The sequence below is a fragment of the Miscanthus floridulus genome, chromosome 14, assembly GCF_019320115.1.
Source record: "Miscanthus floridulus cultivar M001 chromosome 14, ASM1932011v1, whole genome shotgun sequence".
Lineage (NCBI taxonomy): Eukaryota > Viridiplantae > Streptophyta > Magnoliopsida > Poales > Poaceae > Miscanthus > Miscanthus floridulus.
This window is the reverse complement of record NC_089593.1, coordinates 85,683,043-85,755,131: the sequence shown is the minus strand read 5'-3', so window position 1 is coordinate 85,755,131 and position 72,089 is coordinate 85,683,043. Positions and strand designations below refer to the sequence as shown.

The 72,089-nt window shown below is 45.7% G+C and overlaps 2 protein-coding genes and 1 pseudogene across 2 annotated transcripts; 2 read left to right on the top strand and 1 right to left on the bottom strand.

The window, feature by feature from the left end:
* The first annotated feature begins 26,867 nt into the window (after nt 1-26,867).
* On the top strand, nt 26,868-31,717 carry LOC136504949 (uncharacterized). Its single transcript, XM_066500000.1, has 8 exons — nt 26,868-27,272; nt 29,125-29,272; nt 29,619-29,769; nt 29,932-30,057; nt 30,137-30,217; nt 30,319-30,511; nt 30,603-30,867; nt 31,148-31,717. Exons 1-8 carry the CDS (start codon nt 27,027-27,029, stop codon nt 31,378-31,380), a joined length of 1,443 nt encoding a protein of 480 aa, XP_066356097.1. The 5' UTR covers nt 26,868-27,026; the 3' UTR covers nt 31,381-31,717.
* Nucleotides 31,718-33,133: 1,416 nt separating this feature from the next.
* Nucleotides 33,134-35,263, top strand: LOC136505521 (uncharacterized; annotated as a pseudogene).
* Nucleotides 35,264-36,171: 908 nt separating this feature from the next.
* LOC136505413 (cell division topological specificity factor homolog, chloroplastic-like) lies at nt 36,172-39,817 on the bottom strand. The gene is made up of 2 exons (XM_066500567.1): nt 39,652-39,817; nt 36,172-37,018 (listed from the first exon to the last, which is right to left on the bottom strand). Exons 1-2 carry the CDS (start codon nt 39,757-39,759, stop codon nt 36,425-36,427), a joined length of 702 nt encoding a protein of 233 aa, XP_066356664.1. The 5' UTR covers nt 39,760-39,817; the 3' UTR covers nt 36,172-36,424.
* Between the last annotated feature and the right edge of the window lie 32,272 nt (nt 39,818-72,089).

Genomic DNA, 72,089 nt, shown 5'->3' with positions numbered 1-72,089 from the left:
GATACATTTTGTTGCTACCCGGATGAATGGAGTATCTTGTAGAATGAGCTTCATCAAGAATCTGCTTTCGCAGCTCCGGATTTTTGGGTACTACCAACCTATCCTTGAACCATACAACATCTGATTCATCAATCTTGAAACATGTTGGTCTTCCAGATCTGACTTTATCCTTAATATGGGCTATGCCCTTACTTTTCTGTTGAGCAGCAATGATCTGATCTTTGATAGTGGACTCAACTACAATATTGGACAGGGAACCTTGTTCTAAGATTTGTAAATCCAGATGCTCCATCTCTTGACACAATGTTCTCTGCATAGTTTCTACAATTAGGCAATGACAATGACTCTTGCGACTCAGGGCATCGGCAACCACATTAGCCTTGCCCGGATGATAATGTACTTCTAAGTCATAATCTTTAATAAGTTCCAACCATCTTCTTTGCCTCATATTCAGCTCTGACTGGGTGAAGATGTATTTCAAACTCTTGTGGTCCGTATAGATATGACATATATTGCCTAATAAATAATGTCGCCAAATCTTGAGTGAATGGACAACAGCAGCTAATTCAAGATCATGGGTGGGATAATGTTCTTCGTGCTTCTTGAGTTGTCTGGAAGCATATGCTATGACTCTGCCTTCTTGCATCAGAACACAGCCAATACCAATTCCAGATGCATCACAATAGATATCAAATGGCCTCTCGATATCAGGTTGTGCTAATACTGGTGCAGTTGTCAACAACTTCTTCAATGTTTGAAAGGCCTCTTCACATTCTATTGACCATACAAACTTAGTTTGATTTTTCAGCAATCCAGTAATTGGCTTCGCAATTCTGGAGAAGTCAGGGATAAACCGACGGTAATACCCTGCCAACCCTAGGAAACTACGAACTTGATGAACAGTTGTAGGTGCTTTCCAGTTAAGGACTTCTTCTACCTTGCTCGGATCAACAGCTATACCTTTAGCAGATAGCACATGACCCAGAAATTGTACTTCCTCCAACCAAAATGCACATTTGCTGAACTTGGCATATAGTTGGTGATCTCTTAATCTTTGTAGAACAATACGGAGATGTTCCGCATGTTCCTCTTTGCTCTTAGAGTAGATAAGAATGTCATCAATAAACACCACAACAAACTTATCTAACTCAGGCATGAAAACTGAGTTCATCAGGTACATGAAATGAGCCGGGGCATTGGTTAGCCCAAAAGACATGACTAGATATTCATATAAACCATATCGGGTAGTAAATGCTGTCTTCGGCACATCTTCACGTCTGATCTTAATCTGGTGGTAGCCTGATCTTAAGTCTATCTTTGAGAATACCTTAGCTCCCGCAAGTTGATCAAAAAGCAAATCAATTCGGGGTAAGGGGTATTTGTTCTTGATGGTGACTTCATTTAATGGCCTATAGTCAACACATAACCTTAAGGTTTGGTCCTTCTTCTTCACGAAAATAGCAGGACATCCCCAAGGTGATGAACTAGGTTGAATGAAACCCTTGTCTAACAACTCTTGTAGTTGCATTTTTAATTCTGCTAATTCTTTCGGTGGCATCCTATATGCTCTTCTGGACATTGGTGCTGTCCCTGGTTTCAGATCAATTCTGAACTCTACGTCTCGGTATGGTGGCAGACCAGGCAGGTCATTGGGAAAGACATCCATAAACTCACATACCACTGAAATTTCCTTGGCTCCTTCAACACTAGTTGCACAGACTGTCTCCACTGTACTCTTAGGAAAAGGAAGTTGGATGAGAAGTTGGGTTTTGCTGTCAGGTGCATTTACCCTTATTGTTCTACGCAGGACATCTATGATAGCCCCGTGTTGAGTTAGCCAGTTCATACCAAGGATCACATCTATATCTTGATCCTTTAATATCAGCATATTGGTAGGGAACTCATAACCTCCCAAATCAATAGGTACATGCTGAACTACCTCCCTTGTACAGATTCGTCCCCCAGGCGACTATATATGATAGAGTTCTTTTGTTTCCCCAATAGCTATCCCATGCTTCACAACAAATGTACGATTGATGAATGTATGGGATGCACCAGAATCAAATAAGGTAATTGCAGGATGCTTAGCAATGGGAAACATACCCATCATAACCGGTTCTCCTTCTAGAATAGATTCCACTTGCGTATAGAATACCCTTCCAGTTTTCTTCTCAACGGGACCCTTTTGATGGTTCTGAGCATTGCCCTTGTACTGATTTTGAGCTTGATTAACAGGGACTTTGGTTGCATCAGGATTGTTCTTCCTAGGATACGGACATTCTCGGGAAAAATGCCCGGGTTTACCACAATTATAGCATGGAAAATTGTGATTCTGGGGAGTAGCATTGCGGTTTGCATTATTGGCATTGTTCTACTGCTGTGGTGCTTGATGAATATAAGGTGTATTAGTTGCAGGGCGAATGAAGATTTGCTGCCTGCTTTGGCCATGTTGTGGGCGAAATGGCGTACGGCCATGATTCTGAGGATGGTATACTATCTTCTGTCGCTTGCCACTTGATGATCCGGAAGCAAATATTTTCTTTTTCTTCGCCTCCTTGTGTCGGCGGTAATTTTCTTTCGAAGCGATAGCAATGTTGATTGTTTCATGGTAAGTTGCATTACCACAGGCTGCCATCATTGTTTGAAGTTTAGTGTTCAAGCCTCGAAGAAAATTATTCTTTTTCTTCCTGTCTGTGTTCACATACTCAATAGCATACTGAGACAGGTGGTTGAAACGCCCAACATAATGCATCACCGAGTGCTCCCCTTGCTTAAGAGCCAAGAACTCTTCCAACTTCATGGTCATCATACCGTCTGGAATATAATGTGCCCTAAAGGCATCCTTGAACTCCCTCCAGTTGATTTGGTGACCAGCGGGCTGCACTGCTACCAAATTTGTCCACCAGGCACCAGCAGCTCCTCGGAGTTGCTGTGCCGCAAACCTTGGTTTTTGAACCTCAGTACAGTGGATCAGCTCGAACTTTTGCTCTATTGTCCTAAGCCAATCATCGGCTTCTAAAGGTTCGTCTGCCTTTGAGAACATAGGCGGACGTGTGTCAGTAAAATCCACATAGGTTGACTCATCGTTTCCATTATTATGACGGCCACGATTAGGGTATGGTGCCTGCTGGTTCTGCGCCAACTCCCTTAACAGCCTGGCATTCTCTGCCGTTGCGTTGACGAGTGCGGCTATGGCATCTGCCATAGTCGAGGGCATTGGTGGAGGATTTGGGCACTCATCATCGTCGTGCGAGCCACTAGCACCAGTTCGGGTGATAGGACGAGGCATCTGTTAGAGAAACACATTTACTTACATTATTCTTTATTGAAAGCTTTTAAAAGGTTGCATACTACAAAGGGTTCTTATTTATATTACATGTCTTGTATCCCACAAGACAACCCTGGTTTTCTAGGAAAGCAGTAAAGGAACTACTTCTACTCCAAGCTCTCAGTCTTCGGCATCCGTGCCTATATCGGACGAAACCTCATCTTCCTCTGAGAAGTACACTAACTCCTCAGGGTCCTCCTCCTCTTCTTCATTCTCGACTTCTCCTGGAGCTACAATCATTTCTTCATCAGTAACTTCACCATCCCCATGAGGAGGATGAAGTTGAGCATACAGCATATGGACATTCTCATGCAGAATGGCATTGTCCATCTCCAGGTCCTCTACGTAGAACTCCAACTCATTGACGCGTTCATTGGCCGCATCTTCTCGTGTCCAGGCTTCATTCCGCAGCTCCATGGTCATGGTGATACCCCTTTGCATTTCCGCCAGCTCTTCTTGGTCTTTGGCATGAGCTCGACGAAGAGTGTTGAGCTCCTTGTTAAGGTTCTCGACATTGGCGGGGTTGCTCGAAGATCCTTCCTCTCCTAGGTTCTTGGAACTTCCTTCACCAAGCTCGTGATTTCTTGGTGCCAATTGGTGACGAGGGACTCCATGAGGTCCGGTGGACTTGCGTGCGGTTTTCTTGGTCTTTGCCATAGCCTGAAGAATTTAGGGTAGGACTATAAGAATAGCTTGAGGATAACGGAGGTTAGCAAGAATGGGATTGACATTACTTACCCAACCACTATTAAGGGGAATTATTATGCAATGTGCTCAAGCATGATGTATGAATCGATCTTACGAATCTAAGTACAAAAGATTAATATAATCATAAGTACTAGATTTTCATAATACATAGGACAAACCTAATCATATTATCCGCCACAAACTTTTCAAATAAGTCAGGATTGAGTCCAGATCAAAGGTAAGAAGAAAGAAATTGAACTTTCAAAATATCATGTTTACTTTCCTTGATCCAAATCATTTTGAAGGTTTTCCAAAGTAACCTACAATGATCTTAGATGGGAACTGCTCTGATACCAGCTATGGCAGAACCTCCTAAGGAATCGGGCCCACATGCACCTATCATTGTCTTAACAGACCTCGGATAGCATACACGAGTTTCCAACAACTTAATAGGTCTATCGGGTGTCCTCGGGAAACCCGAATCATCCACGTTTCTCATTTCAAACAGGATCCCAATCACAGTCATTGTAGATTACAACAGTTTATTCAAATATATACCAGAGTAAAAGATAGCGGAAGTCTTAAGATAACATAATTACAAACCGGTTGTTTTCAAACTTACAATACCAAAAGTGTCATACAACCATAGTAGCGGGATAATATTACATTAACTTTATTTATCATACAAACTAGTGCCTTGTCCAAAGGCCATTCATTACTCCTCATCGTCATTGACTTCGAACACAGACATGCAGCAGGGACCAAAACAAGCCTGCGCATGCGACTCACCTGCAACAAGGGTTAACAAACCCTGAGTACAAAAGTACTCAACAAGACTAACCCGACGTAACGGGGTGTAAGACTTTAGAGATGCAGGGATTTGGGACAAGGAAAAGATGTAGAAAAATTCAAGTCCTTTGCCAAAAGCTTACTATATTTATCCTATTCTCAAATTTTACCCCTAAGTCCTTTTAGTTCTTTATCTCAAACTAAATGAAATTTTCCCATATTTCATTCCTTCTCATTCCATTCTTTTTCTCATATTTTAGTAATTCACCAGTACTACATTGCTTCTATAATGAATCGAGTCTCCATATCCGCGGAGCACCGGTAATTCGAATTGATTCAAGTCCCAGCTGGGGATTCCTTATCACACGACATATGTAGAACTTAATCTTGCATATATCAACCTCGCTACAGGATCCTCCTATACTAAGCCGTCTCCACGCCACCCGAGAGCACAACACACCTCAAATCCGGCCACATTCCAGCCACGAGGGTACATGCTACTCCCGCCATCTCTCCACTCCCAGTGCGCGGGCATTCGTCTTAGTATCGGATTAGCCGAAGTAGGCTTACCGGAGTATGTGACCAGTACTACAAAGTGTCTCGTTCAGAAGATCCACAATGAGTGGCCTTTAAGCGACATAGTCGGCAACATTACCCAACGTTCAAGATAAGTCACCCGACTAGTCTCTAGTTCATTCTACCTTCTTTCTTTCTTTGGCCAGTATGCCATCTTTGATTGTATCAAAACTTTTGCTTTGAAAGCCTATCATAAAGCATACTAAGCATTCTACGCCTTTGTAAATAAAAACATCTTCAAGGATGGTAAACAAGTAACAAGGTAGGTAATGCATCAAGTAGGTAATATTTGAATTGATCAACTTAATGCAATAAGTAACATAGGTGATAAACTTTTCAAAGTAACAAGGTAATGGCTTAATGCATAAACCGGGGCTTGCCTTCGTTGACGATCTCAGGTTCCGGGTTAGTACCACAATTATCAAATCCCGTGACAACCGGGGATTCTTCTAGAACTTGCTCAACTAGGATCGTTTCGTTCTCGGGTTCTACACGAAATGATAACATATGCTTTAACATGATGATAATATAAACATGATGCTTTCACAGTACATGAAATGTAAAATACCCGCAAATGATTTTATTTCACGGTACAGTTGCAAGCCAACAAAACCAACTTGAAATCCTACCATTATGACCCACACATGTGACTTGACCAAATGGATCTTGAAACCCTACTAGTCACAAAACATGACCAAAACAAGATCCAACACTAATCAAACACTTAGGGTTTGCTTTTATCTATTTTTGAATTAATTTGGAATTAAGCCCAAAAATAAACTTGTTCCAAATGACCTGAAAATTTTATGTAAGCTTCCTTATGACAAATTAGTGTATCAAAACAAATTTCATAATTTTTGGAATTATACAGTGACCTACAAAAATCATGGAAATTGCATTTTTCAATTAATGGACTGAATATTTGAACATTCAAAATTTATCGAAATTTCAAATTTCAAATTTTTAAATCATACTAGAACATGTACAGAATCTACAAAAAAATTTTCAGAATTTTTGGATGTGTAAATAAATTCCTACAAAATTGCAAAATTGCTGCACTATTCAAAATCAGAAAATAACCAAAGCTCACTATTCTTCTTCCTCAGCTTCACTGACAGCCTGACCCCACGCGTCAGCGACAGTGAGCAAGACACGGCGGCGCGGCCAGCTCCGGCCAGCAAAACACGCCGGTGGTGACTCTCTGGTGAGACGGGCTGCTCCTACATGATCTACACCAAGTCACGCATCTATCCCAAGTCTCAGAACAGAAAAGAGCACACCGGATGGCACTCAACGCCAGCCATGGCGGCTCAGACCCGACGGCGGTCGATGTAACTAGGGCTACGGCGCAGTAGAGTCAAAGTAAGAGTGAGCAATACGCTCAGGAGCTCACCGTGATCGCGATGATGTGCTTGGTGCAGGCGGAGACGTATGGAATCGCCCTGGCCATGGTGAGGTGGGTTGCGGCGGAGCTTCGGCCGGCTCCGAAGAAGATGACGTCGTGCGGTGGTGCTGATCGGCTAGAAGCGAGGCGAGCAGGTCAGGAACGAGCGGCAGGGTAAGGCGGAGCTGATGGCCAACGCAATTGGCTTGAGGTGGTCCGACGAGGATGAATTGGGCGATCGCGGTAATGTCACCGGCGGCGAACAGTCGACGGGAAAACTCCGATTGACGACGATGTACTCCTATTTATAGCCAGCTTGAGGGCGTACGGTGATGACAGCACACGGGCGAACTCGCCACGGAGGTTTGGGCGTGTCACAGCGCGTGAAAGCGGTGAAAACCGATCGGCGGTGAACTCCGCGTGGCGCCGGCGGCAAGCAGTGAGGTGGAGTTGAATTTTTGAAATAATTACAGAACTGCCACTGCATTCATTTCTCAAATTACTCAGAAATTTTCTAAAGAAGTTGAAAATCTCCAAAAATGAAAGTTGTTCAATTTTTCAAACTCTACAACTTTGCTTCTAGGAACATTTTCAAATTCTGCCTCCATTTTGAAATTTGAATTTGGGGTGCATTTGAGCATTTGAATCATTTCAAAATTACTCCAAATTTTATATGTAAACTTGAAAAACTTTGAATACCAAAGTTGATCCTCATAAAATAATCTTCAACTTTGCTTTTTGCCTCAACTCCAAATTCCTCATGGTTTTTGAATTAGTTAAAAGGGGCAAAAAGGACTTTTATAATTTGAATATGAATTCAAATTTGACTTGTCTTCCTTTTACTTAGATTTTGATTTTTGACCAGTAACATGGCCCATTAGGATTATTTGAGTCAAAGGACATATGACCTCACATGATCACATGAAATTTAACCCCTGTGGTCATGATCTGTATTTAGGGTTTTTGAAACACATCACATGAAATAACAACATTATGAAATAAACCTTATTTAGTGAATGCATTCAAAACTTTATACTAAATGAATGCTTTGCAATGCACATGATGACATGTCAAATTTTAGTATTAGGTCAAAACACCAGAGGTGTTACAGCAGGGCTAGGACTCCTGCAGGCGAAGGCATCTTCAGCACCAGATTGGCATAGTGCCATACGGCCATGAACTTGGCCAGAGCTGGCCGACCAAGTATGGCGTGGTAGGCGGTGTTGAAGTTGGCGACGCAGAAGTTGATGTGTTCGACGCGGTAGTTGCTAGCCGTGCCAAACTGTACTGGTAGGGTGATCTCTAAGTGGTTTGGATGCCCTGCTTGGTACTGCACCCTAGAAGGAGGAGTAGAAGGGTGTGAGATCTCCTATCCCAAGGCCCAGCCCCTTTAGGGCTCTGGCGAAGAGAAGGTTCAGAGCGCTCCCACCGTCAATGAGCACTTTTCTGAAAAAGCACTTAGACGGTTGCATCGAGGACGAGGGGAAAATGCCCTATGTAAGGGATGTCTACCCACTGGTCAGCCCTACTGAAGGTGATGGGGACCTCAGACCAGGGGCGATAGCTAGGGTTAGCAACGGCGTCTTCCGCGTTGACGGCGAGCACTCGGCGGGCGGTGAGCTTCCGCTCTCTTCCGCTCTCAGCGGAGGTGAGGCCCCCAAAGATGGTGGCGACCACCTTGTTGTGATCCTAGAAGGCATTGTTGTTGCCCCCTGGTGGTCGACAGCCTCTAGCTCTGTCGTTGTTGTCGTCATCTGGCTTTTTAGCCTAGAACTCCTTAGCCAAGCTGAGGCAGTCCTTCATCTTATGCTTGGCATTCTTGTGCAGAGGGCACGGTCCATTGAGGATCTTCTTGTATTGCTCATCATAGTTGCGCTTGGCGTGAGGTTCGTCAACAGCGGCGACGATATGGTCTGGTCGGTGGCGGCAATATTGACCAGACTTGGATCCTTCTGGCCGATCACGGCCACTGTCCTGATGGTGACTGCGGTCGTCGTCGGGGCGATCATCGTTGTGGCGAGTTAGGCAATGAGTGCCCACATCCTCGTTGAAACACACTTTGGCTTCTTCGGCGTCGGCATACTGGTTGGTGGTCATAATCATCTCGGCAATCCCCGTGGGCGACTTGCGGTTGAACTTGGAGCGGAGATCGCGGTGATGGAGTCCTCGAACAAAGGCGGTGATGACCTTAGATACCATGATGTTAGTAATAGAATTCCTCATCTCAGAAAAGCGTCTGGTGTAGCTACGGAGGAGCTCGGACAGCTTTTGATAGATGTGGTTTAGATCATGCTTGGTGTCTGGCCGAGTACACGTAGCCATGTAGTTGTCGGTGAAGACCTTCTTCAACTCTTCCCAGGATCCGATGGAGTCCGGGGCAAGGCTTGTGAACTAGTTCATGGTGGTTGGTGTGAGCATGATAGGAAGATAGTTTGCCATGACACTAGTATCTCCTTCGGCGGTGAGCATAGCAGTGGCATAAGCCTATAGCCACTGTGTGGGGTTCATCCGTCCCTCGTAGGGCTCGACCCCAGTGATTTTGAAACCACGGGGCCACTAGAGTGTTCGGAGTGCCCTCGTGAATGCTGAGGGCCCTTCGGGATTGTCGGCGCCATGATCTGTAGCGTTGTCGGCGTTGAGCGGCTCAAGAGCTGAGTTCAGGTTACTGAACTCTTGCTCGTACTCTTGACGGCGACATACTTCTTCATGACGACCGAAATGGCACTCATTGATACGTCATCGCGCATCTCGAGGATTATTGAGGTGCGCTCAGACGTCTTGGTCGACCTCCTGGTCGTGTTGGTGAGGGTATTCAATGCGGTTGCCCCTAGCTCCCCCTTGGAGGGGTTGCCTATCATCGTGGTGCTGGTTGGTGAAATGGCTTGGGTGGCGATCAGATCTTGGCACGACTGATCGGCAAATCGAGCTCGTGGAGTATGAAGGTCTCTGATCCTAGAGGATCTCATTAACCTGATAGTGTGCTGCTTTAAGCATGGCGACGACCTTGGCGACCTCTGATGTCTACAGGAGTCGAGCAAGCTCGTTGGCGACCATGGCCAAGTTGGTGCTTGGGGTCTTGTAGACGTCGTGGCCATCAACACGAACAAACTCATCGTTGAGGTTGCGTTGGAGTTGGCGTGGCCTTCCTTGCGAGTCGAGTTGGGCCTCGGCCATCGTAAGGGCAGCCTCGTTTGCTCAGCGCTACACATGGTTGACATTTCTATTGATGCGAGCGGTGCGGTCCTCCTCGGTTTCCCCTTCCTATGGGGGGCTATTGACGCTGACGTTGAAGATTGCGCCTCCACGAAAAGGAGGGAAAGGAAGTTGTTCGGCGGTGGTTTCGACGATAGTCTCCGTAGAGCCCTAGGACTCGGAGTCTGGATTCTCTTCCAAGATGGTTTGGAGGGATGCTCTAGGGCATCGACCGACATGTAGCATGTTGATAGCCGGCAGGAGCTGGTCGGCGATCTGGTTGGTGAAAGGATGGACATCTCCAACCCGATCGGCGAATTTGCCCCGTAGGGCCTCTTGATAAGCGACGACGACATTGGTGAGCCCGAAGGGTAGGGCCGTAACCCCTGGAATTTTTTGAGCAGCCTCCGATAGATCTGGACCGGAGGGTGGTCGACACTGAACCAGGGTGGTCAGAGCTGATTCCGTGATGGAGAGACAATCGGCGAGCTTCTGGCCAGCCCAATCGATGGATGCGATCAGATCATCGTTGTTGATTTGCCTCCTCTGATAGCGGGGGAGCGGGTGGTGAATTATTGATGAAGATGACCTCAGAGGCAGTTCTAAGATCGGATCTGCAGTCGTAGGTGTTGGGGTGATCGGCGTAGAATCGATCTTATCGGGGACCTAATACCGGGGTACCCTAAAAGGTGGAACCAATAACCACCAAACGTTAAAAACTTCTGGATGGATAAGGGCGCCGTAGTGTCCCTTGCTCGAATGACAGGAGATTGGTTCCGCCTCGCCCGACGCCTTTGAGGTAGCTTTGCCTCGCCCGAGGGCTCAGGGCTAGTCTCCGCCTCGTCCGACGCCTTTTGGGCGGGCATGGTCTCGCCCGAGGGCTCAGGGCTAGTCTCCGTCTCGCCCGACGCCTATGGGGTGGGCTCGGTCTCGCCCGACGCCTATGGGGCGGGCTTGGTCTCGCCCGAGGGCTGAGGGATAGATTCTGCCTCGCCCGACCCCGGAGGGGCGGGGTCGGTCTCGCCCAAGAGATAGGGATTGGTCTCCGTTTCACCCGACGGCCAGGAACGAGCCTCACCCTGCTCGATATCTAAAGACTGGTTTCATCTTACCTGACAACTTCTCACCGTTCCCTCATGATGATGGGTACAGGGCAAGACAAGACGTTCGGGTCAACCATGGCCCCAAGGACCATACCTGCGCCCTGGCAGGAAAAGTACCTCCTTTCAACCCTTCCATCAGAGACTTGGGACCAGTCCCTCTCTCGATCATTTGTACCCCCTACTACGAACCTTTTACGGTGCTAATAACACGAGCAGCAACAAACTAGACGTAGGGACATTCGGCCCGAACCAGTATAAATCTTGTGTCCTTTAGCGCACCATCCGAGCCTAACGCGCATTACTATAAATTTACTTGCCTGTGCTTGTACGAAACACCGATAGTTGGCGTGCCAGGTAGGGGACTTGTGTGTTCCAAATCAGGCCTCGGATGGCCACCCATGCAATCAGCTAGGCCTCAGGCGCACATGTGCGTTTCGGCGACCTAGATTTTATCATCACACTAGGAGGAGAACTGGCGCTGACCCACACGGCCGCACAGTCTCTCCCTTCCATCAACCTCAGTCGTCTGAGGCTTGAGGGCCCACGGGGCGACTCCCTTGAACCCCAGTTATCCAGGGAGCCCCCACGCAGCATCACCCTTTTCCCAGAAGGCCCCGTACAAAGCGCCCCGATAGCGTTTCCGTTCGGTCTCCGCAACGCCATGGCGACCGTTGGCCACCTTCTGGCACTACACATGGTTCAGCCACCTACAGACAGCGAGTTCGTGGGGGTAATCGAACACAATCCGGAGACACTCTATAGGCTCCTCGCGGAGGAACCAGAGTCGTCCTCCAGCTCTGACTCCAGTAAGGGGAGCCATCACCCTTCCCGAGAATGCTTCATGATGCAAACCCCCAAGGGGCACGTCCAAAGTGTCTCCGGAGAAGAGACAGCCCCAACAGGCAAGCCTGATGCTAGGATCGAGGCGGAGACGGCGGCTCCATCCCACGTAAGGATGGAGCAACTAAGAGCGTGAAAGCTAGAAATCGATGACGCTAGACAACAGCTTGTCCGGGAGTACCGAAACATCGAGGAGGAGATCAAGCATCGCGGAGACGGTGGGCACGCACGCGCCTCGGCCCATGATGTGCATCGAAGGATCCTCACCAATGATGGGACTCTCCCTCACTTCGCTCGAGCAAGCCAGAACATCGCCACCGTGACGGCCTTGCTTCATGGCCTCCCAAAAGCCGCGACATCTGAGGATCGCCGGGCCCACAGGGAGATTCGCATGTTGCTTGAGCGTGCGGAGGCGCAGCAGGCGGAAAGTTTGTTGTCTCGACAATGCGAACCCGACACCAGCCAGCGCACGCCCTCAGTGCGTCCCACCAAGGACGCGTCTGTTCACCAAACACCGCTAGGCGGCAGGTAGCCCTCCGCTGTCCCAGTGCATCAACGCCTCGGCCATGGCCGCGACGTACGTAGCATCATCGACGCTCAGAAACACACCCACGGCGATGATGGAGAAGCAGCACGCCGCGGCTACCATCCCTGACGTGGCGGACGCTACGACAGCAACGAGGACCGAAGCCTGAGCCCCGACCTGCTAGGTCCTTAGGCCTTCGGTCGACACATCCTCAACGCTGCGTTCCCCCTAAGGTATCGACCGCCTACCAACATCCCTAAATATTCTGGCGAAACAAATCCTGGGCTTTGGCTCAAAGACTATCGGCTTGCATGTCAGGCTGGTGGTGCGAGTAATAACGATTTCATTATTCGCAATCTCCCACTGTTCTTGGCCGATTCGGCGCGAGCATGGCTGGAGCACCTACCGTCCAATGTCATTCAGAGTTGGGCGGATCTGACGGAGATCTTCGTGGGCAACTTCCAGGGCACGTACAAATGCCCTAGAAACCCATGGGACCTCAAGAACTGCCGCCAGAAGGCCAATGAAACCCTCCGCGGGTACATCCGGCGCTTCTCTTGGCAGTGCAATGAGCTCCCTAACGTCGCCGACGCCGACGTGATAGGAGCCTTCCTATCCAGGACAACCTGTGAATCCCTGGTCCACAAGCTAGGACACAGGGGTCCGCGGACCACTAAGGAACTCCTAGACATCGCCACCAGCCACGCCTCAGGAGAAGAGGCGGTCGAAGCCGTCTTCGACCGCACCGATGGCAAGGCAAGGCGGGATGAGGCCGTTGATGAAGGCGCCTCCGACCGTCCCGCCAAGAGAAAGAATAAGAAGCAACGGCGCGACAACTCGCTCATGGCCGTCACCGACCGTAAAGGTGGCCGGAAGCCCACGGAAGGCACTCCAAACCACTTTGAAAAAATGCTCGAGGGGCCATGCCCGAACCACGCTTTCCCGGCCAAGCATCTATACAAGGAATGTGGCCTCATGCGCAAATACTTGTCTGGGGGCCTCAACAAAGGGGAGCAGGGGAAGGAACCTGCCCCTAGTACAGATGACGTCGAGGAGAAGGATGACACCTTCCCGACTCCGAACGGCGCCCTGATGATCTTCGGAGGATCAGCGGCCTATGACTCTAAACGCCGCCAAAAGGTCGCATGCCGCGAGGTCTATATGGCCGAACCGGCCACGCCTGCCTTCCTCCGGTGGTCAGAATCCGCCATAACCTTCGATCGGGCCAACCACCTAGGCGCCGTCCCACACCCGAGAAGGTACCCACTTGTCGTTGACTTGATTGTCGGCCCGAAGCGGCTCACAAAGGTACTAATGGACAGAGGCAGCGACCTCAACATCATGTACGCCAAAACGCTCGATGAGATGGGTGTCGACCGAACAAACCTCTGTCCCGTCCGAGCACCTTTCCATGGCGTTGTACCTGGTAGGCAGGCCATGCCACTGGGGCAGATCGATCTGCCCGTCACTTTTGAGGATCGATCCAATTACAGGACTGAGACCCTCACCTTCAACATAGTGGGGTTCCCTCCAACTTTTCACGCCATCCTGGGACGACCGTGTTACGTGAAGTTCATGGTCGTCCCCAACTATACGTACCTTAAGCTAAAGATGCCAGGCCCCCACAGGGTCATCACCATCGACACCTCCTTCCAGCGTGCTTACGAGTGCGAAGTCGAATGTTGTGATCATGCCTCTGCGGTCGTCGCCTCCAAAGAGCTCATCACCCTTAGGGAGGAGGTTGCCGAAAAAACGCCCGATGCTAAGACAACAACCAGGTCATTCAAACCAGCCGAGGGCACCAAGGAGGTCCTCGTAGACCCCAGTAGCTTCGAGGCTAAGAGGGTACGCATTGGTACTATGCTCTCTTCCAAATAGGAAAGCACGCTCATCGACTTCCTCCGCGATAACAAAGATATCTTTGCGTGGAAACCCTCGGATATGCCAGGCATCCCGAGGGAGGTCACCGAGCATACCTTAAAAATTCACCCGGGCTCCAAGCCGGTGAAGCAATGCCTGCATCGCTTCAACAAGGAGAAACGCAGGGCCATTGGCGAGGAGATAGCCAAACTGTTGGCTGCAGGATTCGTTAAGGAAGTATACCACCCAGAGTGACCGGCAAATCCCGTTCTTGTACGAAAGAAGAGTGGGAAATGGAGGATGTGTGTCGACTACACGGGCCTCAACAAAGTGTGCCCAAAGGACCTGTTTCCTTTACCACGCATTGACCAAATAGTTGATTCTACCTCAGGGTGCGAAACTCTCTGCTTCCTTGATGCATACTCCGGCTACCACCAGATCGCGATGAAAGAGTCCGATCAGCTCACGACATCTTTTATCACCCCTTTCGGATCATTCTGCTACGTTTCAATGCCGTTCGGTCTGAAGAACGCTGGGGCAACTTACCAGCGCTGTATTCTTAACTGCTTCAGGGACCTCATCAGGCGAACCGTTGAGGCCTACGTCGACGACATCGTAGTTAAGTCCAAACGGGCCAACTACCTTGTCGCCGATCTTGAACAAACCTTTGTGAAACTCCGCGCAAACGGCATCAAACTCAATCCCGAAAAGTGTGTTTTTGGGGTCCCGAGGGGCATGCTGCTCGGCTTTATAGTCTCCGAACGAGGCATCGAAGCCAACCTGGAGAAAATCTCAGCTATCACAAAGATGGGCCCGATCCAGAACATAAAAGGGGTTCAGCGAATCACAGGGTGCCTTGCCGCCCTCAGCCGATTCATTTCGTGCCTCGGCGAACAAGGACTTCCCCTTTATCGACTCCTAAAGAAATCTGACCACTTCAAGTGGACAGCCGAGGCTCAGGAGGCGCTTGACATGGTTAAACAATTTCTAACTAAACCGCTGGTCCTAGTCCCTCCGTGCAATGGAGAATCCCTCTTGCTCTATATATCGGCCACCACGCAAGTGGTCAGCTCTGCCTTAGTGGTAGAGCGAGAGGAAGAGGGGCACGCCTTCAAGGTACAGCGCCCTGTGTACTTCATCAGCGAGGTGCTATCCGACTCCAAAACCCGTTACCCCCAAATCCAGAAACTCCTCTACACCGTCCTCATCACCAAGAGAAAGCTACGCCATTACTTTGAGTCACATCCTATGACAGTCGTGACGTCTTTCCCCCTCGGCGAGGTCATCCATAGCCAGGATACTACAGGAAGAACCGCAAAGTGGGCACTCGAGCTAATGGATCAGGGCATTACTTATGCCCCCCGAACAACGATCAAATCCCAGGTGCTGGCTGACTTCATCGCAGAGTGGACCAAGGTCCAGATGCCACCAACAGTCGCCAATCAAGAGTACTGGACGATGTACTTCGACGGATCGCTGATGAAGAAAGGCGCCGGCGCAGGACTAATCTTCGTATCTCCTCTCGGGGTCCGCATGAGGCATCCGACGTCTCGATGTCAGAGGCGACTCCCAGCTGGTCGTCAACCAGGTCATGAAGGAGACACCAAGATGGAGCCATACTGCCAAGAAGTCCGACGGCTGGAGGACAGATTTGATGGCCTCGAGCTCAATCACATTCCAAGGCGCCTCAACGAAGTAGCCGACACGCTCGCGAAAGCAGCATCCGGCCGAGAGCTAGTCCCGGCAGGCGTCTTTGCCAGCGACCAACACAAACCCTCGGTACGCTACATGAGGTCAGAATAAGCCAACGATGGCCCATCTAGTCCGGTCCCAGGGGCCAATCCGCCAATCGCTCCGCCCCGACCCCGAGGTTATGGCGCTTGAAGAGGACCCAACAGCGGAGTCCGACCCTCCCGATGACTGGAGAACGCTTTACCTCGACTACCTCCTCCATGACATACTACCGGCAGACAGGACGGAAGCCCGACGGCTCGCGCGATGCGCCAAGTCCTTCGTTCTTGTAGAGGGCGAACTCAACAAACGGAGTCACATCGGTATTCTGCAACTTTGTATCCCTGGCGAATAGGGGAAGCTCCTGCTGGGCGACATCCATGGTGGAATCTGTGGTCATCATGCTGCACCGAGAACCTTGGTTGGAAATGCATTTCGACAAGGCTTTTACTGGCCCACCGCAGTAGCCGATGCCGAGCAAATTGTACGCACCTGCGAAGGGTGTCAGTACTACGCTCGGCAAACACGCCTCCCGGCCCAGGCACTCCAGATAATCCCCATCACATGGCCCTTCGCGGTCTGGGGGCTCGACCTGGTTGGGCCACTCAAAAAGGCGCCCGGGGGCTTCACTCACCTGCTTGTCACCATAGACAAGTTTACAAAATGGATTGAAGCTCGACCAATATCCACGATCAAATCTGAGCAAGCTGTGCTATTCTTCCTCGACATCATCCATCGCTTTGGAGTACCGAACTCCATCATCACAGACAATGGCATGCAGTTCACCGGCAGGAAATTCGTTCGATTCTGTGATGAACAACACATCCAGATCGATTGGGCAGCCGTCGCACACCCCTGGACGAACAGGCAGGTCGAGCGCGCAAACGGCATGCTCCTTCAAGGCCTCAAACCCAGAATTTTCAACCGGTTGAACAAGTTCGGCGTGCGCTAGCTCGCTGAGCTCTCGGTCGTGCTCTGGAGCCTAAGGACAACTCCTAGCCGGGCCACCGGCTACACACCCTTCTTCATGGTCTACGGTTCCGAGGCCGTTCTTCCAATGGACCATGACTATGGAGCACCAAGAATCAGAGCGTACGATGAACAAGGGGCCGAGGCATCCCACCAAGATGCCATGGACCAGCTAGATGAAGCCCGCGACATCGCCCTCCTCCGTTCGGCTAAGTACTAGCAGGCGTTGCGATGGTACCACAGCCAACGGGTGCGGGGTCGAGCCTTCAACGTCGGAGACCTCGTCCTCTGCCTTATACAGAGCAACAAGGACCGCCACAAACTCTCCCCGCCCTAGGAAGGGCCCTACGTCATCGTGGAAGTACTTCGCCCAGGCGCCTATAGGTTGAAAACCATCAACGGCGAGGTCTTCACCAACACCTAGAACATTGAGCAGCTACGTCGTTTTTACCCTTAAAATAAGCGTATACTCTTCCTTATCAGTTTTTGTCATTACAAAACCTCGATCCTTAGTGACTTCCGACCCCTGCAAATCGCGAGGGGTCAGACCTTACTCGGGGGCTGACATGGGTAATACAAGTATTACGCTTGCAAAAACCTCCTGTGTTATATTTGCAAACATTCTCTAAGTTTTCCATTCTTCTCATAAACAAGTCCTAAGGGCTAAGATTTTGGGAACAAATTCTGAATACAACTGGTAGGACTGCGGGAGACCCACGCCCCAGCGGCTGCAACCTCTTTGCTCACCAGCTCAATCAGAATTAGTTCGCCCACGTTCCTAGTTTCTTACGACTTAGACCATAAGAAGGGTCGGAGGACACTAAAACCGTTTCTACAAAAAAGAGAGAAAGTTAAAAACTGCTTGACGTAGGCAAAAGATGAAAATTTGTTCATTTTTTGCACAAATTCACCACTTACAAAGTGATTTCATTACAAAAAGGACTAATATATTTGCAAATTCAGAGGACTGCTTACTCGGGGGCTTCCCCACAAAATTATTCAATTACAGTCTCTGCTAAGCTTTACTACAAGTACTGTTGCGGTCGCCGCGCCACGCTCTCCATCGGCAACGCCCGGGGCGTGTACACGGGCCAGCTCATCTACTGCGGCCGCCGTGCCACGCTCTCCATCGGCGACGTCCCGCCACTTCGCGGGATCCTCGAAGGCGTCGTCATCTGCAATGCCTCCGCCGGGGCGTCTGGGGACTACGCCATCGTCGTCAGCCACAACCCCGACAACGACACCTCTGCCAGGGCATCCGGGGACTACGCCATCATCGCCAGCCACAACCTTGACAACGGCGTCAGGGCAGGAAACACCTCCCGCCAAAGGAGGAACATAGCAAACGATGGCGAAGTCGACAAATGTACGGCGCCCACCAGCGCTCCTTCTCCTTCGGCAGCAGCGACTCCTCAGCAAGGGCGGCACACACCATCTCATCTATGTTGGATGACCTCTGGCTCGACATCACGCTCTAGATTCACGAGCAGATTTGTGAGTTTTCTCTCTCTCTGGCATTACTCTTCCTCACTCAGGAACCGCCGCGACGCACGGATGCATTCGGCGGAAAGGAAGAAGAAGAAGAGGTAGCGGCTCAGAGGCAGAAGAAGAGGTGGGATGCGAACTCCCCTCCCCTCCCTATTTAAGGATGAGACACGGCAGCTAAGGAAAGGCAAAAGGTTGGACGAAAAACCCTATCCCTTCCCCTCCTTAAATACAGAATCAATGCTGATAGACACCTGAGGGGACGCGCCGGAACTGACGAGACGTGCCCCGGTCGACGAGGCATCCCCCCCCCCCCCCCGGTCAAACTGAACACTGCCTAGGTATGGCCCGCCACTGACCCGCTCCGGACGTGGCAATTAAGGCGCCCACATGGGCAGACGACCCTTCGCCTCCCCATGCAGGACCACGGAACGATCCGACGACAGAAACGACGAATGAACGTCCAAAGAAAGATAAGCGTCCCTGCCTTCTTACTTTACACGTTAAAATTCATTACCAAGCTTCTGACCCCGTCAAACGCGCGGGGACACGAGCATCACTCGGGGGCTGCCGAGGGTGTCTACCAGTCTAGATATCCTCCTCACCCGACCCCTCCGTACGCTTGAAACCAGGGGCGCGAAATACGGGCATAAAACTTTGAGTAAGACTGGACGAACTAGCAGACCCTATGCCCCGATAGCTACGGTGTTTCTGTTCACCAGAAAAAACATACTCAACGCCCCCCGCGTCTCTCGCTTCGACATCTGCCTTCTCAAGAACGGTTCAGAGGGGTTCGCCTATAGAATCTCCCCCAAAGGAGAAGCTATCAGGTTGCCCAAGTCAATCGAACGGCTCGGATCGCCACCGAGATACGAAAACAAAGAATAGTGATTCTTATGCAGGTTACTCTAACCTCATCGCAAACATCAGGGCCCGAACCCCGCATAGACACATCTGGTAGGAGCTGTCCGTCACTCATAACGCCAAGGTAACGTTACCGACCCCGCCTTTATTTCGATTAAATTATACATTCAAACATTACATATGCAAAACATTGCATCCCAACGCTTCGTGTCGCGTCACGAAACGGCCGTCGCCTCATTCGATATAGGTGGCAGCAGGTCGAGGTTCGAAGGCCGGCCCACGAAGGGCTCGAGGCCGCCTCATGCCAAACAAGAGCCAGGGAGAAGTAACCGAGACGAGCCCTAGCGGCCCTACCCGACCCTGCTTAGAAATGGACAGGGACGTCTCAACCTTTTCTCGTTCGATTCTAACCCCGAGCCAAACCCATAGAATCTCCATCGAGGAGAGGCCATCGGGCCGCCTGAGCCTATCGAACGGCTCGGGCATCTGCCGGGAGGCGGGTTAAGAAGTTGTGGAGTGCCACCAGAGGGCTCTGCCGACCCCATCAGCAAATGATGGACCCGGATTCCACACGAACATACCCGTTAGCGAGCTCATTGAGCGCGATACTCGAGCCGTCGAGGCAAGTGTCGTTTACTCAACCCCTCCGATTGCAAAAATCGAGGACGGGGTAACACGCAAATTACGGCCGACCCCTATCGGACCCTGACAAGGCCCGAGGGCTCGAGTCGCTCAATATAGGGACACAGGTTCGAAGGCCCTACCTTGCCGAGCCCATAGAGTCCCTATTTGGGGAATTCTATTGGAAGACAGGGCGGGGAATATTGCAATGACATCCAAGGACTTCGCCGACCCTATCACAAAAACCACGGAATGCGATTCCATCTGAATGTTCCGGTCTCCAGTAACACCCGACCCCAGCAAATGCAGGGGGTCGGACCTTACTCGAGGGCTAGTTAAGGTACGGCTACCTCCCTTCCTTTTTTCAAAACAATCTCCTCACATCAAGACCAGCGGCAAGATTCGGGGGAACAGATTTGTAAGATCGCAAGAAATCAAACAAAACGAAATTGCGAAGCAAAATCACGAAACTACGTCTAGACTCGAAAATACCGACACTTGTTCACATATTACATATAAGTTATGCTCAAAATTATTCGACTAACTACTCCCGCGAAGGGAGAACCATTTCTTTCAGACCATCCGCCAGGTTTTTCGCAAGGGGAGCAACCATCTTCTCAATTGCCTCCAGCTCATCATCCTCATAGGTAGACGGGAAACCTTTGCTCATCACTTTCAGGTTGATCTCCTTCTCGTAATGAGCGTGGGCGATGGTGAAGGCCTGGGTGATCCCGGCGTGAAAAGCACTCTCCTCAAGCTAGCCCACCCGAGCCGTGATACCTGCGGCATGAGCCGCGAGCGGGCTGGTCTCCACTGGCTTCACCACCTTCAGGGCATCAAGGACCACCCCGACCACAGCTTGCAGAAGATCGTGCTCATCGCTTTTAGTCTAAAGGGTCCTTCGTACATGGGCAAGCTCCTTTTCTAGCTTGACAGAGACGTTTTCGGCGCTCAACCTTCGGCTCACCACGTCACCGAGATCCGCCCGGAGAGAACGGACCACCTCGACATCCTCGTCCACCTTCTGCTTAAGGGACGTGGCCCTACTCTCGGCCTTCCGCCTGAGGTCCCGCTCCATCTCCAGCTCCTTCAGGACCTCACTGGCCTTCTCATTAGCCACGGCATTCCTCTGCAGCAGCTCATCTCGCTCCTTTCGGAGCCTGGCGATCTCCTTCTCATCCAGCTTTGACCTCGCCGACAAATCCTCAAACATCCCATGGGCCTCCTCTGCGTCCTGACGCGTCTGGGCCTCCTGCTCCTGGGCGGCAGCAAGCTGTGTGGCCATATCTGCTCGTAGCCGGGCCTCCTCGGAAAGCCGATCCCACTCCACCTTTTGCTCGCGGAGGAATCAGGATTTGTTCCGACTATGAGCAACAAGAATCTGAAGAGGAAGAATACTGGTATCAGAAATACGAAAACACAGAAACATGCGAAGAAAGAAGAAAACCAAGCGAATACCTGGGTAGTAGGAACAACGATTTCATGCAGGGCTCCTCTGGCCTAGTCCAGGGCATCCAGCATGGTCGAGGTTCCGATGTCAAGACCCTCCTGCTCCATGCTCTCGGCATGATCATCGAGCGAGAAAAGAGCCGACGTCGGATCCTAGGCGGCCATCCACTGGAGTGGTGGCTCCCCCTGCACGGGGGAGCGGCTTCCTCCCGACAAAGGGGTCGGGGGTGGCTCCCTCCTGACCCTATGCGGCACCGCCGCCACGCTCGAGGACCCTCCGACCGGACCCTCCTCATCTAGGCCACTTCGAGTGTCACGGGCGGATCCACCTGGGCCCCTGGTGGCACGGACTGCACTACGCCCTCAAGCACCACCGTGGCGGCGTCCGGCTGAGCCTGGCCCAGCGTGGTCATAACCACCTCTGTTGGCGTCACCCGACCCTCGGCTGACTATACCATGCCCACCACGAAAGATGCCGCCTGCTCGGCAACCACCGAGGGCGCGGGCGCCACCACAGGTGTCGTCGGATCGGACAACGCGGCTCCAACATCGGCACCGCTCCTGCCCGAAATAGGGGCGACGCTGGGCAATGCCATCCGTCCCGCCTATATGGTGAGGCTCTTTTTGGGCACCAGCCCCAGGGGGTGACCCGTCCGCAAGAACCCACACAAAGGTAATAGCCATTAGGTCAAAATAGAAACGAAAAAGGATGATAATAGCGAAATTAGCAGCTTACGCTGACACCCTCGGCCGGCAGAAGCGTTTTGGGGATAGATCCCTAGATCCCTGCCCCGACTCGTCTAGGCGGGACCATTTCGAGCCTGCCCCTTGCTCCAAGGCAGGGGGGCTCATCTCCCTCACCTCATGGGGCGCGGCTCCAGAGCCGCTCCCCTCCATCGTCTCATGGGGCGTGGCACCAGAGCCACTTCCCTCCACCATCACCTCGGGGTCGACGGCGGCAGACCCGCCTTCCCCCATCCACCGATCCTCTGTCGGCACGCCGTGCGAAGCGGCGGACTCTCCAGCCTCCATCGACCTCACCGACTCACTCCCCTCCGCGTGGAACGAGAAGGGTTCCTGCACGAACGGGTGGGCACTTGTCAGTGTGTCCTCATCCTCCAGGACGCCCCAATCCACGTCGACTACTACCTCGTCGTCATCATCATCATCGTTGTCGTCATCATCACTGCTCACGTCCTCTCCCCGATCCCGTGCCTCCTGCTTCAGTCGTTTCGCCTTCTTCATCTGCTCCCTTGCTTTCTTGTCCCGCTCGGCCGCGAGTCGATTCGCCACCGCCATGGCCTTGTCCTTTGGCAGCGGAACCGGACTATCTTTGAAGACTAGCCCCCCCGGCTGGTCCCAACGTCGCAAAAGCAAGTATAAAAAAAATGGAGATTCAGGAAAAAGAAAGAGCACGGGAGAAGAGGGCTTACGAATTCGAAGAACCCAGGTTCCGACCGCATTGGGGGGTGTCCAGGCACCGGATACATAATGTCGAGGACGCTGCCTTTGGAATCCTTCGTCGGCTCCATCGCCTCCTTAATGCGCTGCGCCACTTCCGAAAAAGGGAGCGCCTCGTCAACAAGCACCGTCCCCTCAAACGATATCTCGGGCATCATCCGATGCAGGGGAAGCACGCGCGCCATCAGCGGCACCACCCTCCTTGCATGATAGGCACCGATAATCCCCATCCCCTTTACGCCCTGTTCCTTCAGGGCTTGGAGGGCGAAAAGAAGGTCGGAGAGGTGTTTCTTGTCTTCGAACTGGACGCCCCAGGCCCATGACTCTGGAGCCTTTTCAATAAGGCGCCCGGTGTACCTCGGTAGGGTGGCACTCACATCATCCCTGATATAAAACCACTGTGAGTGCCATCCCTTGTTGGAGGCCGCCAGACGCATGAACGAGTAACCCCTCGACCGGGTATGGTGCAGATGAAAGCTGGCACATCCCATCGGCATGCTCACATCCTTCCCCCCAACCTTCCTCTTCGACAAACTGATGGTAAAGAAATACCGCCACAGATTGAAATGGAGATCAATCCCCAGGAAACCCTCGCACAGGGCAACAAACGCCGCCATATGTTGAATCCCATTGGGAGTTAGATGCTGCAGCTCCACCTCATAATAATCCAGAAGCCCCCGAAGGAATCTATGCGCAGGCACCGCGAATCCCTGCTCATGGAAGATGGCGAAAGAAACGACATACCCTTCGGGCGGCGCCGGCTCACCCTTGTCACTAGGTAGCAGCCACTCCTAGATGGCGGACAGCGGGTGGAGAAGGCCACGGTGGACAAGGCCCTCCAAACACTGTGAGGTGATGGTAGATCTGCTCCACAACTCCATTAAAGCAATTGGGGAGAAAGGTGGGCGCGAGCTCGACGGCGGCTATAGGGCAGGTGCAAGCTTGACGGCGGTTGCAACACGGATGCAAGCCGGTTGACGGTGGCAGTGCGAACGTAGGAGGCTGGGGCGATTGACGGCGAATGTTTCAAGACGCAAAGGCAAGGGAGCGAAATACGGAACCTTGGGGGCGAACCCTGTAGTTTTATAGGGGCGACGGACGTGAGAAGGGCAACCGTCCGCCTCGATCTTCGGGCCTACCACGCGCACCGCCGCGTCACGGCGCGGGACACGCGCCCGCAGTCCCTATCCTCTCCCACCAAAAATCGCGGTGGATGGTTCACCTTCCCCAGGCGAATTCGGACTCTCTACCCATCCGGGAAACGCAAGTCACGAAGATTTTTCTCTCTTTGGCCCACCTAGGGCCCAGAAGCTCGGCGACCGGCCCAACTGGGGACGGGTCCGCGAATGATCCGAAATTAAGGGCGCAAGCATTACTGAGATCTCGATCCACGGTCAAGCCCCGGCTAAGTCAGCCCTGAATAAGATCCCCGCGAACGGGATACCACGACCCCCTCAAAAAATATCCAGTTGATGAAAAATTAAGTCCTTCAGCCTTACCCGTGAAGGGTCCAAAAACACCCTCCAGGCGATTCTATCCGAATCACCTGGAGGCTCGGGGGCTACACCCATCGAGTGTGCTCGCGCGCACCCTCTGGCAAAGTAACTCCGATGAAATTGAAAACACCCTCCAGGCGGTTCTACCCGAATCACCTGGAGGCCAGGGGCTACTGTCAGGGACCTAATACCGGGGTACCCCAGAAGGTGGAACCAATAACCACCGAACGTTAAAAACTTCTAGACGGATAAGGGTGCCGTAGCGTCCCTTGCTCGAATGATAGGAGATTGGTTCCGCCTCGCCCGACGCCTTTAAGGTAGCTCTGCCTCGCCCGAGGGCTCAGGGCTAGTCTTCGCCTCGCCTGACGCCTTTTGGGCAGGCACGGTCTCGCCCGAGGGCTCAGGGCTAGTCTCCGTCTCGTCCGACGCCTATGGGGCGGGCTCAGTCTCGCCCGAGGGCTGAGGGATAGATTCTGCCTCGCCCGACCCCGGAGGGGCGGGGTTGGTCTCGCCCAAGAGATAGGGATTGGTCTTCGTTTCACCCAACGGCCAGGAACGAGCCTCACCCTGCTCGATATCTAAAGACTGGTTTCATCTTACCTGACAACTTCTCCCCGTTCCCTCATGATGATGGGTATAGGGCAAGACAAGATGTTCGGGTCAACCATGGCCCCAAGGACCATACCTACGCCCTGGCAGAAAAAGTACTGCCAGGGAACGATGGGACAGGTGCTTTAGACCCTTCCAGGCACCGCAGAGCCCGAAAGGTATTACAGGTGCGTGCTCCTCGCCCTGTAGAGTTGTAGGCGCCGCCTTCAGCTCTGGGACACGGAACCCGACGAAGATATACGACAACCGCTACGTTCCAGAAAAGGATTTGCTATCTCCACGAACGACGGATATTCCGACACCACGCTATGGACCCAAGGGAGCGACGCCCGCTTCCTGACCCCTTAGGTCCACCAAGTCAGAAGACCTTGGCCACGGCGCTACTCCGGACCCCGACCCCGCGTCCCTCCGATGGAGACTCATAGGAACCAGAAGGCGTGCGGAGCAAGGCTGGGGGAGGCTCATAAGTCAAAACCACTGTACTGCAGCCCATACCCTGTGCAGGGCAGCATTCTGTAACCGACCTGGCATTCTACAGAGACATCGACAGTATTGTAGGCGCTTATCTTCCTTCGCACTCATCAGAATGAAGAACCAGGCCGGGTAGACGTGAGCCACAAGACTAAGTAGAGTACGCATCCTAAAGCCCTCACCCTTGTAAAGTCAGCCCCTTCATCTATAAAAGGGGATGCGCTTCCTCCATCAAAGGAACAGACTTTTGACCGAACAATACAAGACACACACAGTCAAGCTGCTACCAAGCTCTTGACCTCCTTTCAACCCTTTCATCAGAGACTTGGGACCAGTCCCTCTCTCGATCGTTTGTACCCCCTACTACGAACCGTTCACGGTGCTAATAATACGAGCAGCAACAAACTAGATGTAGGGACATTCGGCCCGAACCAGTATAAATCTTATGTCCTTTAGCGCACCATCCGAGCCTAACGCGCATTACTATAAATTTACTTGCCGGTGCTTGTACGAAACATCGACAGATCTGCACCAGCTCGATGAGCTATCTGACTCTGTCAGCGTTGATGATCCACGAGATCGATCCGGCCGTGAAGATCTGGTTGGGCTGTGGGAGGGACGAAGAGCCTACGGAACGTACCATCTTGTTCGATATAGAAATAGCATACACACCCCTACCTGGCGCGCCAACCGTCGATAGAATATCGTCGGTAATCCTGCGAGGGGTATCCCACGAAGGTAGATTGATCGGTAGAGATGCGTGTAATCAAGAACATGTGGTTTAAAATAGTGTCTAAACATTTGTCCGCCACCCAAAAACCCATTAGATTATTTGACCACAAAGTAAGTTGAAGTGGTCTAAAGTTTTTGTTTTCTATGACCAAAAGATAAATTTATCTCTGATTTTCCATCTCCTTCCACAATCACTCGCTTGCATAACTCCTAAAACCACGTGGTTCTTCTCGTCGCCACGCCTAATCACCTTGCTCCCCTGCTGCCGACTATTCTGTGCCACCGCACCCATCTCACATGGATCTCTTTCCGTTACCACGCTTCTCATATCATGGTTATGCCGATTAAAGCCGCAGCCTCTTTTTATAGAGCCCACATAGTAACAATGCTGAACAGAGAGCCAGAGGTATAATAAAAGTCTTTTTATTAAATAAACTAAATCTAAAAACTTTAGCCATGATTCAACGTACCCATAGTTTTTCGTTTGAATCCTGAATCGTTCCTAGTGACCACGGAAAAAGAAAACATTAAACACCGTGTCTGGCTGCCATGTGGATCCCACCAACTTGCCCTCGCCCTCTATACCTAACTGAGGGCATGTTTGGAACGCAGAAATTTCATAAAAATCAGTTCAATTTCACGGAAAAAACGCAGAAATTTTAAAAAAAATCCGCATTCCCTTTTCCCTTCGTCCCCATCCTCTCCCTCTCTCCCCTCCCTCCCCTCCTCGACCCCGACCCGGCGACCTCCTTCCCGAACCCTAGCCCCCGACCACCACCGCGGCCTGCCTCCTCTGGGCGGGTCCTCCCCAGATCCAGCACGGGAGGTTGAGAAGGAGGCGGGCGGGTGGTGGATGGACGGGCCGAAGCGGTCGCAGCTGCGGGTGCGCCTCCGCGTCACGGCGCGCCGGCGTGGCGCCAACGGCGACGGCACCGGGGGCGCGGCCGGGCCCGGCGGGCGGAAGCGCCGGATGGAGGCCCCCGTCCTCAACTCCGCCGCCAAGCTGCAGCGCCGCGAGATCGGGGGCCGCCAGCTCGCCGCGCGCGGCGGAGGCCCCGCCGCCGCCGTGCCCGAGCGCTTCCGCAACATGCAACTCCAGGTACGTAGCGGCGCCGCGGGCGTCCGTGCGCTCGCTGTCCCTCCGGGTTGGGGGTGTTGGTGTGTCCGGTGAGGGCGGCGGTCAAGCTAGGGTTATGCGCCGGTGTCGGTGGCGCGTGGGGTCAAATTGGCGGGAATGACGGGTGGTTGTGGCTGGGAAATGTTCTTTCTTACGTGTCCCGTTTGTGCTAGGCGGCAAATTTTGTTCCGGAGAGGAGAAACATTTCGTTTTGTGGATTCCCCCAGTTGTTTGTTTTCTTGCGAAAGGGCCCGTCTTTCAGGCAAATGCGATGCCTTTCAGTTTCAAGGCTCTTTCTTCTTGTGTGTGCAGCATTGCTGGGCTTGGGGCGGTAAGCTGCTGGAATCGTATAGCTGTCGTTGTTGTTCAGAATTGGGGCTTTTGGATTGGGCTCTTAGGCTGTTTGGTTTTGGTGTCTGTAATTTAAACTAATGCTTGCAAAATGGCGAATGTGAAATGACCTGCATTGAACCTTTCAGGTGTGTACATCTTACCATTTTGTGTTGCGTACCTATGATACATTGTCTGTATTTTTTTTGCCATGTTTGATGTTCTGTAAACGCCTTTCCTGAATTCTCAGGGGTTTGGATCAAGTTGTTATTGAGATTGTAGATATTCAAATCGAATAGGATTGGATCTTGGGGTCTGATATTTCCTAATGCTCCCTTAATTTGAATTGGAGGCTTGGTATAGTGGTTTGGACTGGATCTTTAAAACTACTCTGTAGATACTATGGGCTGTAAATTTGTTGTATATAAATTGGTTGAGCTAGTTATCCTCCACTCCCTGTATATATCTTTCCTATTCCTTGGTACCAATGTTTTCAAGTCGTCTAGTCGACTCTGGTCGCCATGGGACCGACCAGACGATTAGTCACGATTAGTCGTCGACCAGGATGACCAGTCGAGTCTGGTCTGGGCAGTGGGCACACCAACCATCATTGTAGGAAGAGCTCATCTTCGTGAGCTAGGGGGAAGCAGAGGCGCAGAGCCAGGGAAGAGCTTCACCAAGAGGCGTGCTGGCTGGGGAAGAGAAGCAGAGAAGAGAGAAAGAGCAAAGCAGCAGCAGCCGTCACGCACAGGAGCAAAGAAGAGAGAAAGACCAGAGCAGCAGCAGCCGTCATGCACAGGAGAGGAGAGAGAAAGAGCAGAGCAGCAGCAGCCGTCATGCACCGGAGAGAATGAGAGATGGGAACCCTAGAGACTTGGCCTCCTGTATATATATTACAGACCCCTGTGGGCCAAATTGGCAGCCCAACTACTCACCTGGAAGCACAGTCAGGCAAGCCTAAAGAAGGCAGTGCCCAGCCTGGTCGTGCAGCCCCTTGGTCGGACGACTAATCGTGATTAGTCGTCGACTAGTCGGACGACCAGGTTTCTAGTCGAGCTAATTGAGTCGAAGTCTCTAATCGAGGTCATGGTAGCGACCAGACCGACTAATCGTGATTAATCGGACAACTTGAAAACATTGCTTGGTACTGTTTTATAATTGGTATGATTCATGTGATCCTTGTCACACAAATCCAAGGGAAAACAGTGGCATTTCTGATTTCAGATGGTTGAGGTGCCTCAATGCTGACTCCTGGTTTATGTTTATATCTTTGTTCAATTGTGGGCTTGTTAGAAGAGTTCAATTGACTGTGTTTGTACTGGATTTTTGGGTGAAAAATGTTGGTGGGGTGCAGCATTTAGGAACAGTGGCACCATTATCAGTGTGTAGAATTTATTGAACCCAGACATGTGTTGAGTTAGTTAAAAGTTGGATTAGTTGTTCCTTTTGCCATGAACTATTTCATTAGATCTAGCATTGACATCATAATCCATTGTTTGTGCAGGAGGAGTTTGATACATATGATGACAATGCTCACCTATTTGTGAAGCTGCAGTTTCTTAAAAGAAGATCCAAAATTATTGAGATTGTTGCAGCAAAGGATATCATATTTGCCCTTGCTAATTCCGGACTTTGTGCTGCTTTTAACCGAGGTAGGTGTTCTCAAAATGAGATTTATGTGTTACACAATCTGATGCTCCCACTGCCCACCAAATGCAATTCTCTCTTTTCGAGGAGTCAAACGATATAAAGTTTGAACAAAGTTATAGAAAAAGTACTAACATCTATGATACAAAATAAGTACCATTAAATTGATTATGAAATATATTTTCGTAATAAACCTTGTTGTAGACATAAATATTAATACTATTCACTGTAAACTTGGTCAAAGTTAAGTTAGTTTGACTTGCACAAATCCCGTAGTTGCATTCTTTTGTGCATGGAGGGAGTAAGAAAAATGCTGTCTTCAGTAACTGTCTTTGTACTTTTTGTCTGCAGTAACGAACAAGCGCATAGCCTTCTTGAATTTGAGCCCAGATGAAGTGATTCGGAGCTTGTTCTACAACAAGAACAATGATTCCCTTATTACTGTTTCAGTTTATGCATCTGACAATTTCAGCACATTGAAGTGCAGAACAACCCCGATTGAGTAAGAAAGCATGCTCCAGAAATCTCTCTTATATTTCTCTGTGATGCAATTTTTCATGAAACACCCTATGAATAAGTATCCTTTTAGTGTAATTAATCTTTTTAACGCTAAAAATTCTTGGCATCAACTAATATATAATTTTTTATTTAAATGTTCTTACAGGTATATTAGAAGGAATCAGTTAGATGCTGGGTTTCCCCTCTTTGAATCAGAATCTCTGAAATGGCCTGGATTTGTTGAGTTTGATGATGTGAATGGAAAAGTACTCACATATTCAGCGCAGGATGGGTATGCATTCTAATGGTTCATCCACTAAATGGTGTTCATCAGAATAATATTGTTGTAATGCTCATCCTTTTATTTGCAGTATATATAAGGTCTTTGACTTGAAGAACTACTCCTTCCTATATTCAATACCGGATGAAAACGTGCAGGAGATAAAGATCAGGTTTGTGCTCTTTTCCTTGCTTATATCTGTCTTCCTCTAATTTAGAAAGAGGTAAAGGGGAGGGTGTCCAAATTTTGACTTGTTATTATTTTTAATTTCAGTCCAGGAATCATGCTCTTGATATATGATAGAACACCAAGTTATGTTCCATTGAAGATATTATCAATTGAAGATGGAAAGCCACTGAAATTCTTTAAGCACTTGTTGCACCGCAACAAGAAAATTGATTTCATTGAGCAGTTCAATGAGAAGCTCCTTGTCAAGCAAGAGGATGAAAACTTCCAGATACTTGATGTATGGTGTAGTTTATGGACAGAATTTTATTTTTCTTACTGTAATCCTTACTGTTTGAAGGCCTAATGATTTTATGGTCTGTGTTTTGAAGGTGCGGAGTTCTGAGCTAATTGAAGTCAGTGTCTCCAAGTTTATGACCCCTTCAGCATTCATTTTTCTGTATGAGAACAATCTCTTCTTGACATTCCGAAACAGAACAGTTGCTGTATGGAACTTCCGAGGAGAGCTTGTTACTTCATTTGAAGACCATTTGCTTTGGCATCATGATTGTAGCACCAACAATATTTACATCACTAGCGATCAGGATCTTATTATCTCATACTGCAAATCCGAAGCAGTGGCTGAGGATGGTACAGGTGCAGTACTCAAACTCTGACCATTTCCTCAGTATTTAGTTTGCACTGTTTATTTAGATTTCCCACGTGGGATTTTTCTTTTTTATATACTGGCCTCTTCAACTAGCCTCAGATGTCAACATGCTGGATGATTGCAACATTGAATATAGGCTGATAGATGTCAGGCACCATTACAAGATCATGAATATGACCAGATCATAAATGTGAACTGGATTATAGAAATCTTCCTTTGATTTGTACTATCAGCAGGGAATAATCTTGACACTGGTGTCGTGTGCAGTTATTCCAGTTGGATCCATCAACATGAGCGAGATTATGACTGGCAAGTGTATTGCCAAGATTACTGCCAATGATCCTGCCCTAAGTGCGGCCCCTCGCAGAAATGGTCGCAACAAGCTCTGGAGCACCGTTCCAGAAGCTCTGGAGGACGTCACGGCACTGTTTTATGACGAGGACAGGAACGAGATCTACACCGGCAACAGTCATGGACTGGTGCATGTATGGTCTAACTAGATAGTAACATGTGCATACATTTCGCCCTTTTGATTTGACTTGGTTAGCTTGACTGCATTCTGTATAATCCCCGGTTCGGGGCTCCACCTAGCTTTTGTATCTGGCAATAGAATGTGTTTCCTTGAGCAATTGTGAATGCAAAGTGTTCTTGTAAATATCTTTTGTTCATCAACCTTGTTCAAGTAACATAGAAATTAACCCCCAAATCTAACTTTGCTGGATACATCCTGCCAAGTTTCTGGCAGCAAGATAGTGAAGATCTGGAGCCCTGACCTTCATGTTATTGTTATTTTCATGTGTAACAGTAGGGATTTGCGAAATGCTTGTGTTCTGTTGAGGGCATTGTTGTCAGAACTTGCAATTTCAGTTAGTTGTGGTTCTTTGTCTGTAAGCTGCTGAATGATTGTATTTGAAGCCTTGAATGATCCACGTTAACTATACCTGACTGAAATCCACCACATTCTGGCTCCCAGGAATAATACTAGCATCAAGTAATCTTAGTATATGGATATATAAACAGAAACGGCAAACAGCTGCGAATATGGATATGTGTATGTTGTTCGGCTGATGGTTTGTTGTGAGAGAAAAATATTGTTCCATGACTCAAAAGTAGTGCTGCTTATGGCTGATAAGCTCAAATGAACGGGGCGCTGCTGTGGCCGTGGTTCACGAAGCACACCACATGCCTGGAAAATAGCGGACGCTAGACAGCAACTTGATGCTATTTCCTCATAAAAAAAAACATAATTTGCTTATTCAAAGAAGCTGGCACTACAGATTGATGCCAGCTCTAAAGCAAAAAACTTGATGAAAATGTGGAGCGAGTAGGGATCCTTTTCCAGAGAAGGTCCTAGCGCTGCCTAAAGCATTGGAGAAGTGCACTCTGGTAGATGCAAGTTGTCTTTGGGTTCGAAGCTTCAGTTTGTTTGAGCCTCTGGCCTTGTGTTATTAGACATATAATGAGGGTGTATTTTATTTGGGTTTCTTTCAGGGGCTATCGAAGAAGGATTCTTTTTCCCACCCCCATATATAAGCCCATTTATCCAAAGCGGGTTTCGGGCTTTGCCTCCACTGCATTTGCATCAGTAGTCTTCGTAATTGTTTGGATCTCTAAAATATATAAACATGTTTTGGGTAACAGGAGTTCTGGTTAGGTTTTTTATTACTAGTTTTTAGCGTGAATTTTCGTTATATATTGAAAAAAAAAAACAACCCCGAAGCCTGAACACATCCCGGTGGCAACTGTCACGGGTTTGATCTCAACAAACTCAGATATATAGGGCGGCAGCCGGCAGGGCCATCTCCCTTGCACACCCATCACAACTGCTTCCTCGCGGCCGCCGGCGATGGCTGAGAGTGCAGCTCCAGGTAAACGGACGACCTGCCCCGCCTCCGCTGATCGATGCTGTTGTTTCAGCCTTTCAGTAATTCAGTTCTTGGTTTTTGGCAAGTATGGCTAGCTACCTAGTCCATCGTCGATCTTGGAAACGGAACTGAATTTTATTCTAGCTTACAATTACAAATTGGGCCTTTAGGATTATTGAATCGTTCGACAGAGAGACTTGCAGCTGTCAATGCTGGGCCCTGGTTCTCGTTTGCATTTTGCTCAATTGTGCGCTCAGTACAAAGTCAAAATGCGTATTGTGTTGCTGATGTATCTATTGGATTTGGATTATCTCCTAGAGGTTTTGTTCTCATGCAATGTACAACATCCTTTCCTCATGTACGAATTTAGGAAGAATCAACTACTGAGGTCGTACGTGTTCTTCTGAGCTGAATAAAAAAAGGCAGATTAATTAGTTGTTTCCTTTAGCCACGAACCATTTGGAGTATTTATTTAGCACTAACATTATATTTCTCCGTTTGGTGCAGGATGAGCTTGATATGTATGATGACAACACTGACCTATTTGTGGAACTACCTTACCTTAAAAAGAGATCCAAAATTGTTGAGATTGTTGCAGCAAAGGATATTATATTTGCCATTGCTTAATCAGGATGAGGCTTTGTCCATGATACAATCTGATAAAAATATTACGGTTGTCATCTGTCCTCTGCCTTTGTGTTTTGTTTTCTGTCTGCAGTAATAAGCAAGCGCATAGCCTTCTTGAACATAAGCGCAGATGAAGTGCTCCGGAGCCTTTTCTACAACAAGAGCAACGATTCGCTCATTACTGTGTCAGTTTATGCATATGACAGTTACAGCACATTGAAGTGTCGAACAACACCGATTGAGTAAGCACATATGCTCCACATATATTTCTATTAAAATTTCAGTGTGACGCACTGACGCTTTATGTGATTGTTCAAGAAGCACCCACTGAATGTTATGTTTTTTGTGTAATTTACTGTTTTTCTTCTCAGTCCTATATATGAAATATTCAAGCGCCTATTGAATTGATTTGTTCTGGAACCATGCAATGCAACTTACCAATGTCCACGGGCTCATCTTCTTTAAGGTATATAAGAAATCAGTTAGATGCCGGACTTCCTCGATTTGAATCAGAAAGCCTTAAGTGGCCTGGAAATGTGGAGTTCGATGATGTAAATGGCAAAGTACTCACATGTTCAGCAACTGATGGGTATGCCTTAAACAGTTTGTTGCACTAAATGGTATTTTTCACAACAATATTTTTCGATCTACCAGTCGTCCTTTTATCTGCAGTATCTATAAGGTCTTTGACTTGAAGAACTATTCCTTTCTATACTCAATACCGGATGAAAACATCCAGGATATAAAGATGAGGTTTGCATTCTTTCCCTCGGATTTATCTATCTTACTGTATTTTAAGGGGCCAAAGGATGACTTGTTATTTTCTTATTTCAGTAAAGGAATCATTCTCTTGATATATGATAGAGCCATGAGTCATGTTCCATTGAAGATATTATCAATCGAAGATGGGAAGCCACTGAAATCTAAGCTCTGGTTGCACCCCAACAAGAAAATTAGTTTTATTGAGCAGTTCAATGAGAAGCTCCTTGTCAAGCAAGAGGGCGAGAACATTCAGATAATTGATGTATGGCCCGAGCTTAATGCTTTTATGATCTCTGTGTTGTGATGAAGGTGTGGAGTTCTGAGCTAATTGAAGTTAGTGCCACCAAGTTTAAGACCCCTTCAGCTTTCATTTTCCTATATGAGAACAATCTCTTCTTGACATTCCGAAACAGGACGGTCGCTGTATGGAACTTGCGGGGAGAGCTTGACTTCATTTGAAGACCATTTGCTTTGGCATCATAATTGTAGCACCAACGATGTTTACATCACTAGTGACCAGGATCTTATTATCTCATACTGCAAATCAGAGGCAGTTGCTGAGGATGGTACAGGTGAAGTACACAAACCATGATCATTTCCTTGAAAAATTATTTGCACCATTCAATTAATCATGATTTTGGAGCATACAATAGAATTTCTCATTTGGGTTTAATTTGTTGAAACATGTGGGAGATTATTATCCTGACACAAGTGTCATCTGCAGTTACTCCATTTGGATCCATCAACGCGAGAGAGATCATGACGGGCAAGTGCATTGCTAAGTTGTCTGCCAACAACCTCAGCGTCGTCCCTCGCGGAAACAGTAACAGTGACAGCAAGCGGTCCTTGGTCCAGAGCACCGTTTCAGAAGCGATGGAGGATGTCACGGCGCTGTTGTACAACGAGGAGAGGAACGAAATCTATACCGGCAACAGTAAAGGGCTGGTGCATGTGTGGTCTGTCTAACAGGCCACAGTCTATTTGCGCCAAACTGTGAGGTTGCAGTCTCCTTGTAATCATCCTCTGTATTTTCGTGCTATATACCATGTTCAACAAGTAAACAGAAGTAGTCTCTAAGTCAAACTAGGCTGGATAGTGCCTGCCAAGCTTCTGGCAGCAAGACTGAACATCTGAAGGTCCTGAGCTTTACATTATTTTCAGATGTAACAGTAATGATCTGTGAAAAACCATTGTGTTTTTTTTCTCTCATATCGTTGTCATTCGAATATGCATTTTTCAGATAGTAATTAGCTGGAATTCGAATGCCCAAATCAGTCATGTCTTATCAAGTGCTCTGTAAACGATTTTTGATAATTTTGCTGAGCTATTGTCACCCAGCTGCTTGAACGCGTAAGGAGAACTTCGCTTTGGCCTAGTACTCTACCTGAGCGTTCAGAAGCTCATGCATTCCACAGCATTTCAACAGTTCAGTACGGAACCTGGAGTCCTGGACGGTTTTGGAAAACAGCAGCCCCGAAAATTGTATGTTCTATTTCCTAATGAATGGAAGCAAGAATAGTCTTCAAAGAACCTGCCGCCACAGGTCCACATCAAAATTTCCAGAATCGAAGTCTTGTAAATTGTTTTGAAATGTATCAGCGAAGCAAAATTCTAGAATCGAAGTCTTGTAAACTGTTTTGAAATGAATCAGCGAGGATTCATCAAATGCATGTTTCTTCAGATAGCTGTTCTTTTTGCCTGTAAGTAGGTGGAATTTGAATGCTCAATTTGAAGTCTTGTCTGATCAAGTGATATGCTAAAGATATTTGATAATTCCACTCAACAGTCTGCGCTGCTACTGCTTGTAAACAAACAGAATCTGGAAGATGAGCAGCCCTACATCTTTAGCTTTGCGGCAGTAGCACCTGACCTGTGTAACCCGAAGCTCACGCCAATATGCCATCCTTTATTACTAGGAATTTCAACAGCATTGTATTCCCCAATAATTGGATATCAAGTAATGCCAGGATCAGGTGGAGCATGGATTATGGAACCTAAACAAATAGGACAAACAGCAGCCCTGAAAATGGCATATACAGTTGGTGAAGACAGCTACTGGACCTTATTTTCTCAACAACGAAAACATAATTTTAGTTTTGCAAAGAACCTGCCACTGCAGGTCTCCGACAAAATTCCAGAACCAAATTACAGGAAATGTGGAGCAAACAGGGATCCTACATATTTACATCACTCTAGAGAACAAAACATTCTAGCTTTCTACCTAGAGGGTTCACAAACGCAACGAACAAATGAAACATTTCAGACCACACTCTGACAGAAGCACAAGGAATTAGTAGTTCTCGTTGGGTACAAAGAAGTCAAAGGTGACATCAACGTTCCCTGATGATTCTCCAGTGTCCTTGAAGTCGACGCCGACGATTTTCCCTCTGTACTGCTCTTCAGATTCCTGGTACTCTGGCTTCACACGGCGCACGGGAACTGTCACAGAGTACACAGTGCCAAGGCCAGCATCAGTCGAGATATCCACTTGGACGTTATCCCTTGAATCTATCTCAACAAACTCAGACAATGCCTCAATGACGTGCTCCACAATCTTTTTCTTTGCTTCATCACTGACTTCACACCTATCGGAGAACAGGATCATCTTAAGCCTCTGTTTTGCGATGTTCGCATTGGAGCTTTCCTTTATGGTTGGTGCAGGAAACATTATCTTCCATGCTAATTTCAAACGGTCAAGAAATCCCATGTTAACAACATTGTGAAGGAAGCCTTCCACATCTTGAGTTATAGGAGAAAAATCCTTCCTAGAAAGAGCATAGGTCTGGGTGGAGCTCTGCGAACATCTTTGATGCTCAACGCATAGCTGGTTGTTTGTAAGCATGTGATTGCTAGATGCTCCATGAGGAAAAGTACAAAAATGACCCTGCAGCATGACATAACTAAAATGGTAAGAATCCCAGTATATTCATTACTAACATGCTAACAGCACATCATGGTACAAAAGCTAGTGCAATTTCAGTAAGATCCAACTGCCAATCCTAAACTCACCATAAACTTGCAAGCATTTACATGATAACATCAAAGCTGTATACAGTGACAGTTCAATGAGACACACAACAGTACACTAGCTTAAGTTGTTTAAATACACACAACAGTTCATTGCATAAGTAAGCATACATTCAGGCCTTTTGTAACAATGATACAGTGAAGAAATATGCATATATGAAAAATGAACACAAAGACCTAACCTAATAGAGCAATGATAGCATAACTACAGGGTGGAAACAAACCACACTTGATCGAGTGAACGCATCATATATGCACAAAGATAGCCTCAGATGTTCTCTTAACTCTTAATGACAAGGCCAGCCTACTCTCATGCTGCAATTTCTCATTTCAGCACTGAAAACAAATGATGCTTAGCTTGAGGTTTATATCAAAGAAATTGAAACAAACATGATACGCAACATTGTAAATACAGACTTTCCTCATTTCTAACTACCTCTCCGATCAAACTCATACCCTCTAGATCTCTACCAGGCCATGTTTTAAAGGCGTCGCCTAGGCGACGCCTAGGCGTCCAGGCGTACCCAGCTCGCCTTGGGAAACAGTGGCGCCTTGTCGCTTAGGCGTCGCCTAGGCGTCTAGGCGTACCAAGCACTCGCCTGGATGCCTAGCCACCTTTAAAACATGGCTACCAGGTACTACTGTACAATGAAACACATGTCAATGAAAGAAAAGAAAGAATCAGCCGGTTTGGGTAGTGTCAGTAATACTAATATTTGCAAGGTATGAAAAGAAAACACCATACTGTAGGAGATGGAGATGGTAAAAAGCAAAGGAAAAAAAGAACAACCCAGAAAAATGCCAGATACCAAGGAAACCTAGACATGGAGATCAGACAGTCTGGTATTGTTAAGCAAGGCTGATACTGCTAACACTACTAACAAACACACAGACTCACAAGCTTAGGTAACCCATGTGAAATAGAGGAATCAAACCACTGCCAATTTAAAATTACAGGTACTTTGTTGGGGTAAACTCTAATTTCCCAAATACATTAGCAATTAGCATACACAGCAAATAAACTGATTGCAATGGAGAAGACCAATAAGAGAGGAGACAAAGTGGTTGACTTTGAGTTCGGGCAGAGCACCATCAAATGGGATACAAAAGCTGTACATGTAAGCCAACACATAAAAATATGAAGAGAAAATCCTTTCACCATAAAATCAAATACAGGGCACTTATTCATGGTAGGACAATATGCACAAAGAAACAATCAGTAATTCGAGAAGAGTAAATTTGAGGTAAACTCAAGTTCTCAACAAATGGGTACATGACACCTGTTTTCTATATCCTAATGCTTACATATGTACCCAGATATTTAGAATCCAAGAATGTACATCACTACAAGCTAGAATACGAGTGGAAACGACAAAGGGATACAAAAGCAGCAAAACATTTTGTCCCAAGAGAGCTCTCTGCACCGGGTACGCCCTTGAATGTTGGGGCAAGCAAAATAATAAAATGCCAAATCTAGGGAAAATGCAGATCTAAAAGTATAGCTAATCCTTAGGCCCTGTTTGAAGGGCGGGCCTGGTGCAAGCGGTAGAGTCTTACCGCCTATGACCGGAAGGTCCTAGGTTCGAGTCGCGGTCTCCTCGCATTGCACAGGCGAGGGTAAGGCTTGCCACTGACACCCTTCCCCAGACCCCGCACAGAGCGGGAGCTCTCTGCACTGGGTACACCCTTTTTTTTAATCCTTAGGCCCTGTTTGATGGGGTTTCTTTGCAAACGACTTGACCTAAGAAGACAAGAAGCTGGAGAAGCCACATTTAGGAGGCTTCACCATTCTATTACAAAAAAGGGCTTCTCCCCTCTGCTAGCGTTTACTCAGCTCCACTGCAGAACACACATGCTTCCCGACGCAATCCACATGATTTATCAAACTTTAGTCCCGTCACATCGGATGTTTAGATGCTAATTAGGAGTATTAAATATAGACTAATTAAAAAACGAATTACATAGATGGAGGCTAATTTGCGAGACGAATTGTTTAAGCCTAATTAGCCCCTGATTTGACAAAGGGGTGCTACAGTAAACGTGCGCTAATTATGGATTAATTAGGCTTAATAGATTCGTCTCATGAATTAGTCTACTCCTATGCAATTAAATTTATAATTAGCTCATGTTTAGTCCTCCTAGATAGCATTCAAATGCCCGATGTGACACGGAATAAACTTTAGCCCCTGGATCTCCAGGTTGCTAACAGGCACTTAACACTTTAGCCCACCAATGAACACAAAAATGCACTTCGCACATTCATCAGACTGACACGAGGCAGCTTCACCCACCCATCAGAGGCACGCACAAACCCCAACCAGTAACAACCGCACCGCGGACTTCCAGCAGCCTGCCGGAGCATCTCCCGGCAGAGATTTGGGCCTCCCCAGCCAATCGAAAGCCGCACACTCGTGCAGATTCCACCTCTAACAGGCAGGATTAAACTAATTAAATGCTAGGGTTTAGGGGACGGGGAGCAAGAGTCCAGACCTTGGGGCCAGCGGCACGACGGAGCGGCGGGCGGAGCGAGGACGCGGACGGCGCCAGGACCGTGCAGGAGTCGCCGCCGACGCAGACGCCGGAGATGGACATCGCCATGGATGCGGCTGTGCTAGGGTTTTGCTCTCCAGCCCCTTTTCCTTTTTTTTTTCTCTCGCTTTGTCCTCAGTGTTGGCCGTTGGTGGACTGGGCCTTATTTATTCAAAAGTGCGCTATACAAAAAGAAGATTCTCCATCACATTAAATTTGCGGTACATGTACGGAGTATTAAATGTAGGTGAAATTAAAAACTAATTGCACAGTTTACTTTAACTTTGTGAGACGAATCTTTTGAGCATAATTAGTCAATGTTTGGATAATAATTCACAAATACCAACGAAATGCTACGGTAAAAAATCGTGCATATGCAAAATTTGCAGGTGCCGTACTAAACGCGCCCTGCGCTGAAGAACTCAGTTGGAATTTGGAAGGAAGTTGGAACGGCTGTGTTGGTGCCAAGTGGCACGTGGACCCGAGTGGAATTTGGCTGTGGAACCGGTTTGTCATCGACCGATGCGGACAGCCTCATAAAGGTGTGACTTGTGACTTGTTGGTTTGAGGCTTTAAATTTGCACGGGTATATTTTTTTAAAAAAAAACTTTTCTTTGAGTGATATTTTTTAAGAAAAAACTACCATAGGTTAGCTTCCAAGCATATTTTAGATATCTAGGTCAGAATTGTTTGTTTGGCTACACAATAATTCGTAGACTTCAATCTAAACTCGTCCATACAACCTAATGTGTAGATGCACTGATTGATTGCATGGTTGATGCGCTAAGCCTATCTGAATGTGTAAAAAAGATTGACCAAACTTGGCTAGGAAATAGAAATCAAAGCCTGTTGACATGTACTCTCTCTGTCCCAGTATGAATGACGTTCTAGCACTACATTGAAGTGTCCAGGTTCAGATATTCATCCATGCATATGGACATAGCCACCATCTTGATTCATAGAATCTTTACTGCACTTCATTGAAGACTAAAACGACTTTTAAAATGGGACAGAGGGAGTAGGTGTTTGGGTGTAGGCAACAGTACGTTGGAGCAATCCATGGCTGCCACTTGCCCCTTGCCCAGCTAACCAAACATGATACAACTCAGCTCACAACCTGGCTCAATCCAACCATGCAATACAACACACAATTGTTTGCGTTGTGCAAGGCTTGCTCTCACCAGCCTAGCTCACGAGCTTAGCCAAGTCTGAGTCCAGCCAACGACCAATCACATTCTCAAGGTTTGTTTGGTTGGTGAGTTAGGTAGGGTGAGATCAATCCATCTCTATTTTTAGGATGGGATGGTTCCATGTGTTTTGTTGAAGGGACGAAACGATTCTATTTTATTGTTTGGTTAGAGTGGTAGAAAAAGATAATAATATCATAACAGATATGTTAAGTCACCTTTATTGCCAGTGTCATAAGCTAGTCAAATTCACTCCTTAATCCCCCCCTTTCCCTGTCTTTCTTTTCACCATGCAAGAACGACAAATAATAGCCTCTATACACCCTCGACAGCCTCATGCGTAGCTGAGCGGCTGTGCCCTCGCCCTTCTTCTCACCGCAACCGGTTGTGTAGCCTCGCCCTTGCCCCTAATCGTGTCCTCTTCGCCCGCCCTTGTCTTCGTCCATGGCAGTGCTGGATTCACCCGCTCCAAGTCACGTCGTCTCTACAGCATGTCTGACGGTTAGCGATCAGTTTTTTTTTCTAGAATTAATTAGAGCCATATCATTATAAATTCTACATTTCTAAGGTGTGACACTATTTCCTCTTTAATAGAGTTGTGTCGTTATAATTCATCTAGAACATGAAATATGTTATTTTTACACCCACGGCTACTTGAGACCATATGTGAACCACTGTAGTTTCGTATGGGCCAAAATGCCATTGCCACTGCGCCACCTCCCTCCCTTTACTTGTCGATGCATGGAGCCCACCCGTCACCCCTTTCTCCTCTTTTGATGTCCATTGAACCTCAGAACTAACTCGAAGAGAGAGAGCAACCTTTCTTTCTGTGGTGATTAACATCTGGTGTCCTGTGTCCACTAGAGTGTCCAGTGACCCTCAACACTGTAGACCCAACTCAGACAGAGAGCATACATTTTTTTCTAGTGATATATATAATCCAATGACCACTTCAATGTCGATGAGTTCATCCTCACTAACTCAAGTTATCAACATAGACCAAGTTCATCTCTCTAGTGATAGCATCCAGTGGAGGTCCCTTCGTATTGGTGAACCAAAATATTGTTCTCCTGTCAGTTAGTCTGGTGGAGGCATCCAATGTATAAAATTTAAGTTTGTGATGCCCAGATCAAATTCTTCCAAGTCTCAGCTTTGAATCTTTGCATCCAAGGGCTTCATTTGACCTAAGTAGCGCTAAATTTCACAAGTGTGCACCATACCTATGCTCTAAGCTTAAACTAGATCAAGCTATACCACTCTTCAACCAAAGACCCCCTTAATATACGACCAAAGAAAAAAGGCAAAAGGACGTAGGCTCGTAGCTCCGCTAAATATCTCTCAAAGTCAACTAACACTTAGAACTAGATTGTCCTTAATCTTCACACATATTCTTTGTACCATCACCATGAAATCCAATATAAGAGCATCTCCAAAAGTATCATATTTTTCCTCCCAAAAACATATAGTTTTGCAATTCCTAAAAAGGTATCAGCAGAAAAAAAGAAGGACATCTTCAAGAGTTTTCAATAATCCACTTCTAAAATATAGAATACAATTTACATCCGGAATTATATACTATTTCTAAATTATCCTAACCACATTTATATATTCCTTCTCTCTCCTGCATTTGCATCAGGAACCCTTTCCAACTCCTTATTCTTTCTCACACCCTTCCACCTTTAGATTGACCGACCGATACGCACGGGAAAGCAGTACCCGCGCGACCAGGACTACGCGCAAAGTTACACGCGATGGGGAAGGATTTCCCAAGTGCTTAAATTTTTGGATTATGGATTAGGAGTGGTTGGAGAGGGATTTTTCTCATCTTGCTAAAAACCAAGTATTAGGGAGGGAAATATGGTACTCTTGCAGATGCTCTGAGGGGACAATATATAGTAGTGATAAGCCCACCACCTAATCTGCGAAACAGCACATTAACCCTAATGGTCATGGTGTCATTAATTACCAAAACCTAAGTGCGGGTCTAGATTCTTTAAAAGGTATTCCAACATTCTTTTGCAAATGAGCACCCAAGAAAAAGGTGTTCCACCGTTTCTTCACAAGCATCCGAACAAGAAATATAGCTGTAGCTTGGAAGCTCCATATTTGTTCTCCTCAAGAGGTCCCTAGTGTTTAGCTGCCTTTTAACATGAGCCAGAGAAATATCTTATGTTTAAGTTGACAGGATCGCTTGCAAAACTACTTGAAAGCCTATCACCCTTTTGAGAATAATGAGTGGCAAACATTTAGAAATGGACCATGCACGACCTAGAGTGTCATGTGGGGCCGCCATTACTCCCTAGATGGCGCCAGCAGCAGCAACATTCCAGGGATCAGCATGAATGGCGCCAGCTGCACAGCACCATTCCAGGGATCATCGTCAAGGCAGGAGTTAATAGGATTAAAGAGGGCAAGAATTAAGGGATTTAAGGGCACGTACAACGATCGTCTTTTTGTCGTCTGGGAGATGTCATTTTTGTAAAAAAACCTTCGACTCAGCCAACAGCCGGGTGTGCCGTCTCTTCGCGAAGAGACGATGAGAGCTCGTGCTCCGAAGCTATATCGCCCGCTCCAGCACCGTTGTACGACGGGGGCTCGTGCACCCAAGTCATTTTTTATCACCTTAATTTATGAGTCTATACAAGAATTAAATATCTTACAGATAGCCTAAAAGACAATCCATTATATAATTTATCTGTATTGCTGTCTCTATGTGACATGACCCGTGCTTGCAGACGGCAGCCGTCTAAACTGTTGAACGTGCCCTAAGGAGTTTGTTTTAGCAGGCCAAGTGCCTATATAAACCTTGTACTAGTCATCATCTAGGGGCAAGCAATGAACAACAAACAATTCAATTACCCTCAAATGTTCTATTCTCCCTTCACGTTGACTTTGTCCGGCCTTACTCTTGGCACCTGTTATCCTCCCTGTCCCCCATATGAACTAAGGTTCATACCATAGAGACTATCACAATGAATATATACCGCAACACAAGCTTATCTCCTTTTCAGTATTTAGCATCACTACCCAAGATCTTGACATCCACTACCCCAGATCTTGACATCACTGTCGGTTCAAAAACCCCCTTCACTGCCGGATTTTGAACCGACAGTGACATACCGACAGTGATTAGGGGTTGACATCACTGCCGGTTCTTATAAACCGACACTAATGTGAAACCGTCAGTGATGTAAAAAGCCAAAAAATGCACTGAAAAATAGGAGTTTTTTTTAATACCGGGAGAGGTCCCATCGGTTAGCTACACGGTCGCAAGTCACAAGTCACGTGATTTTTCACGCGAAAAACACGCGCTTTGTGGCGACCAGTGCTCGAAGCCCTGACCTCCTGCTTCACGTCTTCGGCCCCTAACCACTCCACCTACAAGTTGTTTGTGTTCAAATGACATTTGCGTCCTAGCCATTTTATGTTCATCTGATTTTAAAATGAGTATTTGGGACCCTAAACGAATTCAAATGAAAAAGTTGTCAACTACAAAGATTTTCAACTTTTCGAGATCTACAACTTTAATTTTGGTAGTTTCTCCATCCGAGGTCGTTTACAAAATTTAAATTTCAAATTTGAAAAATTCAAACGTAGTTTTCCATGACAAGATGATTTTAAATGAAAAAGTTGTTAACTACAAAGTTTCATAACTTTTTGAGATCTACAACTTTTGTTTTTACTGTTTGTCCATCCGAGGTCGTTTAAAATTTCAAAATTCAAATTTTTGAAAATTCAAACATAGTTTTTCTTGACAAGATGATTTCAAATCAAAAAGTTGTTAACTACAATGTTTCATAACCTTTTGGGATTTATAACTTTTATTTTGGTAGTTTCTCCATCCGAGGTCATTTACAAAATTTGAATTTAAATTTCAAATTTTAAAAATTCAAACGTAGTTTTCCTTGACAAGATGATTTCAAATAAAAAAAGTTATCAACTACAAAGTTTCATAACTTTCTGAGATCTACAACTTCTATTTTGGTTATTTGATCATTTACTCATCCGACATAGTGGTAGTAATATTGTTCACAAATGTTACATATCCCTCTTATAGTTTAAGAAACTATAAGAGAGGTATGTAAATTTTTTGAACAATGTTACTACTACTTTATCGGATGAAGAAATGACCAAAATAAAAGTTATAGATCTTGATAAGTTCTACAACTTCTATGCTCATAACTTTTTCTGTTGAAATCATTTAGTGTTCCAAAATGATGTTTGAAGTTGTCATTTTTTAAAATTCAAAATTCAAATATATAAAACACAATCACATGAAAAGATGGATAAAATAATAGCTATAACAAAATAATAAATTGATAGAGCATGATTTTAGAAATTTTTAGAAAAAATCATCAAATTTAAAGTTAGTATGAGGGAGAAAGACTAGTTAGAAGTTTTAGCCAGAAATTAAAAAGAGAAATTAGAGTTCTTCAATAATTTTAAATTTTAATTTCAATCAGCATTTTGAAGTAGTAAATGATTTCAAATAAAAAAGTTGTTAACTATAAAGTTGCATAACTTTTTGAGATCTACAACTTTTGTTTTGGGCGTTTCTCCATCTGAGGTCGTTTGAAACATTCAAATTTTAAATTTTAGAAATCAAACGTAATTTTCGTTACACAGATGATTTTAAATGAAAATATTTGAAAATCCAAATGATCTTAAATTAAAAAGTTTGAAACTACAAAGTTGTAGATCTCGTCGAGTACTATAACTTTGATATAAAGTTCGTCTTCATCGGATATCATATGAGAAACTTATGAAGTTTTCTTACAGCAGAGACTGTTCAATCCACGAACCGACAGTGATAGTATCAGTGTCAGTTTTTGGCTAAAACCGGCAGTGATGACCCAATATCACTGTCGGTTCTTGGCTAAAACCGACAGTGAAGACCCAAATATCAGTATCAGTTGGGCTATCAGTGTCCTATCACTGCCGGTTTTAGCAAAAAACTGACAGTGATGGGCTATCACTATCGGTTTCTCAAAATCCGGCAGTGACGAGGCCGGCCGTGATGTCCAATTCTATAATAGTGCATCATTGATATATAGTACATATCAGTAAAAGAACTACAGGTCTAGTAGTATGTGCTGAAGGGTGACCGTGACGCCTAAGAGGGGGGTGAATTAGGCAACTTAAAATTCTAACTCTAAACTATGGCCTCTTTTTCTAACCCTAGCAAAACATATAAAAAAGATAAACTATCTAAATATGCAACTATGATTTTGCTAGTGTATTGCTATCTCTACCGCAAAAGGAGTAATGTAATCAATGTACATGCGAAAGCTAAAGAGCAAGGTAGAGATATGCAAACTCCCATCGATGACTCCGGTATTTTTACCGAGGTATCAAGAAGCACGCAAGCTTCCCCCTAGTCCTTGTTGAAGCCCCTCGTAAGGAATCTCTCGCAAGGGCCAAGCTCCTAGTCAGGTAACTCTGTGGATAGACTCGGGCCTTCCCCACGCGCAAGTGGGTCTCTGACGTGCCTTTCGGCAAGCCTCTCCTGGATGCTCCCTGCCGTCTTCACTATCAAGCTTCCGGCTGAAACGTCGCGGGCCTTGTTCCCTCTGGTACACGGTGGCAGCCACACCACAAACGCGGTTGGTGTGATCTCGCAAGACTACAAGCCCCTCCGATGTACAACAATGGTGCGCGCAAGCACCGAGTGGTAAGAGGTATTCAAACCTCACTAAACACTAGGCCTAAACCTAGAGAAGGCGCATAAGCGGTGGTCTAATCAACCTAAGCACTTCGCAAAGCACCTACGCTAATCACCTAATGAAACACTAAGCACTATGCAAGTGGAGATCACTAAAATGGTGTATCAACACCCATGGTATGTTTCCTCTGCTCCACTCTCCTCAAATGGCCGGTTGGGGGTTGTATTTATAAGCCCCACTAAGAAAGTAGTTGTTGGGATGAAATCCTGCTTTTCTGCTACTGACCGGACGCTGGAGTCATCCTGATCGGACGCGTCCGGTCGTCCCGACCGTTGGAGCCACGAACAATTGATCGGATGCTGCCAGCGTTCGGTCACTTGCCACCAGACGTGTCTGGTCGCAAATTCGCCGTTCTAGAACCTCTTTGTACTCGATCGGACGCTGCTGTCCTGCATCCGGTCGGTTTGCCGCTAGCGTCCGGTCCAGCATCCGGTCGCTGCTGCTGTTGCTGAGCCTCCTGATCAGAGCGTCCGGTCGCTTTTCTCCAGCGTTCGGTCCAGCGTCCGATCACCTTTGTGAGCTCGTTTCTTCGTGATCTTGCGTGTGGCTTGGTTCCTATCTTCGTGTTTGGACTTTGCTTGATATCTTAGGTCTTCTCTTGTGCTCCTAAGGTCTTCTTTGAGGTGTTGATCATCGGATCATCACGTCGCCTTTGTCCAAGTCAATCTTGCATCCTATTGAACTACAAAACAATCACTTGTAAATTTATTAGTCCAATTTGGTTGTGTTGGTCATCAAACACCAAAATCCAAAGTAAATGGGTCTAGGGTCCATTTTCTTTACAATCTCTCCCTTTTTGGTGATTGATGACAACACGACCAAAGCAAGCAAATAATAAAAATGAATTTAAAACCTATCTACTTGCTAGGATGCAATGCAAGGAGCAAGATTATATGATGCTAAAAGATACTACTTGTAAGATTACATGAAAACTTATCTTGCCCTTGCAAATGTCCCCATGTGGTATTATGGATTTAAGCCTTGCTTCCTACAAGTTTTCCCCACTACTTAGGCTAATCCATAATCCACTATCCTTTCTTTCTCGGACCATTACTACAAATTAATGCTTGCTTTTGGTCCTCTGAATTCTCCCCCTTTGAAATCAAACACCAAAAAGGAAGACATTAGTAGCACAAGGGAGGGTCAAACTTTGTGATCCTTTGCGTGTAGAGTGAAACAGATCACAAAATTTGACTCTCACATTATATAGACAAAGCTCCCCCTAAATATATGCATACATATGATAGAAGGCAAAGCATATGCATAATTGGCAAAGTATTGCACAAGGGAATTTAATCTATATAATGCACGGAGAAAGCATATAAATATCAAAATGAAATCAACATGATGATATTAGTTTAGAAATACCACATGTAGAAATCAATTTGATTTCTGCCACTTGCAATCGGTGGTGGATATTTGAAGTATGATGCTTAACTCCAGGGACTCCATTTTCCTTGCAATGAGACTACTACACACATGATAAGCTTGAAAAGGTGTTAGTCTCAAAGCATCTAACTTGTAGAGTAACCTTCCCCTAAATTTGTGCACACAAGTATGGAATACCTGTAGGAAACATGCACATCGATTTTAGAATAAAAAATACCACTTGAAACATGACATCACATGAATGTGAGTCATTTTCGAAGGTGATATCAGAGAGAGATTATCTACAATTTGAACTTTGGCACATATTAGATGAACAATTGTAAGACAAGCTATGTGCCATGCTCCTAAACAATTTTAAACCATGTAGGATTGCTCCAAGGAATAAGAATGAAACCGAGCAAGCCTACCATATGATATACCTAGTGAATGCATGACAAAATATATAAGAATGCAAATGCAAACCTAGGCATGAGGAGTAACTAGATGCTAAAAGATACCAATTGTAGGAAAAAATAAATCTAATACCAATTGAAGTAAATTGAATCTAGTTACCTAACACGGGGAGGGGAATTTGGGTCCATAGTATTCACTAACCCACTTGACAATGACTTTGTCCATCGTGATGCACCCCATGAAATGCACCCATACTTTGCTAAGTCTCCAAATTCCCCGAAGTCCATAGGACATCTCACTTCCCTTTCGGGATCCAAACCTTCTTGGTGCTCGTCATGTTGGAAATGATTTCCTTTGGCACCCAAAAGCATTTGGCCCCATTGTTGGCTTGCTTGTTCACCTTGATGGCCACCACCTTGTCATTTTCCTTCTTCTTAAAGAGATAAGGTGTGGAGGCCTTCTTGTCCACCTTGTTGGTGTAGGTGTTGGAGAGCTTACTTGTTTGCTTCTTCTCTTTCTTCTTTGCTCCTCCCCCATTCTTCACCTTGCACTCATAGGACTTGTGACCTTCCTTGTGGCACACGTAACAAACCACGGTTTGTCCTTCATCAAGCTTCTTCACTCCTTGACGATGTTATCTTGATGAAGTTGGGCTTGCTTCGCCTTGCCTTTCACTTGAGTCAAGTCCTTGGTGAGGCGAGCTACTTCTTGCTTGAGTTGCTCATTCTCCTTTGCAACCTCTTGTGTACATGTATCTACAACAACTTTCTCAACACAAACTTGGTTGCACAAAGGTGAGTCTAAACATAAATCATTACAAGAAGTAGAGGCATCCTTTTTAGACATGTTAGAACTTTTCTTTTTAGATGCCTTAGTGGGAGTTGTACTAACGGCTTCAAGATTAGCAACTTTATTAGTTAGCTCATCACAATGTTTGCACATGGTTTCCATTTTAGCAAGCAAACTTTTATATGCATCTTGTGAGCTAGCTAACTTTTCTTTTAATTTTTCATTTTTCTTTACAAGTTGCTCATCATTGATTGTGCATGCATTTGTTGTTGCACTAGCCTCAAGTTGCTCAATATTAGTAGATAGTTGAACATTAAGATTAGCAAAATTCTCATATTGTTCAAGCAAAGTTTTGTATGCTTCTTGTGAACTATCTAGCTTTTCTTTTATTTTCCCGAGCTTCTTTTTGTTGACTAGTGCAAACTTTAGCATAATTAAGGTTTTGTTGCACAATTTCTTCATAAGAAGGCATATCATCATCACTATCACTCTCACTAGAGGATGAGCTTTCGTTACCTCATGCTATAAGGCACACACGAGAAGAGCTTGATGATGAGTGCTTGCGCCCTCGCCTCTTGTGATGGGGTTCTTCTTCACTTGAAGAATCATCCCATGTCCTTATTGATGTGAGGGCTTGTTTCTTGCATGCCTTCTTATTTTTCTTGGGTGTGGGCTTATTTGGACAAGCTTCCACAAAGTGCCCTAACTCGCCGCATCCATAGCATCCTCTCTTTCTTTGCTTATTTCTTTGATTTGTGAAAATGAGATCTTGGATTTGGATGGGCACACCCTTGACATTGAGCTTTTGGATCATCTTCTCCACCTTGTTGATTAGTTTGATTGATTCTTCATCAAAGGTCGGAGGTGGAGGAGGAAGATTGATCATCATCACTTGAGTCTTCATCATCATCATCATCCTCATCTTCTTCTTTATCTTCACTTGAGGAGCTTGAGCTTGAGCTTGTCTCAACTTGCTTGCCCTTCATCTTCTTTTTCTCACGCACATGCGAGAGCTTTGCCTTTGCTTGATGAAGAGGCTTCTTCTTGACCCATCTTGTGTGACATTTCAAATGCCACTATCTTGCCAATGACTATGGCCGGGGTCATGGTGCTCAAGTTCTCCATATTGTGAAGGATGGTGATGATGCTTGCATATTTCTTTTGTGGTAGCATGGAGATGATCTTCCTTATGGTGTCTGCATCATCTAGCTTTGTTAGTCCTATTGAATGGAGCTCATTGATAATTAGATTCAAACGAGAATACATATCACGAACAAGCTCATCATCATTCATTGTAAAGGAATCATAATTTTGTTTAGCTAGACAATGTTTTTGCTCACGAACATTAGATGTGCCGTCATGGAGCTCCTGAAGTTTTAACCAAATTTCATGTGTTGTGTTTAAAGTGAACACTTGGTTAAACACATCCATACTAAAAGACTCAAACAAGCAATTTTTAGCTCTAGCATTGAAGTGCATTTCTTTTTCATCACTCTTTGTGGGGGTTTCAAGATTCTTAATGGGTTTCATCCCATCACGAGTGACTCTCCAAACACCTAAATCAACTGCCTCAAGGTAGCAAGCCATTCTAGCTTTATAATAGGGGAAGTTAGTGCCATCAAAGTGCGGAGGCCTAGAGTTATCCATCCCAACCACTCTAAATAGCGTCGGCTCAACAGCGGTTAAGCCAAAGGTCCAAATTGAGCCAACCAGCTCTGATACCAATTGAAGGGTGACCGTGATGCCTAAAAGGGGGGGGGGTTGAATTAGGCAACTTAAAATTCTAACTCTAAACTATGGCCTCTTTTTCTAACCCTAGCAAAACCTATGCAAAAGATAAACTATCTAAATGTACAACTATGGTTTTGCTAGTGTATTGCTATCTCTACCGCAAAAGGAGTAATGTAATTAATGTACATGCGGAAGCTAAAGAGCAAGGTAGAGATATGCAAACTCCCGTCGACGACTCCGGTATTTTTACCGAGGTATCGAGAAGCGCGCAAGCTTCCCCCTAGTCCTCATTGGAGCCCCTCACAAGGAATCCCTCGCAAGGGCCAAGCTCCCGATCGGGTAACTCCGTGGATAGCCTCGGGCCTTCCCCACGCGCAAGTGGGTCTCCGACGTGCCTTCCGGCAAGCCTCTCCTAGATGCTCCCTGCCGTCTTCACTATCAAGCTTCCAGCCGAAACGCCACGGGCCTTGTTCCCTCTGGTACACGGTGGCAGTGTTTACACTAGAATTTGGAAGAAGAGTTGCAGGGATTTGGAAACTCCCAAAAAACATGTCATCAAGGAATCAACTGCGTGGAGACCAGAGCTAGTTGATTCGGACACACTAGAATCGGCTTTCTTCAGATAGCGCCAGCAGATGACGACAGAGGCTGCGATCGGCGTTGGGATGAGACATGCTGGACTCTACAAAAAGGGAAAAATTAGAGTCCAAGTTATCTTAAATTAGGAATGTTTTCATTATGCCAAAGATTGTATTGAGTCGTACTCGAGTAAGGTTCGTGTTTAGACTCTAGGTATAAATATCAAATCCCGGCTATTGTAAAATCATCAACCAATCAAATACAAAGTCAATTACTTTTTTTGGCTCTGGCCACCCCTTAGGAGTAGGAGTAGAGTAGATCTCGGTGAGTTCTTTAGCAAGTACGTCTACATCAATCCGGTCGACCTCCACTGCTTGTCTGTAAGTACCATTATGGTTTATACCTCTGTTCGTATGGCTGCATCGATCCGATCAACCCCCACTGCGACTCTGGTATAGGCTAGTTATTGACTCTTGTCTAATTCAAGTATGGCCTGTGTGATTCTGCCTCACACCCCACTGCTTGAATTAGATCAAGGTCAAGTTATCGGCTCTACCTTAGCATGGTAGTCTTTGATAGATTCATTAAGTTACCGATATTGCTTATTGCTTTCATCGTCTATCTAATTACAACAATATCATTCTACCCGATTGAGATTGATCTGGATTGGCCTTACACCTTGTTTAACTCATCGTTTGCTAATTTAAAACTGATCTAATCTATATCTTAAGCGATGAGTTATGTTTTTATTGGCTGTTTTGCGTCAATCTTAATCGTGCATAGCGTGCGGTTAAGGCATGTCCGATCTTGAGTAGATCTATTAGCTAATGAAAATCGTTCCATGGCCAGTCATCATGGCCTGTGGGATTCTGCCTCTCACCCCACTGTTGGCACCGTGGAGCAGGGATCGTTAGTCGGTAGACCCGTTCCTGAGAAGGCATGACCTTAACTGTGCGCTATGCCTGAATCGGCTGTTTAGCCGATATCGAATGCTTTCACGAACAGTTCGCATTACGAGATCATTGAAGTAGAGATAAGTTGAAAGATATGTTAGCCCCATGATCTTGTTATTGTATTATGGCCTGCATGATTCTGCCTCATGCCCCACTGATATTAGTAATGAGTAAGGGTCATCGAGTCTATTGTTGTTTCTACGGCCTGCATGATTCTGCCTCATGCCCCACTGGTCATGACGATAGATGAGATCTAACATGTTCATTAGATTTATCTTTATTAAATGGTTAAGTGATGTTGAATTGTTTCTTTATATAAAAAGGAGTTCAGTTATTTATAATCATTGGCTCAGTACAAACCGATCACCGTTGATACATTATTGTCATTGATTAATATTTGCTTAAATAACATTTATCTTGAATGATAATCATTTTTTCTTATACAACCCCATGAGCTTTAACCGATTCATTTTTGTAAATATGCTGGGATCGACTATTTAGTTGATCTCCTCTCATATCGGCTCTCAGAGCCACACATTCGGGACTGTCTGGCAACACCGGCATGTTCCGCCCTTAATTACTGATGAGCTTTCTCTCCTTGTCAATTGCAGGGTCAAATTGACTAGCATGTCTTGGGAGGATTGCGCAGGATCGACCACCCTTGCGCTGAAGCTAGGCGGATCTGCTCCATCGAGCGGACCCTTCTGGCTTGCTGCGTGTGTCCTCAGCACAGAGATGAAAATTTTGTGTCAACACACGTTTCTGGCACGCTCGGTGGGACCCCACAATCGTCATGGTGGTTCACAACAATGACAACATCCTTATGGTATATTATGAAGACCTACCTGATGAAGATAAGGATACCATCAACAAAGCTACAGAAGAATTTCAGAAGAAGTGTTTGCTGTCGTACACCAAAACGCGTGACAGCACAATTATTCAGAAATTTCCACTACCAAGAGTTCTACTACATGGGTAGACAGATACGGTCGAAGCTAAAGACATGCGTTTCTTTATGGAAGCCATAGACAAGTCTGTTCGTGATGCCATATCAAGCCGCAATGAAGCTTTCGTTGACACATTTCACAACGCCATGAAAGAGGCGATTCATGGAATTCCAGTTGGTCAGGTTGGATCGACTTGTTATAATATTCTAGATCCGTCAACTCAAGGGACTAATCAAGTTAGTACCAGTAATCAAGAAGCAGCACTAGCTGGTAATGGTGATGTCCGGACACTTCAAGGTTCATCTGAACAAACTTCAGGTACTACTACAAATCAGATACAGTACAATCCTGGATCGTCAATACAGCATGTGCAACAGCCGGTGGGGCAAAGTCAAAACTAGATGATCAATTTTAGCACATCAGGCCACATACCATCGTCGGCTCAGAAGATAGCACCATCAGTTCAAAGGATCCGTAGAGATATAGATCCTTATGTCTATAATCAGAGACTTCAAGCAGCAAGCTAGCAAAGGACCCAACAGATTGAGATTCCACAAGGCTATCACTATGGCATGGATTATAACACCCTCCACATGATACCAAATCTAGGATATCAAGGCACACGTGATTTCAATCCATAGATGGGTTAGCAAGTACCGAGAAATCCAAATCCGCAAGCTAACGAGTTGCTACTCAAGGTGACCGAGATGATGAAGAATCAGTTTGGTCTGAAGCCAAAAGGAATGACTTTTTCATACAAATGCCTATATCTAGAATGGTATGATTTGGTCGCTCTTCCTACAAATTATAGGCTTCCAGAATTCGCCAAGTTCACTAGTCAAGACGGTACAAGCACGATAGAACATGTCAGTCAATATCTTACACAATTGGGCGAAGCATCAGTTGAGGATGCCCATTGAGTTCATTTCTTCTCCTTGTCCCTATCAGGGCCGGCCTTCACTTGGTTCTCGTTACTACCAGTCAACTCCATTGCCAATTGGGCTGACCTAGAGAAGAAATTTCATATATATTTTTACACTGGGACTAGAGAGAAGAAAATAACCGATTTAACAAACATAAGACAGAGGACTAATGAATCGGGCACTGAGTTTCTTCAGAGATTCCGAGAGACTAAGAATTTGTGTTTCTCATTAAGATTGGCCGATGATCAGCTAGCTGCTCTAGCCGTCCAAGGAATGCTGCCAATGTGGAAAGAAAAGCTGCTAGGACAAGAGTTTGACAACTTAGGACAATTGGCTCAATGGGTGGCAGCGCTCAATAGCCAATTCTAGAGTATGCGCAGGATACCCGATTCCAGAAGAGCACCACAGTAGCCGAAGCTTATGATCCATACTCAATTGAAGACGGCTATGAAGATGAAGAAGAGGAGGTTGCTGCAGCTGAATGGAATTAGGGTAAGAAGACAGTAATGGTGTCAAATCCTTGGGGAAGAGGAGTCAAGGAGAGCTATGACTTTGATATCACAAAATCAGACAAGCTCTTTGACTTCTTACTTGAGAAAGGCCAGATCAAATTGCCAGACAATCATGTTATGTTACCCCCTAAACAGTTGAAGAATAAGAAGTTCTGCAAGTTTCATAATGCTACTTCTCATTCCACTAATGAGTGTAGAATTTTTTGGTAGCATATACAAAGGGCTATTCAGCAAGGGAGGCTCAAGTTCGATACGCCTCGGAAGATGAAGGTTGATGATAATCCTTTCCTAGGAGATCAAAATATGGTTGATGTTGGGATATTCAAAGGAAAAACTAAGGTCCTAACATCGACCAAATCAAGAAAAGCTGGAACAGTTGATCCCAAGATGCAAATATCGGCTGATGAATACAGAGAGATTAGAAAACATCGGGATCAGTAGAAGAGCCGATATGAGTAGGGGGAAATGTCAAAGGATGGATCGATGAAGCTACGAGTCACATCTCGGATCCTGTTGAATAAGTGGCAGCGGCAGGAGAAAAGAGATTATCAGCGATGGTTAGAGGATCAAGAATACCGGCATCAATTGGAAGAAGAAAGGTATGAAAGGAAGCAAGCTGAATCGCACTGGAATTGTCCTTTCTTCAGATACTACAGGAATGAAGGTTTGAAATTGCCTACCTGACATGACTGTCCAGAATGCAGCAATCAATATTGGGAGTTTAGGCAGAGAGCTATGACTTTGATGTCACAAAATCGGACAAGCTCTTTGACTTCTTACTTGAGAAAGGCCAGATCAAATTGCCAGACAATCATGTTATGTTACCCCCTAAACAGTTGAAGAATAAAAAGTTCTGCAAGTTCCATAATGCTACTTCTCATTCCACTAATGAGTGCTGAATTTTTTGGCAGCATATACAAAGGGCTATTCAGCAAGGGAGGCTCAAGTTCGATACGCCTCGGAAGATGAAGGTTGATGATAATCCTTTCCTAGGAGATCAAAATATGGTTGATGTTGGGATATTCAAAGGAAAAACTAAGGTCCTAACATCGGCCAAATCAAGAAAAGCTGGAACAGTTGATCCCAAGATGCAAATATCGACTGATGAATACAGAGAGTTTAGAAAACGTCGGGATCAGTAGAAGAGTCAATATGAGCAGGGGGAAACGTCAAAGGATGGAGCGATGAAGCTGCGAGTCACATCTTGGATCCTGTTGAATAAGTGGCAGTAGCAGGAGAAAAGAGATTATCAGCGATGGTTAGAGGATCAAGAATACCAGCGTCAATTGAAAGAAGAAAGGTATGAAAGGAAGCAAGGTGAATCGCACTAGAATTGTCCTTTCTTCAGATACTGCTAGAACGAAGGTTTGAAATTGCCTACCTGACATGACTGTCCAGAATGCAGCAATCAATATTAGGAGTTTAGGCAGTCTCAAATCAATCACCGATCTATCCATGCCTAGGATGCATATCATCATAATAGCATGGATCGGTGCTTAAAAAATAAAAGTATTCATGATCAGCTGGGAAAAAGAGTTGTTGACCAAGACTGGGCTGATCATAAAGAAGGAAGCAACCAGAGGGAACATGTCTAGCAAGAGGACCAATGGTGCCCCGAAGGATTGACAAGAAGCCAGAAGAGAAGGGTGCAACGCCTAAGGAATAAAGAGATGGAATAGGCTCATGCATCCGGTAAAACTCTAGTGTGGCGTGCTAAACAAATAGCCGATAGAAAACAACCATCGGCTAATATCCAAATGGCTTTTCTGCTACCATCGGAGTTCAGAGCTCCGACAGATCAGGAAGTTTATTCAGACTTCGATGAATCAGAGTATGAAGAGATAGTTGCTAAGTTAACGGTTGTGCAACAAGCAATATTTGATAAGCCAGTCAAGCATTGGCACTTAAAGGCTTTATATATGAAAGGTTTTATTGATGGGAAGCCGATGAACAAGATGTTGGTGGATGGAGGTGCTTCTGTCAATCTTATGCCTTACACCACTTTCTGTAAGCTTGGCAAGGGACCAGGAGATTTACTTGAAACCGACATGATGCTTAGAGACTTTGGAGGTAATACATCTAAGACCCGGGGGGCAATAAACGTCGAACTGATGATTAGGAGTAAGACTCTGCTCACCACATCCTTCATCATTGATGGAAAAGGGTCATATAGTTTGCTCCTCGGTCGTGACTGGATTCACACAAACTATTATGTGCCATCGACCATGCATCAGTGTGTGATTCAATGGCATGGAGATGATGTCAAGGTGGTTTGCGCTGATGAGTCTGTGAGTATTGCGATAGCCGATCCAGTGTTTTGGGAGCTAGGAGACTTCGAATGCCTTTCTGACAAAACATGGGAAGGAGGCTTCATCAGGATTAATAATGAAGGCCAATAGCCAGTTCAAGCAATCGGCTCTGAGAGTTTGTTTTGATCAATAGTCGTGGTGTTGCGTCGGTCATTGAGTTAAGGAAAATAAGCATTAAGTCTTGGAGATGGGTTTAGACCGACGCACGTGAATGCTAAGTTAAAGTGCAAGTGCGATTCAGAGTTAATGGATTTCTTAAGAGAAGTTCTGTTTCGCTTAATAGGATGCTTGACTTGGATTGATCGATCGTTTGATCTTTGAAATGAAAAATGCATGAAGAAATGTTATCCTAACATCTGGATCTGATAGCCGATTCATTCTTGGCTCCAATAGACGATACCAGGAGTATCGCCTCTAGTTCAAAAAGTAAAAACCTTCAAAGATAGCAAAAGCTGATACGATATGTATCGCCTACAGAGCAAAAACAAAAAGAGCAGGAAACATTCACAGTCACGCGCGAAGGCACCGCATTGGAACATATTCATGGAAAGAACATGAGTCTTTTGTGCATCAGATTACCCTAAGTACAAACTAATCAAAGACCTTATTCACTACATCTTGAGCGGATGTGATATCCACTATGGCCTCCGCTGCCATGACAAACTCTTCTAGCAGATCCTCATGTTCTTTAGGACCGTCGCCCGATGGCAAACCAATCTCCATGGCGTGGAGTTCGTACCTAGTCTGAACTTGTGCCGCGGTCAGCGCCACCGCCGCACCGTGACGGACACCGTGGAGGGTGTTCTCTCGAACACGGGCCAGAACGTCATGGAGACGAACATCGGTAAGGGAGCCACGGGCATTGACGGTGTCAACAGCCACATTCGCCGCCAGTTGGAGAGAATCCAACTGCATCATCAGGGCTGATGATCACAAAAAAGGGGGAATTATCAAGGTAAAGGCAGTGAGAAATCAGAATGGAGACATCCCCGAAGATCATCTTACCTGTTACCATAGCGTCAGACTCGGCCAGCTATGCTCGGACGGCGCTGGCCTCCTCCTCAGCCGCATGAAGAGCGGCCTAAGAAGCCCCAAGACAAATCTCGAGCTGGCCATTTTCTCGAGTCGCCTCGAAGTAGCGGTTCTGAGCGCCCTCCACTCCCGGAGGAAACACCGAGCATCGTCGCCATTGTATGAATTGGAGGAATCCGACAATGAGGTCAGCGCGGAGGACATGACATCAGAGGGTTCACCGGCCCTAGGAGGAGGACGAAGCCTGTTGTTCACAACAAACCTAGAAACAAGATATTCTCCCACCAAAAAGTTATGCTCGTGCTTATATTTCTCTTGCACCAAGTTGAGGCATTACTTATTGTCGGTCGAATGTACGGTTGTTTCTAAGGCTGACGTAATCAAGCACATGTTATCGATGCCGATACTAAATGGGAGAGTGGGAAAATGGATTCTCGCATTATCAGAGTTTGACTTGAGGTACGAATCGGCTAAAGCAGTCAAAGGGTAGGTAATAGCCGATTTTGTCACCCAGCATCATAAACCAAGCATGAATTATGTAGAACCAGTGCCTTAGACGTTATTCTTTGATGGATCATCTTGCAAGCAAGGTGGTGGCATTGGTATTGTTATTATTTCACCTCAGGGGGCAAATTTTGAGTTTGCCTTTTCAACTGAGCCAATGGTTACCAACAATCAAGCAGAATATGAGGCTGTTCTAAGAGGGATTCAACTTCTTCATGAGGTAAAGGCCAAAGCAATTGAAATATTTGGAGACTCACTATTAATTATTAATCAGTTGATCAGCCTATATGAGTGCAAAGAAGACACTTTGAGGAGATATTATGACGAGTGTTAGAGGTTGCTCAAAGAGTTTCCTCATATCTCATTTCAGCACATTCCAAGGGCATAGAATCAAGAAGCTAACTGTTTGGCTCAAAGTGCATCAAGTTATTGAGTAATTCAAGAAATCTTGAGCAATGATACCTTGGATAATGATTGGAGAGTTGAGATAGTCGACTACCTTAGAAATCCGTCATAAAAAGTTACCAGAAAGCTAAGGTATAAATCGACTAAATATGTTTTGCTAGATGGTCAGCTATATTACAAACGATCGATGGGGCCTTACTCAAATGCCTGAATCAAGAAGAGGCCAAGGTGTTGATGGGCGAGGTGCATGAAGGGATATGTGGAGCTCATCAATCAGCTTATAAGATGAAATGGATTATCCGTAGAACTGGATATTTCTAGCCAACAATATTAGAAGATTGTTTTGAATATTACAAGGGATGCCAAGACTGTCAATGTTTTGGTAATATCTAGAAGTCGCCTGCATCGTCCATGAACCCAATAATCAAGCCATGGCTGTTTCGGGGCTAGGGAATTGATTTAATTGGCTAGATCTTTCTGCCCTCGAGCAAAGGACATAAGTTCATATTGGTAGCAACTGATTACTTCACCAAGTGGGTTGAAGCGATCCCCTTGAAAATGGTAATTTCAAAAAACATGGTTGATTTTGTCAAGGAGCATATTGTGTATCATTTTGGAATTCCTCAAACCGTCACTACCGATCAAGGGACCATGTTCACATCAGAGAAATTTGGAGATTTTGCTGCTAGTATGGGGATCAAGCTGCTAAATTTGTCTCCTTACTATGCTCAGGCTAATGGTCAGGCAGAGGCGTCCAATCAGATTATGATTAAGCTGATCAAGAAGAAAATTGAGGAATAGCCCAGGAAGTGGCATTCGACGCTTAATGAGGCACTATGGGTACAGGATGGCCTGTCATGGATCGATTAAAACATCACCTTATGAGCTTGTGTATGGCCATAACGCAGTCCTTCCTTGGGAAGTTTAGACCGGATCGAGGAGTGTTATGTTACAGAATGATTTGACAGCCGAAGTCTACAAAAATCTTATGATGGATGACTTAGAAGACTTGAGTTGCCTTCGGCTGCACGCTCTCAAAAATATTGAAGCCAATAAACTGAGGGTCGCAAAATATTACAATAAAAGAGTCAAGAATAAGAAATTTTTTGAAGGAGATTTGGTATGAAAAGTGAAATTGCCGATCGGGTCAAAGGACAGTAAGTTCGGCAAATGGTCACCCAATTGGGAAGGGCCTTATCGGATCAAACTTTGTGCGCCTGGTAATGCTTATATTTTGGAGACACTAGGAGGAGAAGAAGAGTTTGGCCGAGCAATCAATGGGAAATATCTAAAGAAATATTATCCCAGCGTTTGGATTAACACTTAAATAGCTGATTTGTTCGGTCAACAGCTCTAATAGCCGATATCAGAAAGGTATCGCCTCTAGTACAAAAAATGAACCCAAAAGAACAGAAGCCGGTACGATGCGTATCGCCTATAGGAGGAAAGCAAACATGGATATGAAATATGAGACAAAGGAAGATCATTCAAGACAAGGGAATTGCTTGCTAAAAATTACCTATTACAAGCTATGGGTCGGAAAACAATTTGCTCACTACATCATCGGCCAAAGTATTGAAAGCTACAGAGCTGGCGCCGCTACAAAATTCCTCAATCAAACGCTCATGATCCTCGGGTGGCACTGCATCCGGGAAACCATGAGGAAGAAGCCGAAGATTGTGACCAGAGCGGGCTTGTGCAATAGCCAATGCTGTAGCAGCACCACGGTGAACGCCATGGAGAGCAACCTCCTTGATGCGGTTTGGAATGTCATGCAAACGAACTACTAGAACGGCACCCCTAGCATTGACAAATCCCACCGCATGATCTATGGCTGATCGAAGGCTTTCCAACTGAGCAGTTAGATCTGAAAAAATTCAAAGAAAGGGTTGATCAGAGGATCTCAAAGGCAAAGTTAAGAAAAGCGAAGGAGATTGTGGTATCCATCTTACCTATGATTCTGGCTTCAGCCCTAGCCAACTGTTCCCTCAGATCGGCCTTGAAGGATGATTGGATTTGAATCATGGCCAGAGCCGACTCCGCGAGGGAAAGACAGTTGGCTAAACTTTGATCAGTCCGATCAATGGAAGCGATTAGATCGTCATTATCGATCTGCTTCCTCGGACGACTGGGAAGCTGGCGACAAATCAGTGTTGAAGACAATCTCAAAGATTGAACCAAGTTGACCCTGTGCTTCGGGCGGTGGAGACATCCCGAGTAGCACCTTCCCAACGATGAAGACGATGGCGCGATGATGCGGACCCATTAAGAACTTCCTCAGCAGGCCTCTTGCTATTCTCCATGATCTCAAACCTACAGAAGAGCAGGAACTATGCTAAAGACATAGAAGGTTTGAGACAAGATGGATAGTTTTCCGAGCCCCAGCCGTGGCCCACATATATAGCCCGAGGAGGCGAGGGGATGGATTTTGCTGAGAGTATGAAAACTGAAAATAGATACGGAAGCGGATCGGCACTCTAGAATTTCAGGGGAGAGATAATAGATTTGGACTTATTGCTTCCCCAGATTACGAAACGTCGTGGGATGGATACGAAGAATTTACATTAACCAAAAATCAAGCCACCAAGACTTCTTTGGATTGAAGGGAGTCCAGGCCCCCACAAGGCCGAAGGTCATCATGAACCAGGTCACATCGGCCGGATAATGGAATTATACCAGGAGGAGGGGAAAGGCCGCCCGCTTGGCAGACTCCTAACTAGTTTCTTGGTGATCGAGAACTGCGGGAAAGAAGCCTGTGGCTCTCCTAGTGGGCGTTTGATGAAGCAAACAAGGGGAAGGTGTCCATAAATTTTAGCCCTTGCAAATACTAGAATAGCTTTGCGAGCATGGAGAGAAGACTCAGGTGGTATCACAAGACTTCTTCTAGCCGCAATAGCTGATTCTCTTGCTCGATAAGGCGCTAGAATGAGCGACACGATCACCCTATACACAAGAATTATTCTAGCCACTCAAGACCTTCATAGCAAAAAGATGGACCATGGAGGGTCTGGCGAAGTCAGAGCTCGAGAAGGCAGGTAGAAGAGAAACATAGCTGAATCGTTAAGCTGCTCTCACCGGGAGCGGATAGGCATTTTATAGCCGGTCAGGAAGGATGAATCCAAGTGCCCATGAAGCGATGATGCTCTAGGCAGTGACAAACAGTAGACCACAGATCAAGATTCTCTACCCGTGACTGCAGACCCATCGAAGATGAAGACGTGATAATTTTGGAATAAAATTACTTTTATTCCAAAATTGGGGGGCACGTGTTTACACCAGAATTTGGAAGAAGAGTTGCAGGGATTTGGAAACTCCCGAAAAACATGTCATCAAGGAATCAACTACATGGAGATCAGAGCTAGTTGATTCGGACGCACCAGAATCAGCTTTCTTCAGATATCGCCAGCAGATGACGACAGAGGCTATGATCGGCGATGGGACGAGACATGCTGGACTCTACAAAAAGGGAAAGATTAGAGTCCAAGTTATCTTAAATTAGGAATGTTTTCATTATGCCAAAGATTGTATTGAGTCGTACTCGAGTAAGGTTCATGTTTAGGCTCCGGGTATAAATATCAAATCCTGGCTATTGTAAAATCATCAACCAATCAAATACAAAGTCAATTACTTTTTTCGGCTTCGGCCACCCCTTAGGAGTAGGAGTAGAGTAGATATCAACGAGTTCTTCAGCAAGTACGACTGCATCAATCCGGTCGACCTCCACTACTTGTCTGTAAGTACCGTCATGGTTTATACCTCTGTTCGTATGGCTGCATCGATCCGGTCGACCCCCACTACGACTCTGGTATAGGCTAGTTATTGACTCTTGTCTAATTCAAGTATGGCCTGTGTGATTCTGCCTCACACCCCACTGCTTGAATTAGATCAAGGTCAAGTTATCGGCTCTACCTTAGCATGACAGTCTTTGGTAGATTCATTAAGTTACCGATATTGCTTATTGCTTTCATCGTTTATCTAATTACATCAATATCATTCTGCCCGATTGAGATTGATCTGGATCGGCCTTACACCTTGTTTAACTCATCGTTTGCTAATTTAAAACTGATCTAATCTATATCTTAAGCGATGAGTTATGTTTTTATTGGCTATTTTGCGTCAATCTTAATCGTGCATAGCGTGCGGTTAAGGCATGTCCGATCTTGAGTAGATCTATTAGCTAATGAAAATCATTCCATGGCCCGTCATCATGGCCTATGGGATTCTGCCACTCACCCCACTATTGGCACCATGGAGCGGGGATCGTTAGTTGGTAGACCCGTTCCTGAGAAGGCATGACCTTAACTCTGTGCTATGCCTAAATCGGCTGTTTAGCCGATATCGAATGCTTTCACGAATAGTTCACGTTACGAGATCATTGAAGTAGAGATAAGTTGAAAGATATGTTAGCCCCATGATCTTGTTATTGTATTATGGCCTGCATGATTCTGGCTCATGCCCCACTGATATTAGTAATGAGTAAGGGTCGTCGAGTCTATTGTTGTTTCTACGGCCTACATGATTCTGCCTCATGCCCCACTGGTCATGACGATAGATGAGATCTAACATGTTCATTAGATTTATCTTTATTAAATGGTTAAGTGATGTTGAATTGTTTCTTTATATAAAAAGGAGTTCGGTTATTTATAATCATTGGCTCAATACAAACCGATCACCGTTGATACATTATTGCCATTGATTAATATTTGCTTAAATAACATTTATCTTGAATGATAACCGATTCTTCTTATACAACCCCATGAGCTTTAACTGATTCATTTTTGTAAATATGCTAGGATCAACTATTTAGTCGATCTCCTCTCATATCGGCTCTCAAAGCCGCACATTCAGGACTGTCGGGCAACACCGGCACGTTCCGCCCTTAATTACTGATGAGCTTTCTCTCCTTGTCAATTGCAGGGTCAAATTGACTAGCACGTCTTGGAAGGATTGCATAGGATCGACCACCCTTGCACTGAAGCTAGGCAAATCTGCTCCATCGAGCGGACCCTTCCGATTTGCTGCGTGTGTCCTCGGCACAGAGACGAAAATTTTGTGTCGATAGGCGGCCACACCACAAACGCGGTTGGTGTGATCTCGCAAGACTACAAGCCCTCCGATGTACAACAATGGTGCGCGCAAGCACCAAGTGGTAAGAGGTATTCAAACCTCACTAAACACTAGGCCTAAACCTAGAGCAAGTGCATAAGCGGTGGTCTAATCAACCTAAGCACTTTGCAAAGCACCTATGCTAATCACCTAATGAAACACTAAGCACTATGCAAGTGGAGATCACTAAAATGGTGTATCAACACCCTTGGTATGTTTACTCTGCTCCACTCTCCTCAAATGGCCGGTTGGGGGTTGTATTTATAAGCTCCACTAAGAAAGTAGCCGTTGGGGATGAAATCCCGCTTTTCTGCTACTGACCGGACGCTGGAGTCATCCTGATCAGACGCGTCCGGTCGTCCCGACCGTTGGAGCCACGAACAACTGATCGGACGCTGTCAGCGTCCGGTCACTTGCCACCAGACGTGTTTGGTCGCAAATTTGCCACTCTGGAACCTCTCTGTACTCGATCGAATGCTGATGTCCTGCGTCCGGTCGGTTTGCCGCTAGCATCTGGTCCAGCGTCCGGTTGCTGCTGCTATTGCCGAGCCTCTTGATCGGAGCGTCCGGTCGCTTTTCTCCAGCGTCCGGTCCAGCGTCCGGTCACCTTTGTGAGCTCGTTTCTTCGTGATCTTGTGTGCGGCTTGGTTCCTATCTTTGTGCTTGGACTTTGCTTGATATCTTAGGTCTTCTCTTGTGCTCCTAAGGTCTTCTTTGAGGTGTTGATCATCAGATCATCACGTCGCCTTTGTCCAAGTCACATCTTGCATCCTATTGAACTACGAAACAATCACTTGAAAATTCATTAGTCCAATTTGGTTGTGTTGATCATCAAACACCAAAATCCAAATTAAATGGGCCTAGGGTCCATTTTCCTTACATGTGCTTTATTTTAAAATGAGCATAGAAATTCAGGAATGTGAAATCTCCCGGCTCAAGATTCATGACTTCAATCTGTGCAGAATTTGTAGTTATATGTTTCAGGTAATTACCAAGAGTATGCCATGTACATCCATCATCATACAGTAGAGCAAAGAGTGTAACATCCTAAAAAATCAAATTCAAAACACTCGCACTCAAAACTATTTTCAAAATTTATTTCAGAAACTAAAATCATTTGAGCTTTATTTTAAATCTCCTTTCAACTCATGCCCACCTCATATATCCCTCATGGTCCCTTGCCCAAACATATATGATGTACACTGTGGTGACAACATCATTAGCCATCCCCCACCTCTCTCTCTCACGCGCGCTCCACTCGCCCTCGCCCGAGATAGCATCCACACGCGCTGACACCACCACCACCACCACCACGGCACTAGCTCGCATCGTCTGCACCCAAACCCCTCTTGCCGACCACGGTTGTTCACACGCCACCATGCCATGTGGGCCCCACCCTTTTGTCTTGTCATATTTATCATGGCCCCCATGTCATGCTCCCCTCCACCAGCTGAGCTCACCATGCTAGCTGACCCACGTCGCCGCTCACCTTCTTCCTCAAATCAAGCCCTCTCTATTCTTGCATAGAAACGACCGTTCCCCACTGATCTCCTCTTTGAGCTACAATAGACTGAGGTGAGTAGCTAGTGAGCACCTCCAGACCGTTCTCCATCTTCCCCAAGCCATGCCTCCCCATGCCTATACCTAGGGGTGCAAACGACCAGATACACTCAGATAACTACGGATACGAATACAGATAGGTCTCAAATTTGGATTCGAATACAGATAGTGTTAGCTATGTCAGATATGATACGGATGGATATCGACATCATAAATATGCGATTTGAGTATTTAGATATGGATATAGTATCGAATGTTTGAATATCTAGACTCAGATACAGACGATTCTAGACTCCTCTAAACGGATTTAGACGGATCGATCAGAAAATATCAGTACCATTTGCACCAACATTTGTACTAGACTCTCTCGAGAACTCCAAAGCTGCTCCTGTGGCCATCCATGGCCAGCCTTTGTCCATGCCATAGCTCATGTCACCAAAAATCGAGTCCCCTCATCACCCTCTCTCTCTTTCCATATGTCTAGATTTGAAAATGGTGGCCTAGAACTCGATTCGAGCAAAACTCCATAGAGCAGTCATGGTGGATCAGATGAGCACGCTCTCAGCCCCTACTCAAGTCCACTCCCTATCCCTCTGTCTGTTATTCCTTTTTCATAAAAGGACACTCAAAAGAGTGCCTCAATATTTATATATCACAAGAAAAACAAATGCCAGTATAAAATATGGACAACAAGACATAAACGACCTCCTCTAAAAAGTAAGAGTAAATTAAAAACCAAATTGGTTGTCTTCTTCCTTCAGTCGTCCAGCGCCTGTCGAAGCTTGAAGATCGCACTGAAGAGACAACAAAGAAAAAGGGATATCTACAAATACCCTCGCCAAACAAGGCTTTGAAGACCACAAAGCCACTCGCCACTAACAACGAGATCTAGTAACCACTGAAAGAATATCGGCTAGAAGAACCCTCCAAGGAATGCTCCTTCACCATCAAACTAAGTTCTGAAGATGCCAAACCTCGCTGTAGAGCATACCAAAAGAAGCGGTCGGGATTGTCGCATCAATAGCCAACCAATTGCTTCCTCTAATAAGGACACAAAATGCCAAGATCTAAAGAGGATCAATAGATCTGGTGCACCAAACTCTCGCTGGGCCTTCATTGATGACAGGTCCTAATATGGCTAGAGGAGGGATGAATAGCCTATTTAAAAATCTACAAGATCACTAGAGCAATTTGATTAGTATGATAAAAGGCGAAATACAAACTTGCTCTAGCTCTACAAGGGTTGCAAGTCACATATCCAACAATTCTAGTTGCTATGATCACTAGGCACTCAAAAAGCTAAGTTGCTACTCACTAAGAGCTCTCAAACTTGCTACACTAGATGAACTTAAGCTACAAACAAGCTCTCAATTCTAGCTACACTAAAGAACTTGCTACAACTAGTTTGTGGGAAGGTAAAAGGAGTGAGCAAGGTGATTATACCTCCGCGTCAAGGAATGAACCAATCACAAGATGTAGATAATCCAATCACCGGGAGAATACTAATGGGCCCTGAGGTTCACGTGCTTGCCGACACGCTAGTCCCCGTTGTGTTGACCAACACTTGGTGGTTCGGTGGCTAAGAGGTGTTGCACGAACCTCATCCACACAATTGTACACCGCAAGAATCTACCCACAAGTGAGGTAACTTAATGACATGAGCAATTTACTAGAGCTACCTTGCGGCGCTTCGTCGAGAAAGGTGCAAGACCCCTCACAATCACCGGAGCTGGCCACGAACAATCACCAACACGTGTCGAAGCTCCTCTGCTGCTCCAAGCCATCTAGGTGGTGGCAACCATCCAGAGTAACAAGAAATACACAGCCACAACGATCCCCAACTGTCATTAGATGCAATCACTCAAGCAAATGCACTTGGAATCACTTCTAATCTCACTATAATGATGAATCAATGATGGAGATGAGTGGGAGGTGATTGCTTAGGCTCACAAGGATATCAAGTAAGTCAAAGTGCCAAGAGAGTGAGCCCCAAGCCAGCCAAACACTATTTATAGATGGCCTCATGAAATAGAGCCGTTGGGCAGTCGCGGGCTGACTGGATGAACCAGACCAGACGCACCCCATGTCAAGTCACCCGAGTCTGGTTGCCAGATTGCTGCCATGCATCCCTCCATTGAATACTGCATGTTGGATCTCAATGGTAAAAAACAGTCAACGCTCAAGTCAAAGAGTGACCGGACGCACAACTACAAGTGATCTGACTCAGCGTCGCTCTGAGTCCGGTCAACAACAGAAAGGTTCGAGAGCCACTTTTTACTGACCGGACGCGCCCGGTCGAAGGTGACCTGATGCGCCATGGTGTCTGGTCTCTCTCTCTCTGCCACATGCGCGCCTCAGCCACTGACCTAGTGCATGAATAGTGTTCGAGCAGCATCAGGTCGTGCCACCACTCCAGAGTCTGGTCGTTGAAACCAAGCGCCACCTTCTCTGGATCAGCTGACTGGATGCGCCCTCGGAGTTAGGTCACAACATCCGGTCACAACTCCCTACCTTGATCACCAAAAATAAAACCTATCTTATACCTTTGCCTTGATCACCTTGGATTTCTTTTCTCTTTCTTCTTTTCCAAGTTGGAGCTTGATCTTCTTCATTTCATGTCCACCTTCATCACCATGGGCCTCATCTTGCTCTATCACTTGGATTAGACCACCTTGTCTAATTCACATACTTAGATCAAAGGTTAGTCCTAGGTTTCATCAATTATCCAAAAATCAAACTAGGGCTTTCAATCTCCCCTTTTTGATAATTGATGACAACCTATTTACAAAGATATTCAATGAAATCTTTTTAGATTCATGTTGCTTGCCCAAGCATATTACCATGTGTAAAGGTTATGGACAAGTTTCATCAACCCAAATTGGTAGTATTAGTTCCCCCTACATATGTGCTAAGAGTTTAGATTTGAAAGCTTGCACATATGCATGGATTGGAATGGAAGTTTATGAGAGTAATAGCTACCAAATGATGCTAAGGTGTAAAGAATGGACCTTTGAAGCATGATACCAATCATAGTTGCCATTTAAACACCATCCTTAGCACCATGGTTTGCTAGATATCACTTGAAAAGCAAAGACAAACTAGATACCTCATGAGATCAACATTAGAAGCAAGGTTCTAGTACCACTTGTAAAAGATCAAGGAATATCTAACTATCCTATGCATGCTAGTTTTTCATTTTATCAATCATTTTCTACAATCTAGCATACACCACACAAGCATGGATAGGGAATTTAGAACTTGTGCCATGCAAGCGAACATATGTAATGCACATACAAATGCAACATACAAGTTTATGAGCTTGCTCCCCCTACTTGTATGCTTCAAATTTTAATTGATCCCCTTACAATATCATTTCATTTGTTTGCTCCCCCTATCTCTTACTATCTTTGTGAATTTCTCTCCCCCTTTGTCAACAATTAGCACAAAAGGTGAGCTCAAATTTTAGATAGGTTGGGGGTGAAACCATGTGAAGTGAGGATCATTTTCCCAATTTGGTTCAATCTAGATCACTTGCAAAAGATATTTAACTTGGTTTGATCCAAGGACAAGCTTCTTCACACCTTTAAATATGGGTTATCTTATACCATGTTGAGTTAAACACTTATAGCTCATTTTCTAGATCAAACACTAGGTTTACAAGCCCACAAATATGTCATATGCTACCACTAGATCATTTCAAGCATACAAGCAATAGTGGTACCATACAAGGATCAAATTCATTTGATTTTTATGAATAGGCCTAAGACATGATAGGAATGACTAGATGCACTAAACAAGTCCTTAGCAATGGATGAATGATATATCAATCAACTTTACCTTGCGTTGTTCGAAGGAGAGGCATATCATATAATGGGGGTGCATCAACACATATTTGAGAAGTCAAGTATGTTCAATTCATTCCTAAGCTTGCAAAACCTCTTCTCATCAAGTGGCTTGGTGAATATATCGGCAAGTTGATCATCGGTGCCCACACTCTCAATGCAAATGTCCCCTTTTGTTGGTGATCTCTTATGAAATGATGGTGGACATCTATGTGCTTTGTTCTTGAATGTTGAACCAAGTTGTTAGTGAGCTTCACAACACTCTCATTGTCACAAAGCAATGCCACTTGTTTGAACTTGATTCCAAAGTCACTCAAAGTAGCCTTCATCCAAAGTAATTGAGCACAACAACTATCGGCCGAAATGTACTCCGCTTTGGCGATTGAAAGTGCTACACTATTTGCTTCTTTGATGACCAAGACAAAGTGATCTTCCCAATAGTTGACATGTGCCCGATGTGCTCTTTCTCTCAACTTTGCATCCCGCATAATCAAAGTCCGAATATCCAATCAACTCAAATCTTGCTCCTTTGGGATAAAACAATCCAACATTTTGTGTATACTTCAAGTACCTCAATATTCTCTTGGTTGCCTTCAAATGACTTTCTCTTGGTGAGGCTTGAAATCTATCACACATGCATACACTAAACATTATATCCGCTCTTGATGCGGTCACATAGAGTAGGCTTCTAATAATTGACCGATACATCTTTTGACCCACCATGTTGCCACTAGCATCACTATTCAAGTTTCCATTTGTCCCCATTGATGTACTAATAGCTTTAGCATCATTCATTCTAAACTTCTTGAACATGTCTTTGATGTACTTTTCTTGACTCACAAATGCACCATTCTTCATTTGCTTGATTTTAAGACCAAGGAAGTAACTAAGCTCTCCAATCATGAACATCTCAAACTCACTTGCCATGATCTTTCCAAACTCCTCACAAAAAATCTTGATTGGTTGATCCAAATATGATGTCATCAACATAGATTTGCAACACAAACAAGTCCTTGCTAATCTTCTTGGTGAAGAGAGTGGTGTCAACCTTGCCCATAGTGAACCAATTAGAGAGTAGGAAGTCCCTCAATCTCTCATACCATGCTCTAGGTGCTTTCTTCAATCCATATAAAGCATTTCTCAACTTGTAGATATGGTTGGGCTTTTTCGCATCTTCAAAACCGGAAGGTTGTTCAACATACACAAGCTTATTGATGTACCCATTGAGAAATGCACTCTTCATATCCATTTGGTACAACTTGATGTTGTGGGCACAAGCATAGGCTGACAAGATTCTAATTGCTTCCAATCTTGCAACCGGGGCATATGTTTCTCCAAAGTCAAGACCTTCAACTTGAGTATAACCTTGAGCCACTAATCTTGCTTTGTTCCTTACAACTATCCCATCTTGATCTTGCTTGTTCTGAAAGACCCACTTGATTCCAATCATATTATGATCCTTAGGTATCTCAACTAATTCCAATACTTGGTTTCTTGTGAAGTTATTTAGCTCTTCATGCATAGCATTTACCCAATCAATATCCAACAAAGCTTCATCTATTTTCTTAGGTTCAATGGATGATACAAACGAGAAGTGTTCATAAAATGATGCCAATCTTGATCTTGTTTGCACACCTCTTGAGATATCACCAATTATAGAGTCCAAGGGATGATCTCTTACAACATTGGTTGGTTGGTTGGAGCACTTGCACTTGATTGCTTGCATTTGATTGATCACTTGGTTGAGATGATGAACTAGTCACTTGTTGATTTTACACTTTGCCATCACTTGCACTAGCTTGATCTTGTTCATGAGAATCACTAGCTTGCACATTTGAGTTGGAGAGCACTTAATTCTTGTCATCTTCAACATAAATCGCCTCTCTAGGCCTTATGTCGCCAATGTCCATGTTATTCATTGCATTGACCAATTGAGTGTCTCTCACATCATCTTGATTCTCATCTTCCTCTTGAGAACCATTGGTTTCATCAAATTCAGCATCATGAACCTCCTGAAGAGTACCACTAGCCAAATTCCAAACTCTATAAGCCTTGCTAGTAGTTGAGTAACCAAGCAAGAAACCTTCATCATATTTCTTCTCAAACTTGCTTAATCTTGTGCCTTTCTTCAAAATATAGCATTTGCAACCAAACACCCGAAAGTATGCAATATTGGGCTTTCTATCATTCAAGAGCTCATATGGGGTTTTCTCTTTCAATGAATGACAATAGAGTCGGTTGCTATAGTATTAAGCCGTGTTGATTGCTTCGGCCCAAAATGAATGACTCACATTGTAATCACTCAACATTGATCTTGCCATGTTAATCAAAGTTCTATTCTTCCTCTCAACTAGGTTATTTGATTGAGGAATGTACTTGGCCGAGAATTGATGTCTAATCCTAAATTCATCACACAAATTATCAACTCTTGTGTTCTTAAATTCACTTCAATTATCACTTCTCACTTTCTTGATAGTTGTTTCAAACTCATTGTGAGTTCTCTTGATGAATGTCT

What these genes read in the sequence shown, in the direction of transcription:
- LOC136504949 (XM_066500000.1), top strand. Translation starts at nt 27,027, where the DNA reads ATGGACGGGCCGAAGCGGTCGCAGCTGCGGGTGCGCCTCCGCGTCACG. An exon ending in TGCAGAACAACCCCGATTGA is followed by an intron (nt 29,770 to 29,931) that starts GTAAGAAAGCAT and finishes ATGTTCTTACAG; the next exon opens with GTATATTAGAAGGAATCAGT. An exon ending in AAAACTTCCAGATACTTGAT is followed by an intron (nt 30,512 to 30,602) that starts GTATGGTGTAGT and finishes TGTGTTTTGAAG; the next exon opens with GTGCGGAGTTCTGAGCTAAT.
- LOC136505413 (XM_066500567.1), bottom strand. Translation starts at nt 39,759, where the DNA reads ATGGCGATGTCCATCTCCGGCGTCTGCGTCGGCGGCGACTCCTGCACG. An exon ending in GTCGTGCCGCTGGCCCCAAG is followed by an intron (nt 37,019 to 39,651) that starts GTCTGGACTCTT and finishes GTCATGCTGCAG; the next exon opens with GGTCATTTTTGTACTTTTCC.